The sequence below is a fragment of the Salminus brasiliensis genome, chromosome 2, assembly GCF_030463535.1.
Source record: "Salminus brasiliensis chromosome 2, fSalBra1.hap2, whole genome shotgun sequence".
Taxonomy (NCBI): Eukaryota; Metazoa; Chordata; class Actinopteri; order Characiformes; family Bryconidae; genus Salminus; species Salminus brasiliensis.
In genome coordinates, this window is record NC_132879.1 from 22,930,145 (window position 1) to 23,002,233 (window position 72,089).

The following is a 72,089-nucleotide window of genomic DNA, read 5'->3' on the forward strand; positions in this document are numbered from 1 at the left end:
TTATTATTATTATTATTATTATTATTAATGTTATTAATATTACAATAAATACAAAAGGTAGTGGTTTTATGAGTGAATGTGCTTATTAAAACCCTTCCCAGGCTCTCCTCATGGGAGTCTAGTTTTATTCATCCATCCATATTCATTCAGTCATCATCCAACACCTCAGTGTTTAGTTAAGCAGGTGGGCTGATGATGCAATTGAACAAATCCATGTGGAGAAATCTGGAACCAAGCTTTGTTCTTCAAACTAGCGGACAAGATGAACTACTTTCTTCAGCATGAGAAATTCAATTATGTTTACCTGCATCTACACTGTGCAGTATGAATGATAAATCATGTTTTAAGTAATGTACTTAGGTGCCTAAAAGGTATGCGCAGTGCTGTATATATGTATACACTGTATGTGGTACTAATGTGCTAAGACTTATGTAATGACCAGCATAAAGCTGCAGTGTTTATGCTTTTTGTAGTTCAAAGCTTATTTTTTGTGATGCATTTTATGGATTCTGTATCCCACTTATAAAAAATGGCAAATAGTATTGTACTGTTAATTTCCAATCATTGAAGCAAAGAGATTTGAACCTCCTGTTACTGTAACGCAAGGCAATTTGGGCCATCCCCCCGACCATTTCATTACATGTGTAGCAATTAGAGCAAGAGACCATATGTCATGATTATATTTAAAGGAGAGTAAATCCATTGAACCGTAACCTGTGATTGTATTACACATAAACCGTAAATAGAAGAGATTTTGACCTTTAAGATTGCCTGTTCTAAAGCAATGGGTGGGGGCTATTTTCTTTTGCTTCTCTTGCATTAAATAGCTTCACAGTAGAACTAAAGGGGTGAGGAAGATAGTATTTTCTGTTCATGCACAGATCCATCTAATCAGGACAGGAAAAAAAAAATTATATGTGGCATAATTAGGTGTCTGAGATGGTAATGGTAAAAGTATAGTATCACAAAGTTTAAAGACTTTTTTTTTTTTTTACAATACACAATAATTGTTATTATAAGTTATGAGATATTTTGACACACTGCAGATTTTGAGAACTGCAATCCAAAGCAGTCTCATTCTTAGCTGAGTGACTTTTATTCACAATGCTGCCAAAAAACTGGGATGCACAATAATATCACTGATAGCACATTGGTACTGTAAAATGTAGCACTGACACATGTCTAGATTGGACCAATATTCCAAACTGATATTTAAAGAAGTATTTATTGTATTCCATAAAAATAGAATGTTTAGGTGATGCTGGTCATTTTGTAACTAGGGATGTCCCAATCAGGTTATTTTGCACCCCGCTCCCACTCTCTGATTAGAGTTCCTTATGACTGAGTATCAGCTGATATCAATCCAATATTTTTGTTTGTATAAATAATTAGGCTTGCCAAGGGGTGGAAAATGTCCGATAAATTTCCAGTAAATTACCAGTAACTTTTCATGGGAACTTTAGCTGCGACAATTTCATATATTCCAAATTGTAAACTTTTCATGTAAATGTATTGAAATTAATAGGAAATATTGGATCATTTAAAGGATCTTTATCATACACTATCATCAATGTACTGTTTTCTTTTGTCAAAAGCAGAAATGAAGGCATAATAATACCGAAAAATGACCATGAGAATAAGCGGGTAATTATGTGAATTAACGTGAATTAATGGGCATAAAATGGTAATATTCCAGGATAAGGGAAAGAACCTTGGTAAAAAATATACTGAAACATAATCTTGGCTAAAATAATTAGATATGATACCAAAACAGTTGAATAGCAAAGCTGCTCCTCAATCCCAGACACATGGCACATTACACACTGAAGGGCTATTGAGACCACACCCCCTGCATACACTGTTCATTCCTGTTCATCACATGTACAGCACATATCCGGATGATTTCTAAAAACCTGACACTGTGTCAAATGGTACACACTCTGGACTGATTTCGGTTAGGAGCTACTTACGAGCACTTGTATTTGCATCTGTGCTTAGACTCATTTAATTCAAATCTTATTTTAAGGAGTGTAATTATTAATTAATAATTGTAATTATATTACAATTATACTCATTGTAAATCCATTGAATCCAATGTTTGTCGACTACTGATATGAAGTAACTGTTTTATAGTGAGGAGAATGTGCTGTGTTTTGGGTTTCTATAGCATGAGTCTATACAGCATTAGTGTTAGACCCCAGATGGTGCTCTGAACACCGACAGTGTTTACCCAATCCATTAAAATATGCCAGGATTGACCCTAGTTCCGGTCCACTGCAGCAAATCGGGACGTCTCTATTTGTAACCCTCTACATAGATATGTTACATTTCTCCAAATGCTAATCCAGCTGGATTTGACTCCAATTTTAGTGCATCCATGATATGGTAACATGTCCAGATCATGTGTTTATCCTTATGTTTTCACTAATTAAACTTTTCTCACAAATTGATCCCAACCTTACCGCTGGTTCTTCTGTGGCATCACTATAAGAAGCCTTTATAGCACCTTTCATTTTAAGAGTATATGGAGCCTTTGCTATACGCCCACCCTTCTCTTGAACTGCTGTAATATTTATTAGGCTTAAGTAAGTGGTTTGCCTGATTACTTAATCACTCACTGCTTTCAGGTTGGTCAAACACATACAAATAAAAACATTGACGTACAGGTCTGACCTTTCAACAAATAACGAATGCCAGCCCAAGTAAATGTGTTTACTTGTGAGGTTGCAGTTTCACTCGAATACCGGAGACCCAGCACTTTAAAGAAGTTTTTGTGTTGTAAAAGAGTTATTTAGACGCTAACACAGCCTTGTCTGATTTTCATTTTTCAATTCCACTCACATTTAGGAGAAACTTCCCCTGCCTTGCGGTCACCACTGTCCCTCACTCTCTTTCTGCTCTTGATTAGCTTTTTCCAGCTTGGGTAATTGACAAAGAGCACTTGATGAAGAGTTTTCTCTGAAAAACAACACGGTTTTGCCTCTAAATATTATGTATGCATTAAAGGGCTTTCACTGTGTCAGTCCAGAAGAGGCTTCTCATTGTCAGGCGACAGCAGCCACAGGCCTTAGTCAGAATAATTAAGCAAGATGAGGATGCCACCGCTGTACTGCATTCACTATTAGCATTCTTTAGCACAAAGCCAAATATTCCAGTGTGACAAATTCCTGTTTGAGGCTGCTTCCCCCGCGGCCTTTGATTAGTTATGGATTAATAAGACCTTTCTGCCTTCCTCATAGCACACCCTATTACCAGCTCAGGTTAGCTTGTCTCCTTATTAAACAAATGAATTAGTGCTCGCAAATGTGTCATGGATATTACCTTGCAGCAGGAGGCACACAGGGCTGGTCCACTCCCGAGGAGCAGAGGAAAACCTTGCCATGCTCAGTTGACTGTTTGCGTGGCCTTATTAACGGCATCATGATTTACTGGGAGGCCCCTGTTTGTGCTCTACAGTGGAAATGCTGTTAATTCCGTGCGATGTAAATCAGAGCCAATTAAAGTATTTGAATGTCTGTGACAGGCTCTAACTGCTTAAAGTGATACTCACCCATAAAAACAGACACTGGTGGGACAGCAGGCGTAGCAGAGGGAGGTCTAACGTGGGTTAGCCGATGTTAGTGTGCCACCCTCATAAACATGAGTTATGCTTTATTTTCAATAGCAAAAACTCCATTAACATTCGTTTAATTGCAGGGAAAGGAAGACGCGTAAGAGGTTTCTGAATTTGACCATCAGACAAGATTATCAGGAGGAGATCAAGACCAAGGAGAACTTTATTTTTACATATCATGTAAGCATACAGTAGAACAAAGCAACGTTCCTCCAGGTTCAGGTTCAGACGCTTAACATGCACACATAGTCTGTGCTTATAGAAGCACAATAGAATATACAGGTCAGAAAGATATAGACTACATGGATTATTAGATTAGCTTCTATTGTAGGCTGAAAAGATTGATGTGTCAGTGGTTTTGCATGAATAACAGCAACAAATTGTTAGTCAGACCAACTTATAAATAATAATAGTAACTGATTAGAGTTTGATTCGGGTTGTGAGAGTTTTTTGAGGTAACTCAAATCAGTTAAGACCAGACCTCTGCATCTCAATGTGGTCGACAATACATTTTAAATTGATTAGTAAATGAGTCGAATCTAAATAATAAAAATAAATTGTAAGATGTCTGTGGCGTCTCCCCCTCAGTTTGTTTACTGTCTATTTGTTTACTTCATCTATAGATTAGAGCTTCCCCTATCACATGATGTCCCCAGATTGAGAGGCTTTTGACAATGGAGCTCTGAGCCCATGCTGGGAACGTATGGGCTCCTCACACTTGATTAGCAGGGAGTTAGATCATTGTCCAGACCACATTAAAATACAGTTCTAAGAAAACTCTTGGACACAGAAATGTAAGTGGCTTTACAGCTCTACAGTGGTGCGACTGTCTAACTGCTTGCTTGTCAAGACACAGGAGATCATAACCTCAAATCTAGGGGGGCGGGGGGGGGGGGTTGAACAGAACAGTAAACAGATTGAAGGGGAGGAACACACCTAACTTTGACATAACATGTTACACAATATTTGAGCTGCAGCTCATTTACTAATGTTTTTGAGTTGAGTTAGGGGAGCCTTGACTAAACTAAGTTAACTAAAAAAATACTCTGTTATCAGTTACTTTCTCAATCTAAGTTGGCCTGCTTTTACAGTTATTACAGTATAGTTGCATGAAACGTTACCCATTTCAATCATGTCAATTCCAAGCACCGTTTGTTTCAGTAGCTCAAGGCCCAATAATAAATATAGCACAGTATAATAAATTGCAGTACCTCTTCATTATTTTTTTCTGCATTGTCTCATACACCCTGTCTCGACTACTTTTTTAAAGTCAGTTATGGTATGAAAAGATACACATAGTTATTTACAATACCTTTAAGGTACACAATTGGACCTTAAGGACCATGTTGTTCCTTTCAGGGTGCATTTACCATGTGATGCTACCGTTTCAGAGACCCAAGGCTTTCTTATGACAATGGTGATTTGCCACACCATCTCTTCCCTAAAGTAAGACTGTTTGCTCCCTCTACAAAAACACAGATTCGTTTGGACTTCTCAGATGTGGACTCCCCTCTCATTATCCCACCTACCTACCCTTAGGTTACTCTCCACAATGTCCTGGCTCTTATAAAAAGCTGTTATTGTTTATCTGTGTGCTAAAGACTAATTTAGGCACTGGTGTGTGGCATGTGACTGTGATCTTTAGTGGGATGAGTGGTGTCCTGGGACAGCAGCCCGTCCCCAGACACGAGAGATGAAAGACAGAGCGAACGCCCCTCGCCTGGTCCCAGTTGGCTAAGTGCCTCCTGCTCATTATCAAGGTCTCAGTGAAACACACAGGCCTTAAAGAGGCACTGCCTCATCGCCACTCCTGATCAAATTAAAAGGGTTCATCCTCAGATGAGGCCACGCTGTTTACTAACGGCCTCTGAAAGAAAGATTGCGACATTACGAGGGAAGCCCTGTATTTGTGTGGTGGAGTCATGCTAATAAGATAATGACATTTAAGCAAATGTGTCCTTAACATTAAACTTGTGAGTTAGTTCTTAGGAAATGAGGGCCTTGGCACAAAATATACATAAGTACACTCATAAGCTTTTTTGGTACTCATACACAAACTGCATTGAAGGTTTATTTTTGGTACCACCTTGGTAATATATATATATATATATATAAAGAAACCTGATTTAAAAAGGACAGTCATACGCCCAGAAACTGAGCTGTTTTTACAACTGAATGTCAGAGTCATTGGATTTGGAGCTCCCATGGCCATCAGAATTGAAATGCAAGGTTTACAACATGAAACCAAAGCATAGTGTGTTTAACCGCATTAACCAGTAAAGAAAGAAGAATTGAAAAAGAGATAAGGACTTACCTTTAGGCCACAGCATGTCAGCACAGCTAACGATAGCAAAGCTAAGCAAAGCAAATCAATGAATAAGCTCTGGCTATTACAGCGCTTACACCTAGAGGAAATCTCTTCCCTAGCCAGGACTGTAATTTGCAGTGTGGCACTAATAATGGATGAAGTGGATGTAATTATACTACACAATTCTGTTCAGTCAAATAGTCAGCATATAATCACTGTCAGGCAAACAAAACACTTGTATACCCATTTTGCTGCTTATAATTTTTTTGACATAATGTTAGTCTGTTGCTTTTTTAGACTTTATGAAAATTTTATTGTGACCAAAATGACTTCAATGGATTTCAAAAGTTTTTCCTTATCATGTAAAGTTACAGACAGATTTCAAAATTCAATGCAGTTACAAAAAGAACATGTTTTCAGAACCCCACTTGGTTATCTTTTGAGTGCATTTACCTTGAACTAACTAAATATAGTTCCGTTAGAAGTTCAAAATGAAATGCAGCAATTTCAGTCAGCATGCACCTATTTATAAAACTAATATTATTTTAAATTATCATAGTTTCATAGTTTTCAGTAACATACACTATAAGTCCAAAAGATTTGAATGCACTGAATGCATTGAGCTACTTTAAGTTGAACGCATTGATGCCAGAGATGTGCAAATGTACCTGTAGAGAAGTATTGCGAATAGAATAGGCACCATGACAAAACTTGGGTGTGGGATAGAGGGGTATAAAGCCCCCAAGCATTAAGCTGTAGAGCAGTGGAACTGTGTTCTCTGGAATGATGGTGCTTAATCCAATTCCTCCTCCACTTTAATTCTGTTCCATTTTTCTTACTGTTAATTATGATGTAGAATATCTGCTCAAGGGGAGAGAGAGGGTCTGAGTGTATAGTCGGTGGCCATATGGAGAGATGAACATAGCACACAGTAATCAGTGGTAAAGTATACTGTGTTAGCACAAGGCCAGTTATCATACTACAATTCCAGGCCTATTTTGTATGCGTGGCATGGTGTGTGTATGTGACAGTGTGTTGTAGAGTTCTTCTCACTTGAAAGTACTGTGACTAGCTAACATCAGTATCAGTACCCTGTTCATTAGACCGCCTCCCATTATGCGGAGCATCCATTATTATCCATTTCAAAGCCCACTGTCATAATCTTATTCTCTGTGAAAGTAACCAGCCCGAACCTGATAAAACCACTCTAATTCATACATTTTTCACATAATGTTCCTTTTTATCTTTTTTTCTACTTCATGTTTCATTTTTTCAAGAGTGTCTTTTCAATACTTGATGACCAAGACATTGATTTTCATCTTTTTAATCAGCACACATAATTATTCACTAGCGTCACTTGCACTAAGCATAGGGTTAGAATGTAAAGTAGTTTAGTCTAGCAGACCTCAAGTGCCACTGAGTGAGCTACAGTGGCATGCAAATGTTAAAATTTGGTCAAAATTTTGGTGACTGTAAATAGCTGAGTAGAAGATGAACTGATCTCCAAAAGACTTGAAGTTAAAGAGGAAACATTCTTTTCAACATGTTAAGCAAGATTGGTGTGTTATTTGTGTATTGTACAATTTAGAGTGAAAATATGGGCAGGAGCACCATGCAAAGGTTTGGGTACCCCAAGATGTGAGCTCTGCAAGAACATCATTGTTAGAAAAGGCCAGGTGATGCAAATTTCAAAGCTTTATAAATACTCAAACTCCCCAAATCTTGTTCCCAACAATCAGCAGCTATGGGCTCTTCTAACGAACTGTCCAGCACTCTGACCATTAAAATAATTGATGCTCACAAAGCAGGAGAAGGCTATAAAAGGATAGCAAAGTCAGTTAACAGAAACAGTGGAGCTCAAGTTGAGGTCTGGAAGACCAAGAAAGAGTGAACCGCTTATAGGATTGCTAGATCAAAATCCCAATTTGACTGCAAAAGACCTTCAGGGAGATTTGACAGACTCTAGAGGGTTGGTGCACTGTTCTACTGTGCAGCGATCCCTGCACACATATGACTTTCATGAAAACGTTCCCAGACGAAGGCCCACACAGTCCCTCTATCTAAAAAACACTGAAATCTGTGGATAAACTCGAAAGGAATAGTGCATACAAGATGGCCAAAGAATCTCACAGATCCAGAAAAGGAAAAGCTTTGAAAAATAAAAATAAAAATGTACTCTTTCTTAAAATATTAATGAAATATCATCTTTGACATTATGCCTTTTGGAAATCAGGCTATCTTTTATTCACAGCTGTTCATAGTAATAGATATTTTGACCAGGGGTGCTGGACAACAAGCTGCATAAAAGGGCAACTTTTTACACTGCAGTCTGTAATATATTTAGATTCTCCTTTATGACGCATATTGTCTTACTACATGTATCTTATTTTCAATTGTGGAATTTGTATGGTATTATGTACTACAATATAGTATTTGTAATTCATTTGTACATTTCCAGCCTCTCTTTATTTCTCAAAATTAAACAAACTGAATTTGTCGCTCTAAGACTTTTATATATAAATAACACTGCTCATAACAGTGTGAATAGACAATAGACAGGGGAAACTGATAACAACTGACTTATAACAAATATGTGTACATATTTTGGTTTTCATGACATCACAAAAAACTGTGAAATTAAAATTAGCTAATTGTCCAGATACAGACTGAATGAACTGCAGAGTGTGTACCATATTACACTCTTTCATTTTCAATAAAATGGAACATTGGGACAAAGCTACTGCCCTATCTGAGCCCTATCTGCCCTATCTGTTGACTATTTGACCCCAACATTTATATATAAAAAGAATTCATTTAAAACAAGCCGTTTTTAATCTGTATAGACTGAGAAGTAAATGATACATTTTGAAAATTAACTAATGTTAAAAATCTACACTAAACTCTTTCACTGAAACAAGTGAGAACAGCTTGGTTTTCCACAACACAACACCTTTAAATGCATTATAATGAGCTGTTGCCTTTTCTAAGAACATACTTTACTAAAACTCCTTCACATTGAAATTGTGAGGAGTGTTTCAGCAGCCAATGAGAACAGAGGTAATTTACATATAACAATATTTAAAGGTGCAGTAACAAAAATGAACTGTTTAATTCTAATGGATACAGGATAGTTGGAAATTGTTAACTGAATTGTAAATGGTGTTGGTACATTTTAGTTTGGTCATTTAAAAAATAATAATACACAAAAGCGTTTGAGGTCCTTGTTAACACTGGTGTTTATTTGATGTTGCACTGTGACACAATTAAACATGTATTACAGAACCGTGTTTAATCTGACCTGATCTGGATTTCCTGTGTACCTGGAGCCAGTTTGCAGGGAACAGCTATCATTCAGGAGGCTGAGCAGGGATGGCTCTGTTACACTAGGTGATCAGTTTAAGGCAATGCCATTTGTCACCAAACCTAAAGAGAGCACACTGTGGCTCTGTGGCTGCAATAGATGGTGCAAGGGAGGGGGAGGGAAAGCCCCCAGTTCCTGGTCACACTCGGTAGCCCAAACCCTGGCCTCAGGTAGAGCACTCATCAGTCCCGCTGTTTCTCTCCATATGGACTCAATGAACTGGGGAGATTTGGGAAGCGTCCCATGGCACGTTAGCAGCAGTGGCTATTACCACACACCACACACATGCTCACACACTGGCACATACAGTACATGCACACACACATATATCCACAATACACACATAGACAGGTGTCGCTCAGTTTTACAATGATAACCAGCTGTGCCTCAGTCTGTATCTACAGCAGAGGAGTGCCAGATGTGTCAGTTAAACCCAGATGTGCTTTGTATAAAAGCACTCATACCTTATTGCGCATTGCATCTCTTTCTCTCTCTCTTTCTCTCTCTCTCTCTCTCTCTCTCTCTCTCTCTCTCTCTCTCAGTGGTGCTTATTACAATGATTTAAAAACAGAATGTTTTAATAAAAGAAAATGGTTATAAATATATAAATATTTTTCATATCATAATATCTGCAAGTAGATTATGTGGAGCTCTCCATGGTACTGAACCCCCTCCTTATTTGACTTTTGCTGTTATTATATTTACTTATGTCTTATGTATACATCATATGGTCAATATTATTAGCCCATGCATATATGAAGAACATAGACACGTTTCAAGTTTTCATCTATTTTATATCTAAGACTAAAGTAGTGACTATTGCTATCAAAAAATCTGTATAAATCTATATAAAGAAGGGCAATGTGGAGATTTGGAGATCAGGATTTAGGAACTAAGTCTGATTTCAATGTGTTTTTAATCGCTTGCTAAAATGCGTTGCCTCTTTTTTATAGACCTATGCACAGACCTATGTTTTTAAATTTCGTGTTTGCTGTTAGGTAGTTGAGGAAAGTGAACTCAATGACACTTGGCCTTAAACAGATAGTTTCCTTTTTCTTTCTTTTTTTCCCCTAATGCACCTTTCTACAGTGCCTGCCCCCACCTGATGGCCAAACTTAGGAACTGCTGCTGCTGCTTTCGCTTTGAAATCTACAGCTTAGATTGCACTCCAGAGATAAGCAGTGACATATACACTGACCAAGCACCTTTTTAGAAAGACCTGTGCGCTACTTATACATGGAATTATCTAATCAGCCTATCATGTGGCAGCAGTTATGCATATAATCATGCAGATACAGGCCGGTTGCTTATGTTCACAGTTGCAAGTGTTCAAGTAATGTTCTCATCAGCCATCACAATGGGTAAAAAAATGATCTCAGGGATTTTGAGAGTGACTTGATTGTTGGTGCCAGATGGGCTGGCTTGGCTATTTCTGTAACTGCCGATCTCCTGGGTTGATCAAACAGTGAAAAGCATATTTGTTTTATTTATATATTTTTATTGCACCACAGCTGTCTCAAAAGAATTTACGCTGAATGGAAATGCCTTGTTGAGAAGAGCTGTCAAAAGAAAGGCTATAGTAACTTAGTTAACCACTCTGTAGAATTGTGGTGAGCAGAAAAGCATCTCAAAATGCCAACAAAAGAAGAAATGTAAACATAGCCTGATCTGATGAATCTTGCTTTCTGCTAGGACACAGAGAGGATAGGGTTAGAATTTGCCACTGCCAGCACAAATCCACGGAGCCAACCTGCCTTGAGTCAACAGTCCAGCCTGGCAGTGGTGGTGTAATTGCTTTAATTCTGTTAAGCCTGTTTTTGTATTGTTGCTGACCATGCGTATCCCTTCATGGGCACAATTTACCCATCTTCTAAAGGCTGCCTCCAGCATGATAATGCACCACGTCACAAAGCTAAATTGGTCTCAAACTGGCTTCATGAACTTAATAATGAGTGCAGAGTTCTTCAGTGGCCTTTGCAGTCACCAGATCAAAGTCTAGTAGAATACCTTTAAGATGTGGTAGAATGGGAGGTTCACATCATAGATGTGCTTCTGAAAAATCAGCAGGAATTAAATGACACAATCATGTCAGCATGGACCAGAATCTCAAATGAATGTTTCCCACATCTTGTTGAACTCCATGCCATTGAGAATTGAGACTGTTTTGAGAGCAAAAGGAAGCCCAACCTTATGTTGGTATGGTGTTCCTAACAAAGGGCTTGGTGAGTGAGTTTGTGTGGATGTGTGAGTGTTTGTGTAAACACATTAGCACTCATTTTAAATATAATTTTTTTTATTCTATATGTTATTAGTTTAAACTATATGTTAATAGTTAACAACAATATCTTGTAAAATAACAAAAAATGTATTTGTTCAAAATATTTAAACATTTAAAACACAAAAGTTAAAGAGTTAAAAGCTTCTTTTAACTTCTCACGTTGCTTCTTTTCACCTTTTAACAGAAAAAAAATGGTTAAGACAAATGAGTGTTGACCTGGCTTTTAGTAAACCCCCTCTTGATTCTTCCACGTCCCAACCCGGGCTCAATTGAGACATGCTTTACACCTGATGTGCTGTATAATGAATGTCTAATTCATGTAATTAGTCCATTAACTATAATCCCAGCATATGTTGGCCATGCCCTGGAGGCGCTGTTCTCCCAGGTACTTCTTTTGATGTCACCGAGAAGCAGCTAATTAATTTTACATGCATACTAATATGGGGCTCAGTGTAGCGGCCAGTGCTCGTATTTATCTTGGTAACCTTTGTGGGAAATGGACTGCGTCCCACGCCCAACAGCAGCGATATGACCATCCTCAGGCTGCTACCTTCAGTTGAATGCTCTTTTTTTTTAAATAACCCGTTTATAGATTTTTGTTTTTCTTTGATTCTATAGGACTGCTCGATTACATAAACTTTAATCATGTGATATAATTAATCACTATAAGCGTGTAGTTTAGAATAGCTTCCTAAAAGTCAAACATCAGCTAATGGCTTCAATAGGGCACTAACATCACCCCCCCCCCTCCCAAACAAATGCTCGGTGCAATGACGGTTTGAGCATCGTAATGAGAGCCCCTATCTGCTAATTAATTGACATTCTCTTGAATATTCATACATTTTATCACGAAATATGCGTTTAATTGCACCGTAAAGCATCTCAGGGGAGGGGAAATCGCCACAGACTTAATTAAAAAAAATACTTGGCTGCGCTCAGAAAGGTAAGCTGAGCCCTGACTGTGTGTATGTGTGTGTGAGGGAGAGAGAGAGAGCTATATTGAGGCTCCCTCGTGCAGCCCTCGCCCTGCCACCCTCTCTCCTGCTGCTGCTGCTGCTGCTGCTGTCCTCCACTCTCAGGTGTGGAAGTACAGTCCGACTCGAGACTGAGCTGTGACACTGGAACTGTCCAGTTTCGACTTTAATTACACATGTGTACAAATGTTTGCATTAACAATGTCAATTACACCGCCAGCCACTGCAATTTGTTTATTCATTAGTTCTTTGGTAAATCTACATTGCCTGCAGACAGAGGAGGCTAATAATGCTGAAACACACATTTAGTTTACTGAAAGCACTGCGGGACTCTCGGCCCAACACTTACAGCTGTTCAACACACACACACACACACACACACACACAGCCTGACCGGACTTTCAGTTTGACCGGACCTTTAGATTTACTGGACCTTCGGGTTTACTGGGTGTGGAGCGTTTTGGAAACGTCAATTCGGTTAAAAATAATGTGAACATAAAAAACATATTTTTGTTAAATATTATTTTGTTGGATAATTTGTTACTTACGTTGAGGGGCGTTATACGTATTTTTATTATTGTTGTTGTTGGTGATGATAATGGTAATACCCACTAAAACAATAATAATAATAATAATAATAATAATAATAAACATCTAAATCTAAAATATCCTTAAGATTTTTCTTCACTATAAAACTCGTGTTTTCCTCAGCTTGTGTGTTTTATTCAGCTCGTTTCAGGGTTTTGTCTTGTTGTCCGTCCTGAGGTACGGTCGCAGCGTCTCGTTTCCTGGGCTCTGGGCTCTGGGCTCTGGGTGGCAGCGCAGATCCCCTCGCTGATGCACTTTGACAATATTGTTTGGCCATCATGCGCTGCGTTAGAATGAATGGGATCGATCCCCTTTTAACAACATTTGTTTCCCATTGTGTGGCGGAGCAGCAGTCGAGGGCAGACGTGTGAAAGTGGCTGTTTGATTCTCTTTTTCATCCCCCTGACCTTAGCTTTTGTGCTCCATCGCCCTGGGAATGTTACGCCTCACTACTCTACTTTGAGATGCCTCAGAAAGTGCCTTTGTTTTTCTCTCCCTCTCTCCTTTTTTTCTGGACGCGCACAAAATTGTTCACCCCCTCACCTCCAGCCCCCTCAGCCCCCTCAGCCCCCTCTCTCTCTCTCTCTCTTAGCCCCGGTTGGAAAAGATACTTAAGAGTGGAGCCCCGGTTCACAAGTGCAGCGCAATTTGGCTTGAGCTCAGCCTTTGTGCAGCCTGGACAAATGACCAAACTCACGCACACATTATACAGTTGATGTACTTTACTGAAGGAGGTGAGAGGGGAGAGAAAGGGGAGGAGGGGGGCATTTCCAGGATACAGTTCCAGTAAAGAGTAGCCGTAGATTATAGAGAGCAGAAAAGGAAAAAGAAAAAGCCACAAATCTTAAGTGAACAAACACGACCTGCTCGCTCTCCTCTCAGTGTCTCACCGCTGGTTAAGCGCTAAGTTAAGGGCGCTGATTTGCATGAGACGGTTTGGGGAGAAAGCGCGCGCTGCGTTGGGTGGTCTCTGTCTCTCTTTGCTCACACTGCTGCTGTGCCACGGTGGGCATAATGAGCTGTGGAAACATCGCAGACCCGTTTGTCCTGCTAAGCTGGAGAGCATGGAGGAGTATGTGCGCCATACTTCACATGATGGAGGACACTGTGGATTATTGACTCGTATATATATATATATATATATATATATAGTAATTTTACTACATAAACTAATACATTAATACATAAACTACATAAACAAATTAACAAACAAGCAAAAAACAAACATACAAGACTGACTCATTTTTAAATCGCTCAAATAAAACCAACAATATGGTTATGCCCTTTAAAGCCAGGTGTATCCAATTGCATATATGGTTTAGTTTATGATAATGCATCAAATATATAAATAAAAACAAAAGCACATATTACTTCTTTAAATAATAATTAATCACGTAAAAAAGAAAATCAGTTTTCTTGCCCCCTGCTGGATTATCCATGCACTGCATGCACCAGAAAAATACATACAGGTTTCTAAGTTAACTTGAAGAAGAGGTTAAACAGTTTTATGTTCTATATGTTTTAGTTTGTTAACAAAAACCTGATGCCAGAAAAGTATTACTGATGTAACGAATATGATACAAAATAAAAAAAGTCGAAGTATTATTATTGTTTTTGGTTTGTTTGTTTGTTTGTTAAATAATTGGTCAGAAGGTCAAATAAACACTCCAGTTTTATAGAATTTGAATTTTCTGGCAATTACTCGGTCCAGGCTTGAAAGGGTTAAGAAGAGTAGGCTGATGTGACAACGTTTAAAAATAATACTTGCTCTGTTTCAAAAGCCTCCGTTTGATGGACGTTGCTTCCCATAGACAGCCGGAGCTCTTTGGGAAAAGTTCTGGTGGAAAAAAGGAGGCTGGAAAATCGGAATCCTTTGGCCCTTTTCTGTCAATACACAAACAGAGGAATGACAAGTTAAAAGAGGTGCTTCATGAGGAAGGGAGGAAGGAAGAAAGAAAGAAAGAAAGAGTGGTGCTATAAAAAGCGGCGCGCTAAAGACGCAGCGTGGAGCTACTGACTTCCAGCCTGCAGAGAGTTTCTGACACGAGGAGTGTAAAGCAACCCAGGACAAAACACTACACACCGTCTTCCTCCACACTCCCACTCCTTCTGAACGAGTTGAGTTCAATTTCTCAATAATAAACCTAGGTTTGTTTGTTTATTTGTTTTGTTTTTATTCTCTCTTTGTAACTTTCGCAACCACAAAAACACAAAAAAACAACAACAACAACAAAACAAAAACACACACACACCAGAATAAACACTGTGTATGCTGGGGTCTGTGTGTAGCTCCCAATCGCTTGTATTTGTATGGCTGCAGCTATTCGTAATCCGTCAGAGCGCTGAAGGGTCGCATTGTGGATTTATGGAGGAAAATTTGCATAAATTATGAGCAAATCCGCGAGTGTGTGTGTGGTCCCCGTATTGCAAATCCACCAAGCGGAAAGGTGGCCCTTGGTGAGCCTTGGAAAGAAATAGAAGAGGGAGAGAGAGGGAGAAAAAAAGCTTGAATGGCCATTGCTCAAAATAGGCTTCCATTTGGTTTTCACATTCATATAATTGACTTATGGATATTTTATACAGTTTTCACAACGACGTCCTAAAGGCTTTATTTGCATTTCTGAAGTACTTTTCAATTTGTTTTACATCAACACAAAAGGCTGCCTGGCATCATGAAGTTTGGTTTTAACGACAGTTTGTGAGTGTGAGTGTGAGTGTGTGTGTGTGTGTGTGTGTGAGTGTGTGTGTGTGAGTGTGTGTGTGTGAGTGTGTGTGTATATATATAATTGTTTGTGCGTTTTCTTTTACAGCCAATAGTTAATCCTGCAGTCGATCCGAGCCTACACCCAATATATTTGGCTATTTAAGAGTTATGATTTTTAATACCCAAAAAATAATGTAAAATTAAAGTAAGGCAAGTAATGCGTCTATTTGTTGTTGTTGTTGTTGTTGTCTTAAAGGAAAAATATACCTGACAGGATGTTGGGTAGAGATGTTTTAATATATGTTTATTAAAACTGACATGATAATAATAGTTGTGGTTAACACAGAGATGACATTAGCGGCTGAGTTTATTAAGCCCATTAAGTGTTTATTAAGCCCATATCATAATTGATATGATAATTGATTTTTTATACTCGATATTATATTGATTGCTGTGGTTATTAGCGCAGATGTCGGTAAGACTTCTTAAATAGATTTTTTCACGCATTGAGAGATGATGCTAATAGTTGTTTTATTAAGACTTATAGGATAATATTAGCTGTGTTTGGCAGATATGATATTAATAGTTCTGTTAATAATGGTAAAATTATATTAATAGCTGTGTTTATTAAAAAAGAGATGATATTAATAGTTGATTTATTAAGGCTGAGGTCATATTAATAGATATATTTATTAAGGCAGAGATTATATCAATAGTTTTGTTTTAAGGCTGAGATGATATTAATAATTCTGGTAATAAGTGAGGCATTATATTATTGGTTGTGTTTATTAAGGCAGATGTGATATTAATACTTGATTTATTAAGACAGATATGATATTAATAGTTCTGTTTTAAGGCTGATATGATATTAATAGTTATGTTACTAATGGTGGAATTATATTAATAGCTGTGCTTATTAAGGAAGAGATAATATCAATGGTTTTGTTGAGGGTGGAATTATTTGAATAGCTATGTTTATTATTTATAGTTATATTAATAACTATGTTTTAAGGCAAATATGATGTCAATAGCTGTATGTATTCAACTGAGATGATATTAATAGCTGGGTATATGAATGTAATGTAATGTATTAATAACTGTTAAATAAAAGTGGAAAGGAAAAGTCAAAGTCTAAAATAAACATGTAGTCGTATGAAATTTTCTTAATTTCATTTTTAAATATATTGAGAGATGGTATTAATAGCTGTATTTATTAAGGGAGGAATTATATTAATATTTGTCTGAGCTAGGACAGCGAATATTAGTAGCTGTATTTGATAATGCAGAGATTGTTATAATAGCTGTATTTATTAAGGCAGAGATTATATTATTAGTTGTGTCTAATAAGTCGGGAATTGTATTAATAACTGTATTAAGGTAGATATGATATTAATAGTTGTGTCTGATAAGACCTGTATTTATTAAGGTAGAGGTGGCATTGAAGATCATGTTTAGTAAGGTCGAGCTTTTATTAAGACAGTATTAATAGCTGTGTGTGTTAGGCAGGTGATTTATTAAAATAACGCTTTGTTTAATAACGCTTTGAGTTTATATTAATATTTATGTTTGTTACGGCTGGTTAGCGCGGGCTACTTCTTCATTTGTATTAGGTAGTTCAGACACTTACATCCTTTATGTTTATATTAGCTTCTCGTTGCTTATGTGGAGAGCTTTCTCGAGTGCTGCGTCTGATATTGGGGGCTGTGCTCGCGCATTTAAAACAGAACCAATGGGCCCCTCTCGCATTTCAAGGAGGAAGAGATTACATGTTTTAAACCCCTTTCAAACCCGCTCACTCTCTAACTACATTTAAACAGGAGAAGATAAGACCCACACCTGGAGACAGTGGGACGTGCAGCTGAAAATAAGGCTCTGGGATAGGTGTGATCGCTCGCGGGCCCCTCCGGTACAGTATAGGCTCGATAACATTCGGATACAAACACAAACACACACACACACACACACGAAACGGGACACACACTCTCTACTGTGTCCCGTCCCGTCTGCCATGGCGTTTATACGCTTTTTGGCGCACATCGCCTTCACTTACTTTTACCCCTCTGATAAACGGCAACAACGAGCACAGCAAAAGTCATGCGAGCTACGATGTGACAGGAAAACGACCCCCCACCCCACCCCACCCCACCCCAAAAAGAGAGAAAGTAGCCGTGACAGTACAATGCGACCTGAAAGCCAATTTCCATGTCAAACATCCCGTGGCTTTAGTAGCTCCATTTGTAGCCCACAGAAAGGTTAGCGCATACCTTCACACACTCTTACCGGGTGCCATCGCACTGCCACTCCGCCTGCCGAGCCTTTTCACCCCCTTTGCTCCGTCTTCAAATGGAAATGATTTCCATTGGCCCAAGGTGTCCATGTAAATAGGTGTAAATGAAACCAGATTATGCCTTTCTCCCAACGCACCCCCCCCACCACCACCTTCCCTTCATCCAAGCACCCCCTCCTTCCTCTATACCTCCACCAACACCACCACTACCACCACTACTACCTCCTCCTCCCTCTCGTCCTCCTCCTCCTCCTCATTCTCCTCCTCCCAAGGCGATTGTCATGTGATGGCAAAGAAGTGGCACATTAATGAAGCGCCTCTGCAGGGGTCTTTTCTGCTCATGTCACCCCATAAAAACTATCAGATGGTTAGAGGAAGGACATGGAGGCAGCTACTTAGCTCACCTTAATCGAGCAAGAGGGGAAGAGAGAGAGAGGAGCTCGAGCCATTGAGCTGCCAGAGGAAGAGGAAGCTTGAGTTCTTTACAAGGCTGAAGAAGTGAAGATCAGAGCTGCAGAACAAGAAGAACAACAAGAAGAACCACAACAAGAAGACGAAGCTGGGTTGTTTAGTTTTTGTTTGGTTTCCAGTGCGGACTGCAACCAAGACCTGGCTTTCCCACCACTACCTAACCAGCGGATGGTCCACTGGTGCAACTTCTGCTCTCTCCTCAACTTTGCGCGTTACTTCATGACCCATTCGAGAGTCGCTAACTTCTAACTTCTCAGGACCTCCAGTTCCAGATCCTTCCCCACAAGCAGAAGAAAGTGCTCGGTGTTGAAGCCAACGCGCCTCAGGAAGCGTCCAGGATGCCTCGCCCGGGCAGGAACACGTACAGCGACCAGAAGCCGCCCTATTCGTACATCTCCCTAACGGCCATGGCTATCCAGAGCTGCCCGGAAAAGATGTTGCCGCTAAGCGAGATCTACAAGTTCATCATGGACAGGTTCCCTTACTACCGCGAAAACACGCAGCGCTGGCAGAACTCCCTGCGCCACAACCTCTCCTTCAACGACTGCTTCATCAAGATCCCGAGGCGGCCCGACCAGCCTGGCAAGGGCAGTTTTTGGGCGCTGCACCCTAATTGCGGCGACATGTTCGAGAACGGCAGCTTCCTGCGACGGCGCAAGCGCTTCAAGGTGGTCCTGGCCGACCCGCTGGCGGTGGCGGCGGGCGCCAAGTCGTCCGAAGCGGCGCACTACCTACAGCAGCAGCACGCCAAGCTGCGTCTGAGCGCACTAGCCGCCACCGGTGCGCACCTGCCGCCGGTCACCGGCTACAACCTGGGCGCGGCGTCTCCCGCCTCCACCTTTAAGCACCCGTTCGCCATCGAGAACATCATCGCGCGCGAGTATAAGGTGCCCGGGGGCCTGGCCTTTTCGGCCGTGCAGTCCATGTCGGCGGGCTACCCGCTACACAGCCAGCTGGGCACCGCGTGGCCGCACGTGTACGGCGCCGGAGCGGCGGACACGACGGCGCCTATTACTATGGCGAGCGGTGACTACGGCGCATACGGTGTCCCCATCAAGTCGCTGTGCCACGGCGGCCAGACGCTGCCCGCCATCCCCGTGCCCATCAAAGCCACGCCGGCGTCCGTGGCCGGCCTGTCCGCGCTTCCGCACCATCTGCCCGCCTTCCTCTCGAACTCGCCGCAGTCGCTGAGCCCTACGTCGCCGCACGCCGCCGCCAGCCAAAGCAGCCCGGGCGCGCCCAGCGACGCGCTCACTAGCCCCGCCGCCCTCCAGTCTGTGGCCGTGCACTGACGTGGACACTCCAGAAAATACTAAATAAAACAAGCAGAGCGGGGGGAACCGTGGCCTGGAGGCGACGGCACGAACTAGACACTTTCTCCAAAGTTGGACTTTTCCGTTTTTTTAAACTTCATTCCGAGGCAAGAACTGTCCGTGTTGCAGTGTTGTTCCTTTTCTGTGTTCGTGTTTTATCCCGTTTTTATGTGTGTTGCTTTAAATAGTGGGCTGTTTGTCTGAGCACACGGATTGAGGACACATATAGGCCTGGTTTATTACTGTAATTGTTTTTTTATTTTGCGTTTTTTTTTTACAAGAGAACAAACAAGCCCAATGTTTTACTTGTAACACTGCAGAGATCTCGGCCTGTTGGATGACTGGTTGCTGAAAGTCAGATCAGAAGCGTCTATAACCAGTTTTAAAGCTATATGAGCTTTACATTCATAAGGCTGTAGCTCTAGTCAGGTCTTTGGGGGCAATTCCACTGACAGTTAAACTCACGTTTCATGCCGTTTTAATGCCGTTATAGTATACAGGTTCAGATCTGGCAGACATTGCATGTTAAAGTTACTCGACTAACTTCTTTCTAAGTCTTGGTTAAATGACAGCAGACATCGGAGAACCTCAAAGACGCACTACTTCACAATTTTACGCCACTGACAACCACAAACAAACCAACAAAAATAATAAATAATAACAGTAGTTTTCACACTTCATACCAAACACACAGGCCTACACTGTATGCAGAGATATGAGATTTGAAATATACATTTAAAATCGTGAGATAATCGTGAAAGGCGAAGTAAATATGTGAATAATTGCAAATACGTGATATAAAATTGTGTAAAAATGCACTTTTTAGTTAGATGTTTTAGATGATCTCTATTTTGCAGGAGATGTTTTGTGAAGCATTTAATTTAAAGCCGTGGTGACCATGTGGATTAAAAATGCCGTACATTTGTACTTTCTTTTTTTTTTTTTTTTTTGGTTAAGATATAAAGCATGCCTTTTCCAAACGTTGTGTTGTTTTGCTGCAAGCATGCGTGCTTTAAAAACAAGTGTGCAAAAAAGTCTGCATTAAATTATAAACTTGGTCATCAAAATATTTTTTCATTAAAATTATGCAAAACCTCAAACATTTCGTTTTGTGCGATTGTTTTCTCTATTCCATTCTCTTTTAGGACCACACTTACATGCATCAGAGAGAACTAGGTTATGTTATTATTATTATTATTATTATTTATTGTCGCCTCTTTTTGGTGATAAATAATTTTTTTTAGCTTATAAGCAATATATCGTTGCTTTCACGCTAAAACATTCTATCTCTGTTTTCACTGTTTAAACATTTTTTACTGTCAGTTGTTCTTCATAATGTGTTGCCATAATAATTTCGGGATTAACGGACCAATAGAAAGGCTGCACGATTTTTGGAATAAAATATTTTTACATTGACTTTAAATGACAATTAGGAAGGGGTTTTCCTCATACAGTAAAGCTGACTTTTTGGAGATGCGACGTTTTTGCGTGACAGCGACGATTTATAGTAAGGCTGTGTGTAGAATAGCTGAACTGCAGTGATGGTTATGTTAATGTGATGTTTTCAGGTGAGCTGATACAGTGATGTTAAAACAGTATAAATATGAGGGTCCCCTGCGTTCCTTTCTCTCTCTCTCTCTCTCTCTCTCTCTCTCTCTCTCTTTCACACACACACACACACACACACACACACACACTAACTCTGGGTTGATTCCCAGCCTGTTGGAATACAGGCAGACCTGAATGAAGCTCTTGATTAGGATGCATGGAGGAGCTGAAGCGCAGCCACAGCGCACACAGCCACTCATTCATCTGCTCACTCTCAGCCTTTTACACATCACCTTCAGACATGTACACTCAGCACGAAAATCGGTGTGTGTGTGTGTGTGTAAGTGTGTGTGATCGATTAAAACTAGACGTTTGCGTAGATCTGTTTAAACTATCCTCTATTTCAGTGTTTCCTCTCAGCGGGGTTTATTTGGCATCGCTGTCGATTTACTTGCATTTATTTATTTTTAGTTGTTTTCTCTTTTCAATTGACTATTTAAGCCTTCTATTCTTTATTTCTTGTATTATTAATGCCAAAAAAAGTTCTGCAAATATTTCGACCGTATTTTGTCGTCGTTTTTTTCGTTTATTTTTTCTTGCTATTTTTTCTTTTTCATTGATCTTTTTTCTTTCTTAGTTGATATTTTTCTCCTTTCATATTTTTTCCCTTTTCTTTTTCAAACTGGTTCTGCTCCGTTTCTAAAGGCTATTAAAATGCGAGAAACAGGTGTATTGTTTGCATCTCCACCCAGAGAGCAACAGCCTTCTCCGGGATATTAAGCAAATACATTAGGATTCCGTCACTTTATGCAATTGAGTTGATCAAATAAAGGGTCTCTGGCCACTTCATTCACTCTCATTCAGCTCAATAGAAAGTGCAAAGAATTGCAAACTTCGGCTGGGCCACCGATGTAGATTTAGCCTTTTTTCACAGAGACAAAAAGCCTGATTTCTCCCAAACACATAGCTGACTGGGCTACTAGGAAACGAGTTCTGAGACCCCTTTGGAATTTAAATCCAGCCCCTCCCCCTTAGACTCTGTTTGCACAACACAGCAAGGTTTTCCCCCTTTTTCTTTCTTTTTTTCTTTTATTTTTGTGTGTTTTTGTTTTATTTGTGTGTGTGTGTGTGTGTGTGTGTGCGCGCGGCCTCGCTGTTTACTCTAGTGTGTGTTACAGACAGAAGTGTGTGATTAAATGTTTAAATAGTGTAAAAGTAAAATAAACTTGAAACTACATTTACTTAAGATTTACTCTGAAAAATAAACTCAAACAAATTGCCCCAGTTTAGGTTATTCTTTTTTCAGTAATTTATTTTCTCTGAAGTACGACTGAAGTAAAGCACTCATTTCCAACTTTTGACTATAATCTGAATTTATATGTGAAATTAAAGTTGGATTAATCTCTGTAAAACAACTACAACATCTCTGTGAACTCAGCGGGTCCATGGCTTCACACACGAATTGCCGCCCAGCTTGACACAAATTATAGAACATTAAGATAAAAAAAAAAAAAAACAGCTCAGGTTAAAAAGTAATGGATTAACAAGCGTTAGATCATAACGTTTAGAGAGCATGAAATTAACATAAACAACTTTCAGCCTTAAGATTAATCTAAGTCTACAAACGCTACTTTAAAAATATTTTTTGTTACAGTGTATTATTATTATTATTATTATTTTATTTTTTATTATTGCTGTTGTTGTTATTGATATTATTATTGGTCTTTTATTTTATTTTATTTAAAATTATTGTTCTTTGTTATTGTTTTTTCTTTTGCTGTTATTATGTAGTCTTTATTTTTTAGTATAGTATTTATTCTTTTTCCTTTCTGTTGTCATTCGCAACAATACTGCTAGTACTGCTACTTTTAAAAATAATCATTGAATTAATTGATGTTATTGATGTTTTTGAATTTCTTTAGTTATTTATTTATCACTCCAGATTTACCAAGTGCAACTTCTAAGCCTCTTTAACTAAGCCTATCCGAAAGCCAAGGAAGCAAGGCTGTGTGCCAAAGTAGGAGTAACAGTCCTCCCACACAACATTTCCATACATGCAGACCTGCCACACCCACTGCTGTTGCTTTCAACCCTGCTGAAACGCAGCTATCGTGCAGAAATGAATAAACCCTGTTATCTTTGTGTTTTCGACATTACACTTGAGATCCAGAGCTCTGTGTTGGTGTGACTCTCGAGCTAATAAGGCCGGCCCTGTTGTCTTTCAGTGGCTTCTTTCATTCATTAGTGCAGACATGAACCATGTTGTGTAATCAAAGACAGAACTGCTGTTGTGTCCCTCCCTCCTCTCTCTTACATGTTCCAGATCCTCTCCTACAAAGAAGAAGGTCATCTTAGGCAGGGGATAAAATATAGAGCATGCCATGCAAGAAAACCTCAGTGTGGTAGTTTAATTAAAAGAATTCATTAGAGTGGAAGCCCAGGGTAATTAGCATGCATAATTTATGATTCTCTTAATGCATGCAGTCCATGGCCTTAGTATAAAAAAAAACTCAACTCAACCTCCAGTGGAGAGAACGGAAATGGACAGTAGCTAGTTATTTATTACATGTTTATTACTGTGCTGTAAGTCAGCTGAAATAGTGTTGATATCTAGCCTATAGCAAACATCAGGGACTTCAGTTGTTTTGTTTGTTTTTTGTTTGTTTGTTCTTTGCAAAATAGAAAGGGTTTCCAGGGTGCTGTTTTACTGTACACTCTTAATAATAAAGGTGCTACAAGGGATACAGACTTGTTTGAACGATGCTATAAAAGAATTTTAAAGGGTGATGAACAAAATGAAGGCAGTGTAACCTAAACCGATGAAGAGTTAAGGCTATAAGTGAAAGTTTTTGAAATCCTTAAAATTTCTTCACCCTCACACACCTGGTTTACAAAATTGTTCCTTATGAAACCAACACATGGTTCTTCTGTGGCATCGCTTAAGGAACCCTTTGTAGCACCTTTAAGAGTGTATTTGTGTTTAGTTGTTTTGTTTCTCCACAGCCTTTTTATGTTTAACTATGACTTAAAAAATGATGATTTTTTATTTCTTTGAAGGCCAAATGTACCTTCTTGACACCCAATTTAAATGTTCTTCTTGCCTACAGCTGCAACATGTCATATAACCATACATAATGTAATACACACATGACACACAATGCAATTAATCTGTTGTTAGCATCGATTGTAAAGGCCTCATGAAATCTCATATATATATATATATATAGGCTACCGCTGTTCAAAAGAATAGAAGAGAGAGTGTATGTATGTCTACTTGAAGTCTGTGACTTTATATGCTATGCTAAGAACAGAGAGAGCTACTGCTGCAGTACTCTCTCCCTATTAGAGTTTACCTGGGCTCAGGCTCTGAAGGGTGCGATTTGACAGAATGAGGCCAGAGTCAGCGCAGCTTACTCTCCTCGTACTTCCTGTAATTTTATGCACTGTCAAAACAGTGTTTGTAAAAGTGCTAAAAATTAATCTATGCTAAGCAAAAGTTGCATTAAGTTTACTCTGCAAATGTGACAAAGTGCTTGCTGGAGGTAGACAAGTGCTGTTGATGTGTTTATGCTTTGCTGATGGCTATTTTTCTTGCTATAATGCAGCCACCTATTGGTTTTACATAAACAACTACATAAAAACAAATATTTTCAGATCCGTGTACAGTGGAAGTTGACTGCAGGAATTTTGTCTTTGGTTGGCAGTCTAGCTGGCTAACACTTTCCAGCTGTACTCTTAAATGTAAAGGTGTTACAAACGGTTCTTTGCCATAGCAGGAACACTTGGTTCTATATAAAACATTTGTTTAACCTTTTAATTGGTAAAGATTAAGATTAAGATTTTGGCAAATGGTTCTGTTTCTCCATGGCCTTTTCACGATTAACTACACTCCTAACAATAAAAAGTGCTGCAAAGGGTACTTTGAGGGATGCCCTAGAAGAACCACTTTTGGTTCCATAAAGAACCTTGCTTGTAAAAGAGATGTGTAGGAGTGAAGAACCAACACTTGATGCAAGGATTCTTTGCTAATTTCACAGTTCTTGACACTCACTTAAACAAATAGCCATCTCCTTTACAACCCTTATCTTTTATGGGGCCCAAAGTAGTGCCTTTGTGCCATTGTTCAATGAACCCTTCGTAGCACGTCTATTTTTTAAAAGTGTATGATAAAAACAAGAGGCCATGTATACCTTTGACATCCAGCTCATGGCAATTCTCATATATTAGCTAACCTATTGTACCCATAAAGAGATGAGCATGCACTATACCTAAATAATCTCCTTCAGAGCCTGTGTAGTATGTTGCATTTGTCACTGGGGGTCATGTAGATTGCTATGGTTGACAAATGCAGGTGTAGTGGACAATAGTGGACAGACGAAGCACCAGAGGACTGTGGTGAAGAAGGAACTGGATTGGGCCAAACACCCATGTGTGCATGAAATTAGAATGTCAACATCTGATTCACGCTGCTGGGCAGTGACTGTGAAACAAATTATGTCAGTGGGAGGCATGCGCCATATTCCGCTGAGACGTGGCCATCGGCTGAATGTGGGACAAACTGAAGTCCACAGCTCACGTCCGAGGGGCTGTGCTGACACTTGTCTCATACCCTAAAACACTGCTAAAATACTTTTCAGCCCAAAATGGACAGTTTTGAGAATACACAGTAGGCAAAGATGTGCATAAAAATAATAACAACCAAATAAAAGTATAAAATATTAATCATTGATTTGTCAAGCATAATGTAAATCTAGCAAAGAATTTAATTTCTCCAAGATGTCTCAGAAGAACTATATGCAGTTGCATCTGAAATTATTTAACCCCTATTAGAAATGAGTTTTTTTTTAGCCAAATTTACAAACGGTCAGCTGTTTGCAGTAAACCAATGAAACAAGAGCAATTTAAATAGCTCAACAAGTGCTTTCTCCATACTCAACACAAAATACCAATTTTAATGACTACTGCAGTCTTTAAAGTCTTTCAGTACTTAATAGAGCACCCATTTGCTATTATGACCGAAAATGCTGAAAATGCGATGCATAGGCAGACCCCAGCTTCTTAGTCCATTCCTCAAGGGCAATGGCTTCCAGTTTACTAATAGACTTGGGTTTGCGTCCACCTTCTTCAAATCACACTAAGAATTTTCAATGAGGATCAAGTCAGGCAAGTGTGATGGCCACTCCAGAATCTTCCAGGACTTCTTGTGAACTCAAGCCTTGTTGGACTATATATATATATATATATATATATATATATATATATGTATGTATGTGTGTGTGTGTGTGTGTGTGTGTGTGTGTGTGTGTAGTAATAAATATGTTGTGATTTAGTGTGAGTTGTGTTAGCTGAATCCTTTCCAAACATCTTAAATGTAGTTTACCTAGTTTACCTTCTATGTTCTTCTAATTGTGTTCTTCCGTCTGTGTTCTCATTATATTCTTCTAACTGTGTTCTGTGTTATTTTGTGTTCTTTTAACTGTGTTCTAGCTACATCGGTCTAACTATGTTCTTCTAATTGAGTTCTTCCAACTGTGTTCTAACTATATTCTTCTAATTGAGTTCTTCCAACTGTGTTCTAACTATATTCTTCTATGTTCTTCTAATTGAGTTCGTCCAACTGTGTTCTAACTATATTCTTCTATGTTCTTCTAATTGAGTTCTTCCAACTGTGTTCTAACTATATTCTTCTAACTATGTTCTTCTAATTGAGTTCTTCCAACTGTGTTCTAACTATATTCTTCTGTGTTCTTCTAATTGAGTTCTTCCAACTGTGTTCTAACTATATTCTTCTAACTATGTTCTTCTAATTGAGTTCTTCCAACTGTGTTCTAACTATATTCTTCTGTGTTCTTCTAATTGAGTTTTTCCAACTGTGTTCTAACTATATTCTTCTAACTGTGTTCTGTGTCATTCTATGTTCTATGTGTTCTTTTAACTGTGTTCTAACTACATTTTTTAAACTGTTTTACCTATATTTTTCTGTTCTTTTAACTGTGTTCCTCCAAATGTGTTCTACCTATATTCTTTTAACTATTGTTTTTTAACTATTGTTAACTATTGTAATTTAACTGTTATTCTGTGTTCTTCTAACTATATACTAACTATATTCTTCTAATCATGTTCTTTTGTTCTTCTGTGTTCTGTAATTCTAACGGTGTTCCTCGAACTTTGTTCTTCTACATGTGTCCTTTTAAGTATATTCCTCGAACTGTATTTTTTTGTGTTGTTCTAACAATATTGTTCTGTGTTCTTCTATCCGTGTTTTTCTAACCAACAGATGCATGTCAAGTATGCATGGCAATACCAGAACTGTATCAGTATTAACAGATGTTTGTTTAAAAAGGTGCCTAGGTGATATCTGTGTTTTATTCATTATATACTGCATTCCCTCTATAACCCTCCATAAATATTACATTTCTCTGTAATGCTAATCTGGACTTTCTTAAAGAAACTGGCATTCAAAGAAAATAACTACTGTTACTAGTTTTACAGGCAAAGAATGTATACACAAGTCTGTGTGTATATGCATATAAAAAAGTGAGCTATTGTATTTATGACAAAGCCATTTTTTCACTGCAGTCATTTTTGTTTTTTGTTTTTTTTGTTTTTTTTACTGCAGTCATTTTTTTCCTTTCTTCTTTGTCAGCCTCTGTTTAAAAGTTACACTGAAAGGCGTTTTCCTGTCTGGGTGAAGCTGGTCTCTTTCCAAATGCCTGATTCTTATGCTCCCTGTTAGTGCTAATGGAAGTAATTTAGCATAGCAGGGGCAGGGAAAGAGGAACTAATTGTTATTCAAGATAAGGATGTGTATTATCACAGGAAGGCCATCACAGGAGCCATTAGACAGGATCTTAGTTTTAAAGGTCTTTGCTTTCACCTGAAACTCAGTGCAGAAGTGCTGTCCTGTCTCACCGGTTCACAAGGTCAGCTGAGCAGCGCCCGCTAAAGCACATTTGTTTGAGTTCACCTCTTCACACCTAATTCACCACGTTTGTGTGTCGAGGGTGCTTAAAAGCATATTAGCTCTTCACTTGGAGCTGCTGTTGATTGCGTATGTCTTGAAATGCTTACTCATGTGCAAAGTGTAGCAGCAGGCTCTGTGGCGCATTCTCGCATATGTGTGTTTTGGGAGCTGTTGTATCTTTGTTCAATAATAAAAAGCCATAAATTAACACTTGTCATAACACATGCTGGAACATCTAACAGTGATGCAAAGACTGCTGCAGAGACATGCTGAACCCCGTAGCGTTCTCACTGTTACACAGGTTCAGGCACGACCCAGCGTGAGTTGAGCCTCCTCCCATTTATCAACCTTCAGACTCCAGCTCTGTCAGCTGCAACACACTCTCAGTGTCCCAGTGCCATCGACTGCAAGCCAGACTTATGTTCTAAAGCATTTTTTAAAAACATTCAGCTGCGCCTGTCCGCCAGCCAATGGTGTCCAATTTTGCTTGCAAAAATTAGTTCTGACTCGTGGGTCCAGGCACAAAGCAGGGCATAAAATCAGAGTGCCCTTAAACTGAAAACTGTATTTACTTTGGCATAGTTTTACCAATATTAAGGTTTAGCATATAGAAGTGAAATACAATGGACCTCAGTGACTGTTGTGTACTCTTTCAAAGCAAAACCCACATAAGTGAAAAGAGAATTCCTTTCAGGGCTAAACGCTGCAGCTACTACAAGAGAATATAGAAGTGAGGTTAAATGCTATAAAAAAAAAAAAGTTTATGCTGGCCATCCAGGTAAGAAGGGACAACTGGAGGAAATGTTGCTGCAGGTGTTTGTGTAAAGAAGGCTGGTTAAACGAGTGGGTGCTAGCAGGGTGCTAGATTAAAAGCTAACCCTACCAGACCCTACTGCTATCTCTTTACACTGTGCCGATTGGACACCAGAGCGGATAGCAACACTGTCCTGTAACACTTGGGAATCAATTCAAAACGTTCGTACAGTTACAGTGTCAAACCCTATGCCAGTGTGATGATGAAAAATCAGAGCTTAATTGTTTTCTACATAAAAGTGGGTGTTTCATTCTGAGGCAAAGTAACAGGGTTGTAAATCGGTTTGTAAAACCACAATTGAGCATTTTGTAAACCAATCAAAGTCGCATATCTACTGTTTATACTTCAAAGAACTTTGACTCAATCAATGCATTTTCTGCATGTTTTCACTGAGATTTGCACTCTGCATTATTGGTTTTGGAGGACAATAGTACTTGTCAGTGATCCATATAATTGCAGTATCAAATTAAACATGCCTGTGCAAAGCACTGAAAAAGTATTAACTTGTATTCTCAGATGCTTTTAAACTAGTCTATCTTACATATATGTTGATGCAAATGAGGTGTTGGTTGTTATTGGACTAATAACCAACATAACCAAACCATGCCTAAGACATACATTCATTTAACCTAAAAACAGAAGCATTTGCTGACATGATTGGTTTTTACCTTAAACACAGTGGTTGTGGCCAAGGAGCTTGTGTGAGTCATGCTTTGTGTGAATATTCTGCATTTCCGTGGGTGATTAACAGCCTATCGCTTTGTCTTGGCTTGTCATGCACATTGCGTAAGTCGTGTGCAGTGTTGTTGATCTGCATGTTTTTTTTTGTATTAGGTATTAATACTAATGCACAACATGCAGAACGACATTCTCAGACTGTAAAGCTTCACTTGAAAACAAACACAAACAGCTATCTTTAAGTAAGGTCATTAGCAGATTTTGCGCTTCAGTGTTTGGGTGTTAAAGGGTCTTCGCTCAGAGGTGTTACATATGTCAGGACAGTAACAGCCTCTGTGGATTTTTTTCATACCCCTGCTATTTCCCCTAGCAGAGGTGCCACACCACGCTAATTTATCACCTCTGCTTTCTGAGATCTTATCTCTTGTCTCATAAACTAACACTTTCTGCTGTACTTCAAAGGCCAGAGAGCCGACAGAGGTGAGAGGGAAAAGCAGCCAGTGCTGAAGGCCAGATTCTGCAGGCAGATGAGTTGCTGATGATTGGCAGAGTAAGTGGGGGCCTCCTCAGCTGGGGCCACATCTCTACTAGCACTGGACAGTGAGCCTCCCAGTTCGGGAATAAAAGAGAGGTGTGAGCACTGACAGTTCGGGGGTGTGGGGAGGTGGGTATTGGTGTGTCCCTTTCTGGCCCCTGTGGAAGGTGTAGGGCCAGGGCACCATTAGAATGCCCCTAGAGACCTGGTGATATATTGGGAGTAGGAAGTCATGGGTAATTACTATTCAAGGAAGACTTGGAGAAAGCAGCTGCTGCTTCTGCAGTTGCCGAATAGAATGAGAGAGAGAGTCTTCATAGTTTTGCATTCGTTTAGGATGAGGTGTCACCTTCAGTCACTTCGGAACAGTGGAAGAGCGTAGTAAAAGGTTAAGAGACGACAAGGCTCTGCTAAGGAACAATCCGTCAGCCTTCGGGAAGCATCTCTGTAGACTCGAAAATTCACGGATACTGTATTTAAATCCAGAGGAAGCTGACAGTTGTCTGTAATGGGCCTCTGTGACATGCAGATGGATGCCTCTTGTTGTCGAATAACAAGGCCCCATTGTCCCGCTAATGTAACTTGATCAGTCTTTGATCTAATCCCATGTTGTTGCGAGCAGTGTGAAAATTCCCTATCAAGAGCATGATCCACTGCTTTGTCTTTTGTTATCGTGATAATCTCTCGCATTTAAATTCGACTTTGTTCTTTTGTGCTTTTGTTGGGGTAGCACAATGCGGGGTTAATTAGCAGCCACTGGTGCTCCCTGTGTTCCTCCACACTTAATCACACTTGAAGTGTCCTCTTCAGCGAGCCGCTGACACTCATCAGGTCCCCACTGCAAACACAGCCAAAGTCCAGCCATTAACAAACAACAAAATAACAAACAGTCAGCCGTTAATCCTAGCTTTCGATGACAGCTGGGGATGAATTGCATCTGGGCTACGTTCACGAGTTACACACAGCAGTAAAGTATTAGCAGTTGTCTGAAATTGTCCTCGAATGTCAATATTGATTCCTTTCGCCATTGTTGGATTTGTATACATTGTGTCAGATATGTGTTCATATTACAGGACAAGGTGAATTGTTTATTGGTAGGGTAAATGCTTTGACAATGTCAAAGCTCCTTTGAATTAAGACACTAGAAGCTGAATTATAGTATCCTTGCTGTCACGCAAAAGCTTGTATCTCCATTATAGCCATTTTTTGACATAATGTGAATCAAAATTCACGATACACAGACCAATAGAAATGCTCCAAAATGACTCAATAAGAGCTTTTAACAGTGGCTTTCGTTGGAGGTCAAGAAGGTTTCCATTGAAAGTAAAGGTCTGTCCTTCTCCTGTAAAATTGCTGCTTTTTTACATAGTTAAGAGTCTGGCAGTTTTGTTCTTTACATTTTTATCAAAATCTTTGATGTACAGATCATTAGAAATGCTTAAAATCTTTTTTCATTGACTAGGTTTTCTCCTTTTCCTGTTAAGTTACTGGAGATACTAGTTTTTTTTCCAGACAGTATGTTTTATCAGTGATATTGACATTTCTGCATTTTTCCAGCTCATACTGTAAGGTCAAAACCATTCTGTGCTGGTGTGCTTTAATTTCAGCCATGTCTTCCTGAACACCTTATCTGATGCAGTGTAGAACGATGTGCACCTAAACTCCTTAGAGGAACTTATCCCTGAGCCTATATGCGGCAGTTCAGCACTGTCAGTCACTAAACCGGTCTGTCCCCCTTTTCTCTCGCTAAACTCACCGGATACAGACTTTTGCATTCATCCACAATATTGCCCTTCTTCATAGCAAGCTCTCCCCATTCCCTGGTGGTCTAATTTATGTTAAGTCACCAGCCTCCCCCATGGCTGTTTTGAGGCGTCTCCGAATGGAGGCCGTGTGGTGGAGGTTTGTGTGTGTGTGTGTGTGTGTGCGCCAGGGTCCCCTGTGAGATTATCCTCCACGGGAAAGAGCGACACACACTGAAACCATCTGCACGTCCATGGGGCAGTTTGGGAAGAAAGAGCAGACTTCTGAGGAGATCCACACTGCAATTCAGTTTTGCTCGTGAAGCAGGTAATTCATTCAGAATGAGAGAATGTCCATGGCTGTTCTCAGATCAGTGGCCTGTGCAGTGCACAATACACGGATGGCATTCAGTGTGAAAATAGCCTGTAAGCACAAAAATATCCTGTGGAAATTTGGGATAATATAGACATTGGGAGTAGTGTACTATGTTTTTGGTCTTCTTGTTTCTTTAATTGACGACATGCTTTAAGACACTGAACTAATCCTGTGTTTTTCATGTCTGTCTGGTAAAACATATACACATTTATCATAACAAAAAATCGTAGCATTTTATATGATGAATGGACCAATAGTCACGAAATGCTGCAGAATGTCTTTTTAGTTGACAGATTTTAGTAGCTGATTTGTCTTTGAACTGTCACTGCATTAAGCTATTCGGATTTACTTTAATGAAGGTAAATAAGCTAGGTAAACTGTATATTTGAGGAGACGTTTGGAAATGGTCAAGGTGACACATTCAATCACACACTAAATCACAACATATTTATTATCTTCTAATATATTAAGAGAGTGAGAGAAAGAGATGTAAATTACATTATACATTAAAATGTATAATAGATAGATAGATAGATAGATAGATAGAAAAAAATGGATAGATAGATGGATAGATAAAATGTATAAACTGATAGATGGATATATATATGTATATATATATATATATATATGTAGATAGATAGTTAGAGAAAAATGGATAAACTGATAGATATATAGATAGATAAATAGGTAGGTAGGTAGGTAGGTAGATAGATAGATAGATAGATAGATAGATAGATAGATAGATAGATAGATAGAAAAAGGATAGATAGATGGATAGATAAAATGGATAAACTGATAGATAGATAGATAGATAGATAGATAGATAGATAGATAGAAAAATAGGATAGATATATGTATTTTATTTTTATAGTTTTGGACCTTTACTGTACTATAAGAGCCTTTGTTTATTATCCTAGTTTAATTCATGATTGTTTGGCTTCATAAAACACTAACACAGCAGAATTAAGGAGTAGGAAAACAATCATACAGAAATCAGGAATCAATTGAGCGAGCCACCTAGACACATTTTAATGAGTGTGAGTTCAGCTCTAGAGGCCTTTCCATTGCAGCCATAACACTCAGGGGAGTGTTTGTTAGTTACTATTTATGCTTGTGGATGCTAATGAGGCAGTAAATAAACACGGCGAGAAACGATTGTATTCCTGGAGTCAACTTCAACACACGATATTATACACTGCCAGACGCTGTGAATTTCTCAGAGGAGCGTTTTCTTGCTCTGATCGTGGCGCCAAATGTAGGTCATATTAAGTTAATTAACAAGTGCACAACAGAGTGATGAAATCAGGAGAAACACAAAAGCGTATGGCTTTTAATAAACCATTAAAAGAAAAAAAATCCCCATCTTCATCAGCAGTTTATTCTTGTGTGTTCATGAGCTTCATAAAAATATTAATAACCTGAGAAGTGACAAACATTAACAGACCTTGTTGTTGATTATTTTGACTGAAAACATGGATTTAACGTATGGCGTAATCCTGTTTAGCTAATTGAATGGCAAGTCTACAGGTCAAACCAGTTAACTCCCACTGCTCAGATTCCTTTACATAAACATAGGCTTTAGAGGCAGCTTTAATATAGATGTGGCCTCAGGCTATAGTGTGACACCTCTCATTTAACTGCACTTATTACCTGGACCCACTGGTCTTCATCCATCTTGCCTTCAAAGACACCGGCGTTGTGGCAGCTACCTACTCCCCTGGTTACATTCTCTCACCACTGTTGGACATTTTGGTTTGCGTTTGCTTGTTTTGTTTGCTTGTTTGTTTGTTGTTCACAGATCTAAAGACAGTCACACTGCTTTCTCAGGGCTACTGAATCACTTGAAACTGGCTGGAAAAAGCTACTCCCAGAGCAGTGTTCGTGGCAGCTTTTTGCTCACAGGTGCACAGTGGTCAGGAGGGGTGTCTTTCACACAGAGCCGCTAACGTGCAGGAGAAGGGCCTGTGAAAAGAGAACAGTGATAATTTATTGGCAGTAAAACTGCTCTCCCTCTCCCAGACTCAGATGGTCATGAATGGCCTTCCAAGCCGCTCCCCACAGCTAATTGTCATCCAGCCGGCGGTAGGAAGACACTGCTGTGGCCCCCTCCTGCAGCCAGCTCTGCTCTCCACCAGTGTAAATAACCATCTCAATAACAAACACAAGAATGCGGAGGGACCCTGCGAGTTAGCGCGGGTAACCCCGCACCGGACCACCTTAATGACACTGTCAATGGGGCCCACGCAACGCTCGGCTAATTTCTTTTCTTTGACTTCATTAGGTGGCAGTGCAGAGGGACAGCGTGGGAGTGAGAGCGGGAATGCTGGCTGTTGTCTTGTCACAAAGGTCAAAGAACAAGTCAAACAAAGTTGCTACTCTTGGCTATCTTCTTGATGGTTAATGCAAACAGTGGCAGCAGTTCTATCACTGAGCGAGCGCTAATATGGGAAGGAGGAAAACAGTTCGGTGTGAGGCTTCAGAGTTCAGGATTTCTTTTTCTTTTTTGTTTCTTGTGTTTGTTTTAGAGAACGCTGAGCATGCTGTCTTAACCCATTGATTCCTATGCTTATTTTCTAATGCTACGGTTCTTATCCTGGGTGGTTCTTTAAAAAACACTTTTTAAAATAAGCTATGTGAACTTAAAGACTCTACTAAAGAAGACCCTACTGAAGAAGACCACCCAGTGTAGCGGTCCTATTTCCAAAGAAACTTGTGTCCAGGCAAAGTTTATAGTAACTACTACAAATGACACCAACCAAGTTTTGCTGGGGCATACATTTCTAGGGAAATAGAACCATTACATTGTGTGGAGCTTCTTGAAACTTTCATGGGTTTCTCATGCTTACATCGCACATTTACCAAAATGATTGCCAAAGAACCATCCATTGGCCATATATCCTTTAGAGAAGTGGAAAGCTTCCCAGAAAGTCCTTGGAATCTTTTTTTGTAGACGTCTATTTGGTCACTATAATGTGTAGACCTTTAAGCAATTATAATGACTTCTTATCCTAACTATCTTTTTCCACCAACTACTCAACATACATTCCACAAACTGCAGCATTTTTCCAACAAGCACGACCTCCTTTTATTTCTCTGCTACTCCTCCCGCTACTGTAGCACTCTTTTTAATACCTGACGTTCTTTTTTAAAAAAACACTCTCGCTTATCAGCATGGTGGCCTCTGTGATTTAATGGACGAGGCTCTTGGCCATGTAGCAGAAAGTGAAGTTGCCATTCTATAGCTCCTGGTCTAAGAGGGCAGCTCCTCCCTGCTCCGCTCCAGCACGGCTGTAAAGCACTGGCCTCCACGGCCACAAATCAGGCCCCTGAAAGCAGGCATGCATCTTCAAAGGGTGGCCTGCCTCTCCATGATATACGGCCCCTGCTGAGAACAAGTTAGCCACGGCCACTGTCTCTGCACCTGGGCTATTATCAGGCAACTGGGATCATCTCCCCTCACTACACATTCAAATGTACAAGTAGCAGATTAGGCTGACTCAATCTTCTTTTCCACCGAGGGAGAGAGCGAGAGAAAGAGGGAAGGAGAAAGAGAAAGAAAACCCCTTCTGACTTCAAAAAGAGCCCTCTCCCTTCTCTCCGCCGGTCAGCCTGAAAGGAGTGGGAGATGAAACCAGGGGGGGCTTGTGTATTCAGAGGACTAATTCAGAACTGATTCCTCTAATACACTCCTGAAACACTTTTAATTGTGTTAGTTTGCATTCAAAAGGCGTGTTTGCAGCTTTTAATTGGGGACTGCTTTGAAATAATTGAAATGTGTGACTTTGTGGGGGCCAACTTAAACAGTTCTAATGTGCTTTGCTGGTGGGCACTAGCACCCTATTATTCCTCATTCTGACACTGTAGCGTTTTTGGAGAGGTCTTGGTAATTTGTCTCCTTTAAATAAAAAGGTGTTGGGGTTTGGCAGTCTACTTGTGACGTTTTCTGGATTTGGGACCATATTCCTACCATGCCTAAAACGTGGAACAGCGATTTTTAAATACTTTTGTAAAGCATTAGATGTATAGCATAGCATGAACCTTTCGTGATGAGGTTACATGAAATAAAATTATGTTAGATTAAAATACATACTGAAAAATGTAAATGTAAAATGACTGTTTACAATGGAAAAAAATACCATTTTGGAGATAAAAAATCTTGATTAGGACTGCAACAAAACAATAAAAACAGCCACAGCTTGCCTATAAATAGTTATTATCTGTTTTCTTTACAATTTAAAAAACCCTTTTTTTGCCCAAAACTCTCTGTCGATAATGATAAGGAACTGAATGTATGTGAGATGAATGTCAGATTCCACTCTTCGTCAAGTCTTTTCCAAAGCTGAACATTTCCCGCTTATATTTCCAATAAATCCCATTTTGTTTGATCCGCAGTGTTGACAAGTGTTCACTCACTCCTCCTCACTGCTCCGCTCTGAGCTGGAGAGAGCAGGCTGCTTCTGACATGGGCATCCACCTGCTTGTCAGTCTCTTTCTTCCCCCCTTTTTAACAGACTTTTATTTGTCATGGCAAGGTGTGATGAGTGTGACAGTATGTAGTAAATCTGCATTACACTGGGTTGCTCAAGCATGATACAGTCTTCTCATGGCCTCCAGAAGGCAGGAGAGAGAGAGAGAGAGAGAGAGAGAGAGAGAGAAAGAGAGAGAGAGGAATATTTTAGCCAGCGCATTGCTTCACTGGGTCTTGCAGCAGATGGTAGAGTGTGAATGCTTCCCGCTGTTATGTTATTAGATTCATATTATCAAAACGGTTTATTGAACATAGCGAGAATTAGCTTTTTCCACAAGTTTGGATATTTGGTCCCGCGTTGGTCTCGGGTTATTATTCGGCAGCCTGCTGTTGTACTTTTAGTTCATGTTTGGGCTAAATCCCTGAAAACAGTCCTTTCCCCTGAATCGCTCCTTATTCTCGAGTCATTCTTCCTTTCTCTCTTGAATCATTTTAATCCTCAGGGGGGCTCACACTCTGGCTGTCATTTGATCGGCCAGTGCCAGCACTCGGGCTCTAAATAAACCCAGTGTAGCGTGAATATCATTCTGTGGATGTATGGGCCTGCATTGGTGAGCCGTGGGGCTGAAGAGAGCAAGCCTTCACTGCCCTCCCTCCGAAATGCCTGGCGACTGCTCGGTTACCCCACAAGTGAAAGGACCACCCACTTAGGCTTGAGAGGGGATTTGGAGCCTCCCTGCCTCTTCTGTGCTTTAGCCCCTTTTTGGAGGCCGTTTGCCGTCCATCCGATTGTGCCCGTCCCGTTCACACATCATTCCCCACTGCATCGTGTGGTGGAGCTGATGCTGTCAAACTTCTCATTCAGGGATGGAACCTGTGGTATGAAGATTGGTCTTCCCGGGATTTCCATGTATGATGAGGCAGAAGTGAGATGATGTCAAGTGTCGCAATTGACTGTGTGACAGGAAACGAGCCTTTAAATAAGCTTTCCTGTTGGTCCTTTGACCTCATCTTCAGGATTTCACCAATACAGCGTAGTTCATGCTTCCTTTGTGCTATTTCTAATGTGTGTGCTTATATATTAAAATATCTAAAATATATTTTTATATTTTTATAAAATAATTATATATATTGTACCCTTATAAAAAAGGCACTACTTTTTCATGATTCAAATGTGTCGGTCAGTTGCACATCAATCAAATACAGCATCTCTTGGCATTCAAGATTGGGTTGATGTAATATATTTCACTCGTGTGCAACAGTTTGACACATCTGCCTCATGTCTATTCAAAGCTCCATTTGTTTCCTGGTAGTTTTTCTTCTACGCAAAGCGGCCTCTGCCTGTGTTGTACATGTTGTGTGCTGTTCTCTGTGGGGTCTTGTATATTTGAATTCCGCAGCTTCAGCGCTCCACCCCAACATGTTCATTCCCAACTCCCCGTCTTCATTCTCAACCTGTTTTTATCAACTTTTCTCACAAAGCACAACAAAACAGGGGGAGGGCTGCGCTCGGCCCGTCGGGGGGCTGATGCTGGCAGCAACATTGTCCATGAACTCCTCGCCATCTCCATCCCCGAGTGCCATATACAAACAATCATTTCCATATGCAGTGGAAAGGGTCACGGCGTTAACAGAGGGAGGAATGCTTTTGGGGGAAATATTGTTCAGCAATGACACAGAAGTAATTTGGGGCTCGCCAAGTGATTCTATCGCGGCCTTTTGTCACTTCAAAATGTTTGACCCAGAGGTCCCTGTCACCCCTGTAGTTAATGGCCGTTAGAGCGATGTGACAGTCTCCGAAAGTAAAACATCTCAGGACTAATAGCAGGCCTCAAGAGGCTTAGGCATAAATATTTAAGCGCTCCTTACTTGTCCCAAATACTAGGGGGTCTCCATGGTACGTTTATACATAATGCAAGCTGGCGAGCAAATATGAATGCATGCATGCAGGCTTCATGTTATGGAGTCTCATATTGGTACACTGTTACAAAACACTTAGAATTTAAATAATATCTGGGCTGCATGTATTTCCATTTATCTGTGTTGGTATTTTTTGTAGTCAGTGATTACCAGCACCCCCCTACTCCCCATTAAGTCGAGATTGTTTTATGGTTCATATAATACAAGTGTGTGTGTGTTTGTGTGTATATGTGTTTTAATCCTCTTATGTCGTAAAACTAAAACTAAAGAACTAAGTGTGAAGGCAGTCAGATTAGTAATGTGATCTCATTTGCCGCCGAGGTTACTTTCTTCCAACCCCTCAAAGTAGGCCTAATTCCGGAGCCGCTCATAAGCCCCATTTCTCAAAGTAAACTTAATTAAATATGTGGGTTGTTGAGGCAGGTTGACGTGGCATGAATGATCGTCCTGGTGGACAAAGCCGTTACACAAGCCATCGAATTATCTCTGTCAAACTTTGGCGTAATCTGAACTGATCCTCTTAAAAATATTTAAATGACTGCATTTGCACATGAATGGGCTCCATGGCAACCTTGTGTATATTCTTCTTCAGGGTGCCTCTTTAACACAGAGCTTTAGAAAAGCACATCTCTTCCGTCATGTTGACAAACAACAAAACAAACACTCCCCAAAGAAAGCGATGAAGTATTTTAGAACATTGTGATGGATGGAGAGGAGCAAAATGCAGGCGCATGAAAATGAGAGAGAGAGAGAGAGAGAGAGAGAGAGAGAGCAGAGAAAAGACAGGCAAAGTTTTCCTCCAAGGTCTTCCTGCAGTGGGTCCTCCCTTATTGTACAGACTTCTGTTCATTTAATCATGTCTGCTCAGGAGGCCCTGAGACTTCTTGTTGTAATTGAAAGTATTTTAGAATGTGTTTGCTGTCATGGCTGAACTGAGCTCAGCTCAGAGAGAGCTGCAGTGCTTCTTCTCTGAAGATCAACTCTCCCTCTAGTGGCTGAACTAGAAGAAGTGTGGGTTACTGTGTGCAGTGCAGCACTGTGCAATGCATCACGCCCCGAGACTAAGCCACGCTCATGCAAACAGGGGCTCTGAGCTAGATCTTTACCTCTTTGAAAACCCACCTTTCTCCCACAAATAAATTATTTAGGCAAGAAAAATCACGATTTAGGTCAAGGATTAGCCTACATCCGTTAGCACTGCTGTTTAGCTGTGGCTGACATAAATATGGAGATGTTTGTGAAAATAATAGCACTTTCCCATGTACTTCATTTCCATACTGGGAAAACTGTTATGTATTAATATAGCTTGTGGCTCAATCTAGTTCTGGGAGAGAGGATTAATTAATTTGTGGCTAATAGGCACAAACATGAAAAAACAAACTTCTTTACTTTTTCGCTCAGACTGAACATAGCATTTTTAAGTAACTAATGTAAATTATGCAGATTGTGTTGATTATGCCGACAAGAGAGAGTTCTGTGGGAGGTTAATAAAAGACTTTTCCTGGCACATAATCAATTGAACATTTCCATAATTAAATCATGTTTTCTTAAGTCTTGTTCAGTTCGGCTCGAGTTCGTTCACAAACAACCTTTTAATTCTGCACAATGCTGCATCTTTACAGAATCGACATGGTTATGCCACAGCGTTCCCTCAGGTATGTAAATAAATAAATAACACTGGGATTTAAGATGAGAACAGCTAATCACTTTAAGGGTAAAGGCAACGTTTGTATATACAGCCATGAAAACCTTTGTATTTTTTTAAGGTTGGGATGTAACAGAATACAAGTACTGGGGATATGCATCCAGAATGTAAAAGCTAAGTGTTCGTATTTAGTACACTGCTACATCTCTGATCACGGCAGACTAGTCTTTGAATGTTTTTGTAACTTTGCTGCAAGCTTATAGGACCTTTGGACATGGCCATCAGCGGAAAATCTGCCCCAATCAGCAAAATACCAATTAACAAATGGGAATTGAATGTCACCTTGCCATTTCCCAACGCTAGTCCTCCCAGCTTTTATTGAAGAAAGATTTAAATAGCCTCTCAGACTTTGTCATGTGGGAGCTGCCGTTTACAGCAAAAGCCCACTAGTGCCAGTGAAGTGTGTTTGCTGAGAAAAAAAAAACTTCATTGCATATTCTAGATTCCTAATCGGATATTTTCACACCCATGGCTGCAAAAACAGTCATGCGTTTTACAGGTAAACTGATTAATCTCGTATCACTATGTGCAGACCTGCTCTAGGTTAGATAGTTACCCAGTAGCTTGGCCTGGCAGCCCCTAAACTCTGTGCCTGTCTGACTGCGGCCTCTCTGTGGGCTGTAAATCAGCATGCGTCCTCACATGTGATAATTCTCCAAAGTTAAACAGCCATAAAAGCCGAAGGAACTCTGACCTTCACGATCTAACTAAGCAAGAAAAGCCAATGATGTGTACCAGCGCCAGTCGCACTGCTCACATTATGATAAACTATGGGCTCGCCAATGCTAAAAAATAACTGTAGGTCTTCGCTGACATATATAGGAGCAGCATTTCAATGCGATCCCAATTTATTTAGCACTAAAATATTTTATTGTTGGCTATAAAGCATATGGCTGAGGGAGAGAGACGAAGGACAAGGATGTCTAGTCAGAGCGGGCGTCTCCCAACAGCATCACTCTGCTTAGGGGAAAATCTATGGAGCTGGATGACACATTATTATAGCATGTGGCAGTCTTGCAGTGGAGAGGCCATAAAACTATCACAACTGCTAAAGCCTCTCATAATTATCTCCCTGACATTTAATGTGCTCTGTTTATCTCAGCTCTGCTATTTTCTGGGTTTTTTTTTGCTCTTATTTGCCAATGAATAAAGAAGACTATGGGGACTGCTGTTTCTATCTTAGGATGTGATTTTTTTTTTTAGTTTTCAGTTTCGTTTGACAGTCTGATAAATGTTACAAGGTTTATGAAACAGAAAACTGCAAGAAAATAACAAGAAAGCATCCTGAGTCCATTTCACTGGCCACATCCTTTTCTCTTTGTCTGTTTTAAGTTTTAATTACCTATTCAGATTCAGATCCATAAATATGCAGTTAATCTCAGTTAGCATTTTAATCAGAACAACACTGCTGGTAATTTTACGCATAATGAAAATAATTTGTTGTTTATTTTGTGTTTCTGCCTTCTAGGATTTGCCCATTTCACACAACATAAAATCAGTGTTAAATCTGTGTTTGTCAGTATTATCCTCAATGAGTAGAAGCGCAGGGTGAGGCCTCCACTAAAGTGTGATGAAGGCAGCTCTCCAAGCTAGACTGAGCCTCTCCATTATAAGGCAGGGTCATTTTACAAAGCCATAACATATTCAGACGTTGAGGAAATAAACTGCGGCTGCACCCCCTGCCGTCCCTGCCCTTCACAGCTGTCATAGCACGATCATAAACAGCATTTATAACAATTTAGAGAGCGAGAGAAAGAGAGCGAGAGCGAGAGAGATGTCCCTGACATGCAGAGAGAGCTTCAGTTGCATAGGCCTAGTCAGAACTCTAGTCAGAATCCATGATTCCACCTCCTGAGTTGTTCTTGGCTTGGCACTTTATAAAGGTTCTTAATGCATCTCATTCACAGACAGAGTTCTTTAAAGAACCATCCATTAGAGCTATACCGTACTGTGCAGAGGTTTAAGGCACCTAAGGGGGTCAGGGGGTCGCTTTGAATCCCAAGCAATGCCACTTTGCCATCATCTCCCTGAGTATGAGAGAGCAGAATTGGCTGTGCTCTCTCCAGGTGGGCGGATGGTGCTCTCTCCCCACATCAAACTGAAAACAGTGCAGGCCAGCACACAGCTGGACACATCGACAGCATTTTTTTAAAAAAGTGACGTGACTGACTTCACATGTGCTGGAGGACACATGCGTGTAGTCCATACCCTCCTAGTGAGAAAAGTGAAAAATCTGGCAAACTAAGTTAATGATTTAGATATTAATCCTAATCCCAAAACTGATTTTGTGGAGGGCAACAGGGTTTTATTTTAGGGTCTTTGAAAATGATGTACATTATAATAGTAATAGTAATAGTAAAAAATGAGCCTACATACAGGACTTCATGTTTAGGGTTTTTTAAACATGTTTGGTGTCACAGGCAAATCTTAATGCACTTAATTAAAGTTTATTAATTAATTTAACTTTATTGTGCTGCCCTGATAGGATCAACTGAAGATCTGCTGAAGAGCAGTGGGGAGGATGTAAAACCCTCAATAAATCTGAGCTGGTTTACAGTTTAGCTGGTGTCCAGTGTTTGGTCTGGCAGCAGGTCTGGGGAGAAAGCCCACTTTCAAATTCAATTACAACCTGATTCTAGACCTTTTTTAAATCTCTACTACTATAAGTGTTTTTTTTCTCTGCCGCTGCTTCATATTTTTTACCATTCTTATTTTTAAGAGTGAACCTAAATGGGCCATCTTTCCATCACCCTATAAATTGCCTCATACAAACCGCTCTGCCTCTTCCTTTGTACTGAGCTGACTGACTGAAAAACACTTTACTGGATGCCTTGTATTCCTTCACGTTATTTACGGCGCCCCTATGAGAAATGCATGCATTGTCAGCAGTGCTTGCATAATTAATTAATGAGGAATGATTTCAGGCCTTTTAGTACAGCTGTTTAATTGGCAGCCCTATGACATGCATTTACATTTGTGTTTACACATAATAAGAGAAAACATTTGCAAATTGCTCAAGAACCCAAGCAAGCTGCACACCGTACCACTCTGAAACTGTATGTAGTTTCATTCCTCCTGTAGATATGCGGCAGGTTTATCCAGGACGGTGTACACCACACTCCCTGCTCCATCAGCAGACCCCCTGGCAGCCACCCGCCTCAGTGATAATATTTAGCGAGCGTTTCTCACTGTAAACTCAGGTTCCCAGGTATGTCATTAATCATAATTAAGCGAGGTGTGACAGCAGCTTAGAGACCCCCTGCCTTACACCCCCCCCCCTTCTCCGCCGTCCTGCAGGAATACTGCATCCGTACACGCCGCATTAGCATTGTTCCTATTCATACAACCCAGACGCTCAATACCATTCACAGACACTGAGCTGTAATGTGAAGAATGAGGGTCTATTCTGCGGCCGCGAGGGCCTGGTGCTTGGCCCGGTATTATGAGAGATCATGGAGGGTTTTGACCTTTTGCTGTGGGAAACTCAAAAGGCCTCAGATATGCAGGCCCCTCTTGGTTATGTATGTCTGCCTTATAGATGTATTGCTGTACTTTGCACAGGGCTAAATACCATTTAATTTAACAAGCCTTGTATATTCATCTTGATTCATGCCATGATTCATGAACTTTGCATGAGTTGTTTTGCATGAACAGAGCTCCCACTCCTTCCACAAAAGAGATAGCACATTTTTTGTTTTTGAATGTATCTTATTTTATTTATTTACTTATTGGTATTTTTTCTACATTAGATTACACATTGAATTTAAACAATTTAAGCCATTACAAATGTTATTAATTATATGAAATATTACTGTATTAATATTCAATATTTACATCCAGAGAATTAATGTATTTTTTTTTTTTGGATTGTATTGCATATTTTTATAGCTTATATAATAATCCTAAAAACAGTATTTTTTTTCTCTCTGGGTCATGTTTAAGTCTGGACTGAAATCAATTGTTCACCTCCATTATGGCATTGTTGAAATTTGACCAAGTAAGCACACCATCTGCATATGCCTCTAAACAACAAGCAAAAGCCTTCTGAGGCCCCACACTGCACTGACACTGGCCTTCGGCTCTACTGTTTGAGCCTAGATGGAGTCAGGGCAGTTTTCACAGTTATTCACTAGGAATATTACTGTATTAATATTCAATATTTATATCCAGAGAATTAATGTACTTTTTGTAGTTTTTTTGGATTGTATTACATATTTTTTATAGCTTATATAATAATCCTAAAAACAGTATTTTTTAGGGTCCTATTATATTTATTATTTTTATTATTTTATTTTTTTTATTTTATTTGAATTATTTTCTGTTTAAATTGTATTATTTTAATTGTATTATTCTATTTTTATTTTGGCTTTAGTTCAAATGTTTTTATATGACAGTGATGATACTGTATATTGCCCATTATGCATATTATGTTGCCACTGTATGTCTGTGAGTGTATATATGTGTGTCAGAGAAAGCAAAAGAGAGACCTAAGGTGGTGTGGGACCAAGCTGCAAATATGATTCTCACAGTGTTTAAATTCTTCACTTCTTTTCCTGTTTCACTTATTTGTGTATTGTGTTTCTCTGTCTGTTCTGCCTAATCCTACTGGTACATTTCACGGTGATATTCAGAGTGAATAAGAGCACTTGTTTATGTGTGTGTTTAAGCTGTGTTGCAAGCTGAAAGGGAAGATGAATTAGTTAGTGCTCTGTTGCTCTCTCCTGCGCTCTCTCTGGGGAGTTCGCCCTGCATCATCACCTGCTGCTGATCGACACACCAAACAGCACATGGATAAACAACCTGGATGATGTGGCTTTAAGTCCTATTCATCTTTTCCTTTCCCTGCTTTGCTCCCAATAACAGCGCAGTTCAAATTGTTTACACTCCAGGTTTAGACTGCTGTGGACACAGAAATGCAGCTTTTTCTAATCAAATAGGGGACTAGAGCACGGATTGTGATGAACAGCCCAGCAACACACATTATGGGAGGATATTTTTAGATGTTTTTGTACAAACATTTACATCCTTTAAATGTATCTTCTCGCTAATCTGACAGCTTGTCAGAATCCATAGCTGTCCCATGCTTCCATGCTTTCTTACTTCATATTCTCTGGAAATCCTCTGAATGTGATAAAATGTCAAATATTAAAATGATAAAATGTCAATGATGGTTAACAAGTGAACACACTATCTGGAGCAGACACCAAACCAGAGGCAAACACCCTGTGAAACTACACTGGCACAGGCTTTTAGCTTTCATTTTTGGGCTCAGGAGGGTCCAAATTGTTTCCAGGGGTTGCATTAATAATTGTTTGTTTTTGTGGAAAAAAAGTGAAAAATGAAAAGTCCTCCATAGAAAATGCTTGGAAGCACCTGAACTAGCTTTGGTCATGTTTAAGTCTGGACTGAAATCAGTTGCTCACCTCCATTATGGCATTGTTGAAATTGGACCAAGTAAGCACACCCTCTGCATATGGCTCTAAACAACAAGCGAAAGCCCTCTGAGGCCCCACACTGCACTGACACTGGCCTTCGGCTGTACTGTTTGAGCCTGGATGGAGTAAGGGCAGTTTTTACAGTTATTCACTGGGAATCTTCTAAACATGACAAAATGTCTAATTACACCACTGGCCATCTCTAAACCATAAAATATGATGAGTCTTCTATAGAAGAGACTTGGTAGCACCTGAGCTAGCTTTGCTAATGTTGGTGTCTGGACAGGTCTGACAAATAAGTTGCCTAAGGGATCTTTGAGATTTTAGCTGATCTTAAAGTACAGAGGCCTTTGACACCAAAGGATCCCCTGACAAATGCTCCAAAACAAGCCTCTCATTTTGTTTTCCACTCTTTAAATGAGTTTCTTCTTGAGGTCTTCCCACAGGTTCAGTTATTTGTTGGGAATTTTCTAAAATTGTAAAAATGTCAAATTACTGTGCTGGCCATATCCAAACCATAAAAGTAATGAGTCATCCATAGAAGAGGCTTGGTAGAGGCTGAGCTAGCTTTGATATTTCTGATGTATGGACAATACTGAGAAGTTGCCTAAAGGACCTTGACACCAAAGTAGCCCCTGATAAATACTTTGAAACAAGCCTCTCATTTTGCTGTTCACTCTTAAATGAGTTTCTTCATGATATGCTGAAATGAGTTGTTCCTTTCCATCATGGCTTTGTTAAAGGTGGATGACAAAGTGAGCACACCATCTGCAGCAGCCTCCAAACCAAAAGCCCTCTGAGGCCCAATACTGGACTGACGAAGGCTTTCAGCTCTGATGTTTTGGCCAAGAATTTTTGCCGCACAGGTTAAATTATTCATTGAGAATTTTCTAAAAATGCTAAAATATATAATTACTGTGCTGACCTTCTTAAATTGTACATTTGAAAAACACCCATAGAAGACACTTGGTAGCACCTGAGCCAGCCTTGCTGATTTTGATGTCTGGACTTTACTGACTAATAAGTTGCCTAGGGCTGTAAATGAGTTTAGCTTAAAGTACAGAGACATTTGACACCACAGCTTCAAACAAGCCTCTTATTTTGTTTTCCACATTTAAATGAGTTTCTTTATGAGGTGCTAAAATCAGTTACTCTTCTCCACCATGGCTTTGTCAAAGCTGGAGCACACCATCTGCAGCAGCCTCCAAACCACAGGCAAAGGCCCTCTGAGGCCCCATACTGCACTGACGCTGGCTTTCGGCTCTGATGTTTGGTCCGACAAGATCCCACAGGTTAAATTATTTACCCCTTTCAGCTGACAGCAGTCTACATGCACCACTCGGAGGCTAGTACAACAGTCTCTCAGAAGCTCAGACTCAACACTTAAAAGAGGCACATGTGTTCCAATTAGGTGCGACACTAATCTACAAAGCCAATGACTCATTTGTCGTTGTGATCTGCCATCGTCTGGCATTGGTATTTAGGGATGTTAAAAAAAAAATAATAATAATAATTTAAATACACTTTCTTGTTTACGTTACTAACTTTTTCTACTTATACATTTTGTCACTATAAGATCAAAACTTAGCTATTTATTTTTACACAAATTTTACCCCCTTTGAAAACCACCAGCTGTGGTTTACTGTTTCCATTTAATGATAAACGGACCAGAATGTCTTGCAATATGGTAATGTTTTTCCTTCTCCTGTAAAGTTACCATTCAGAGACATTGCATTAATGATTATTGGGTGGTTAGAAGATGTTTAGAAGATGAGTGATGAAATGAGGCGCATCAAGGAAGTGTGCTGTGATCTGCAGTCCCATATGGGTAACAGCCGGATTCTGTTTAATTTCATAAATAATTTCGGTCATCAGGGACACACATTGTTTTAGGCTTAAACATGTTGTTTACCGATGCCACATGTTTGAGGGACACACACTGCTGTTGGCACACAGTGAGCCCGTCAGCATGTAGAGGCAGAGAGAATATTACTCCAGGCCAGTATTTGGCAGAGATATGAAAGGCTTTTTTGGCAGTTCTTTGTGTGTGTGTGTGTGTGTGTGTGTGTATGTGTGTGTGTGTGTGTGTGTGTGTGTAGCTGGAGGTACTGTGTGTTCAAGCTGAAATATGAACACTCTCAGTTTATTGTAGGTCTGTTAATAAGACATGCATCATCCATTGATTGAATTCTGCAGATAGGTCTACAAACACATGTTTACTCTCTCAATAATTACTAGAGACATTCAGTGTTTTAAAAATCTGTAGTTCTTCCATTCATATCTTAATGGCATATTCTTATCATTTATATTAATAACATTAAGATTTATGAAGTAGTGATTCTGCTGTAGGTGGGCTTTGTAGTAACTTGGCACATAGTACAAACTATATTATAGAATTTTATATATTATAGAATATTATAGAATTTCCCCACTGCGGGACTAATAAAGGATTATCTTATCTTAAGGATTATCTTATCTTAAATGCTTTAGGAAAAATAATAACTTATAAGTTAAACTGCCCCTAGTGGAGCCTATTTGTACAGCACCTGCTTTCTTTGCATACGTCTTGATTATGCAGCTCTTTTACCCTAAATACCACCTTTAAAATCATTGTGATGCTCCGCTGATCCAAAATAGAGATAAATACATCTCCACTTTCGCTACTACATGCTGCTAACTGCAACTCTGGAGAAGTAAGCAGGACAACACTCACGAGAACTGCATTACGCTGTGTAACACAAGTAATTTTTGTGTAAAATCTATCACTTACATGGCTCTGTATCTCTCAGCTTGTCCAAAAATGCATGTGTAAAGTGTGCCCTTTAGCGGTGTGAAGCACGAATTACACATCCCGACTATAGAGGGAGCCCAGGAGCAGGAAATCCTAATTCCTGCATAACGCTGCTTTAATATATCATGGAACGATATTGCAAACACTTGCATTTACATTTCGGCTCAGGCCCATATGTAAAAGACTGAGTCTACTAAGAAACAATGGAGCCACTCTGTCGTGTTTGATCAAGAACAACATCAGTGCCTAATAGTCAGTGGAGTTGAAGATAAAAGATAATGCTGTTTTTGCCATTGGCCAAAATCCCTCTTTTACGCTCAACTGTGAGAATTATTGTGAAATAATAAAATGAAATGCGCTTCTCTCCATTTCTCTGGAGGCATTCAGCTTAAAAATTTCAGTTGGAAGAGGTGGTTGCATGTCTCATGTGGATCAAGGAAGAGAAAGAGAGGAAGCACAGAGGAGGTAGAGAAAAGAAAGCAGAAGGGAAGACACTGAGCAGAGGAAGACAGGAGGAGTTAGATAAGAGGTAGATGGGGAGGAAATTGAAAGGAGGAAGGAGGATAGAGAAGTGAAAGTAGGTAAGGAAGAGGAAGAGGGTGCAGGAGGATGTAGAGGGAAATGAGGTATAAGAAGAGACGGAAGAGGAAATGGAGAGGGGGAGGTAGACAAGAGGAAGGCAGTAGAAGAGGAGACAAAAGAGGAGAGGAGAATGAGAAGGGCAGTAGTAAATAGCTGGGTTTCCTTTCCAATGTTTTGCAAATGAAATGCGCAATTATAAAAATTCAACAGAAAAAAAGCATTACAGTTATTTGACGAAACTTTAGATAATGTAGACTACCCTGAATAAGAGCAGCATCAAAACAAGCAACGAAGAGATTTTACTTAGCCTTTGCGTTTAGCAGAATCATCTTTATCGTCGTTTGCAATCTTTTTATTGGTTTATGTTTAGCAGTTCAGAGACGCCGGGCAGGGCGAGCAAAGGCTCTCCTCACAAGGGCTCTCCTCACAATAATTAAAATCTCGGTGCCACCCCAGCAACGTCCACCATACATCTGGAAGCAGAAGCACACCAGACAGTTCTGGGAGAGCAGTGTAGAACAATTTTTCAGACAAGCTTTCTTTGAAAGGTTGTGTGAGATGATCGGACCGGCCGTAGGACCAGTTATTTCTGCAGTCACTACCTGTGCCAACTGATGAGAGAATCATGTGTCTTATGGCTTGATGGGTTATTTAAAAAAAAAGTTGAAGTTAAAGTTGAAGTTTTTTGGCCTATTTTTTGCACACTTTCAGAATTTGAAATAAATGTTGAATGGAAAACCTGCCAATGAGGAGGCCAAGGTCGAGGTACAGGAGGAGACAGAAGAGGAAGTAATGAGGAGGAGTACCAGTGACGGGATACAGATGGAGAAAGAAGAGGATGTACTGAAGAGGAGTAAGATTGGCACAGGTAGAGTAGTAGATAGAAGAAGAGGTAATAAGTGAGAAAGAGGTACAGAAGATAATGTGGAAGAGTAAGAGTGGAGTAAGAACAGGAGGAAGTTGAAAAGGATGAAATAAGAAGAAATAAGAGTGGCAGGGCTACAGAAGAAGCTAAAGGAAGTATTGAGAAGGAGTAAGAATGGAGAATGAACAAGAGGAGATGGAAGAGTAGGTCTTAAAGAAAAGGTCATTAGAAGGTGGTACTGGATGAACTAGAAGAAGAGGTAATCAGTTCATTGGTTGAAGGAGATACAGGGGAACGTTTTAATGAGGGGGTAGTGAAGGGAGGTGTATGGGAGAAGCTTAGAAAAGAGGAAGTAGTGGAAGGAGGTAGTGAAGAGGAGGTGGGGGTGTAAATGCTCTAAATGCAACTTTGTTTTTCAGGTTAATGTGTATCCTCCATGTGTTTAAACCCACTGTAGAAGCAGAGCTCCTCAGAGCTTTACGTGTACAGTAAGGCCTGGACATCCACCGCTCACACACATCTCTCCCTTCATCCCTTCCACCAGTCAGCATGGCGCCAATTAGTGTGTTTGGAGCAAGCCCATGCCCCCCTCTCGTCTTTGGATTAAGCACCATATTGATGGTATAAATTACAGAGGACAAAAGATTGCAGGGTGTTTGCATGTAAATGTTGAATTAAGCGTGACTGCTGCACTGGGATATTAATAGTGGAGGAGCAGGCAGGAGCCTAAGCCCAAAACACAGAGAGGGAGGAGCACAGGTTATAGCAGTTCACCCCCTGAGCAGGAGACAATTAGAACATGCTGTCTGTTCGTTCTGTTTTTTTTTTTTTAGCTGTGACTGTGTAAATGTGTAAAATGTAAAAAAAATAAAAAAATAAAAAAATCAAATGCCTGGAAAAGTACTTTCTCTTATTCAACCTCAAACATGAGCTGGTATTTGCCATTACTCTGGACATACAGTGGACAGGCAGGACAGAGGGAGGTGTCTTGTAATGTGGATATGCAGCAAATCATGATTAGTATATGGCCTATTGCTGTACATATTCCTATTATTCCTAGTATTCCTATTCCTGTTGGAATCAGTAAATAATATGAATCAATAATAATAATATAATAAAAATATAAACTACCTAACCTAAGGTAATTAGCTTCCCATGTGTTACTTAAGAGCATGAAACTTATATGAATAAATCAAATATGCAAAGAAAAGAAATTAGCATAGTGATTGGAGCTGTATGTGGTACTGAACTGACGAAGGACGGTTATGCTATGAAGAAAAAATGACAATAAAAGGTATATCCTGAATACCTCATAATTCATTGGCCAAATCTTATTGCAAAAAAAAAGTTACATATTCAACAATGAGCTATGTTATTAAAACCACCTGCCTAATGTTGTGTAGGTCCTCTTGTGCCACCAAACAGCTCTGACCCATCAATGCATGGATTCCACAAGACATAGCCAGCATTGAGACAGGCTAGCTTTCGCTCCTCATGTGCATTAATGAGGCTTGGGCACCCATGACCTTAGCACCGGCCCACTGGCTGTACTTCCATTGAACACTTTTGATATGTACTGACCACTGCATACCAAGAACAAGTGCTTAGCCATTACAATGTTATTTACTTCAGTGGTTTTAATGTTATGGCTGATCAGTGTATATATATATATATATATATATATATATATATATATATATATATATATATATACACTGATCAGTCCTATATATATATCACTGATCTATCCTATATATATATATATATATATAGGATAGGATGTTGAATAATTACCACCATGTGTCATCCCCAACTCCTTAACTCATCCCAAAAGTATTGGATGGAGCACCATCATTCCAGAGAACACAGGTCCATTGCTCCATAGCTCAATGCTGAGGGGCCTTATACCCCTCTAGCCAATGCCTGGCCTTAGACTTGGTGCCAATAGGTTCATGTTTATCTGCTTCAGAGAGTCCTCTTCTATTGTCAGTGCTTCTGCGTCAGCAATGGGTGCAACTTATAGCTGAATGCATTCATTAGAAGAGGTGTCTAAAAACATTTGGCCACGTAGTTTATATTTTGTTTAAGTTGGCGACACTCGAAATTCACGTAGCTTACGTTACATATCTGCCTGCATCTCACTGTATTACACAAACAGCCTTTGACACCCAGTGGCCGTGCTGGCATTCCTATAAACTAATGTTTGCTCCACTGCAGACAGCCGCATTAAAGCTCTCCTCTCAGAGCGCAGAGGAACAGGTTTTAGAGACAGTGTTTTAATATGCAGTAGAAACAAGCAGATATAAAGGCACAGCACAGATACTAACCTTAATAGCATTGTCTGTGAAGCACACTGTGCTGACTATGTCCCGCTTTGTCCATTTGTCTGTATCTGTGACTATATTGGCTTTCTTTTCCATCCATCCATTCATCTATCCTTCCATCCATTTAATAGTATATGTATTTACTCCTACATCTTCTCATTACCAGGCCTGTGTGTGCAGTTTAATCCCTGCATGCTCTAGTCTCTGAGGCTTTGCTGAGGGTGAGGGTAGGGTGGTAGGCCTCCTCTCTCCCAGTTCCTCTCCCAGCCCGCCCCGCGAAAGCACACTCACTCCTTTTGTTTCCTCTCTGCGTTCAAACCGAAGCCCTGGAGCCTGCAGCAGTCCCAGGCTCACCGGGGGAAAGTGACAGGCTGCCTAATTGGGACTAATCAAGCGCCTGTCGCCTTTACACGAGAGGCGGCGGTGACCTCCAGAAATAGGTACAGCGCCGTAGGCCTCTCTTACACAGGAGCTCCAACCGCTACTGCTGCATCTCTTTGGTCAATAACACAGAAAGAGAGAGAGAGAAAGAGAGGTAGAGAGAGACAGAAAGAGAAGCAGAGAGAGAGGAGGAGGAGGAGGAGGAGAGGTGCTGAAAAGAGCCGCGCTTGACAAAATTTCCCACCACAACATTCAAAGGAGCCATGTTCTGAGCAGCGTGCTACATTATTCTTTTTTATTATTCCACTCTCAGCTATTGCTTTGAATTACAGACGGATCTCTGTTAAGAGCGAGAAGGGGAGGAATCAAAAATTCATCAGAAACAGTTCTAGATAGGGTGAGGAGAATGGCTTGTCGTGCTGGAACCAACATTTGCAAAAGTTCCATCTCCTTAAGCAATTATTAGCGGTGATAGTTTGACATGCTCAAGAGTTGTCAACAACTGACTTTTAAACAAAAGTACAAAGCAGAAATAAACAGAGCCTGGGGCGAAATTAACTTGGGGACTAGCCGCTCTATGAATTATGAATGGCTATCCATTAGCGAGCTACCAGGAGGCCTCCTCAGCCTACAATACAGTAGAAGCGTTTCTCCACATAAGAAGTAACAGAGAGGAAAGTAGGCTAAACAGAGAAGGCGAGAATACTGTTGTGCGAGAGCCAGCGCAGATAGCTGTACTTTAACGGTGGCAAATTAGCGGCCGCCCCTCAGGGAATACTATCATTAATTTTTTCCCCCCTTATCTACAGCTCACTCAAAAATGACCACCCCACTCTATGCATCTCTTTAATCCACTAATTAAGAATATGTGTAGCCCCTATGAAAGACTGTTTTATCTTTGAGAAGCTTGCCTAACTGGCTTTCAATTAAAAATGCTAATTGGAGATGGTAAGAGGGTGTTCACCGCCGTACGTTCGCCAGGGTTACACTCCCCGGAGTAATTGGCGCTGCACTCTACATTTCCCCTGAGAAAGTCCTTTTCGCTGGAGTAGGCTGTCGGTGGATGTAGGCTACCAGGATCAGAGTTGAATGTGAAGATTAGAGGACGGACCAGGGTGATGGACTAAGGGCAGGAGCTGGAAAAGGAAGTGAAGTCTTCCTTCATTACAAAGCTTTGCACTGTTAAAGCAAATGACCTGTGCTGGATGTAACCAGTTACTGCACAGTGTGATGAACCTACTGCTACCGTACATGCAGTAGATTGAAGATAAACTAATTGACTATAGGGTGTTTAAAATTTTGGCATTGCAAGGTAAGCCCGTTCTACATGGCCTACATACTGTAGGTACCTTTGGGTTTTCTCCAGCCTTGATGGCACGGGAGCCTCCACATTCTGGGAGCAGTGCGTTCTTTAGCTTGTTTCTAAAGAAAGGCTCCAACCCCCTGAGGTTCAGGATTTCCACTCCTGCTCTGAAAAAAATACACACCTTCAGAGTATTTTACTTTTCCCGTACTCTCAGGATGCAACGGTGGAACATTCGGTGACCCAAGTCAACAAAGAAGTGGGAGTAGACTCGCTCCCATAAGCGAAAGCAGATGACGGCAAGAACGAGACAAGGTGGTCAACATTGATAAAAGCCATCAGCCTGTCAGTTTGACAAGGGACTTGTTACTGCAGGGCCTTCTTGCTCTTCTTCATGCATCTGTGAAAGGGTACAGGGCTTGATTGTAGAGTGTTCCACATGAGATGAGTGCTCGTTTCCCTACTTCATATCCCAACGGAGCTTCACCAAAGGCATCTTAGGCCAAGAGAGAGATCCAGAAGACACTCAATTAAAGGAGAGCTAGAAAGAAGGAGCCAGAGAGAGAGAGAGAGAGTAGCAAGCAGGTTCTCCCAGCTGGCATACAGGAGGAAGGCTTTTGTAGGGTTTTTTACAGCATTTAAAAGGGAAACTTCCTTATCGGGAATGTTGAGTCCGAGGGTGTACGGTTACATTCGTTTGCAAAAGTCTGTGGAGGATGCAAAAACATCTCTGATTGAAAGACGGTAGCTTTTCTGTTTTCCTTCATTTTTTTTGCTGTACCTCAGCAATCTTCAAAAAGGCAGTGAATACAGTGCCTTCAAAAACACTGGAGAATAAAGGAAAGCTTGAGACTTTCATTTGAAGTAAACCCTACATTTACTCACCAAGAGATAAAGGATCAACAACAACCTGATCTGATACCGAGCGTGTGATTGGCACCTCTCTGTAATTACTGCTGTTTTCTAGCTGCAAACTTCGATAATAATCACGCCTGTCATTAAAGCGCATTAACCAATATATATTCAGCGTCGTCGTGTTTAGATTGACTTCTGAAAAACATTCTCTCTTCAAAAGAGGTGCTGGGTAAGAAAGCTGCATCGTGTCTGAGGTGACTTGAAATAGCATTTTTGTGCAAGTTGCGCGCAGTTGAACCGCCTCCCTCTAGGTGTTTTTGTTTTTGTTTTTTTGTTGTTTTTTTTCAACAAACATACTAAAATATATGCAGTTTGTTTTGAATTAAAAGTCCCTATAAATAAAAATAAACAAAGGATGTAAACAGTGTTAACGGCAGGAGGTGGAATTTATTCATGTGAGCAGCCTGGTGTATCTTTTTCTTTTTCTTCTTTGCTTATGAAGAAAGCCTATAAATCTAAAAAAAAAAAGAATTATTTATAATAATTTCACATATTTCCCTTTGTCATGCATGCATTCTATGTCACATTCTGTGTGTGACAGTGATTAGGGGACAGGGCAGGACTATGAAGTCTGGATTTTAATATATTAGAATAAGGCATCTGAAGAAGATGAAAGTGAGGTGTGTGCAAGTGACCAAGCGCGGCAGTGCATCGCATTAGCAGCCTGCCCTTTTGTGGTAGCCTTATAGTTGTGTAGGCACGTAATTGTCCTACATGCCTTCCAGATATATAGACAAAAGGTTTGAAGTCCAAAAGGCGCTGTCGCGTTTTGCATATGCACCATCTTACAGCGCGGGGGCCATGCAGGCGGGCTAGTGATGGGGCCAGTGTCTGCCAGTCATTTTGTTTAGCATTGAAATGAACACCTTGTTCCATTATCCATGAGGGGCCATCAGTAATGTGATAATGGAAGCCCTTCACTGTAGCTTTCCTTTGGTCAAATCTGTCAGGAGCCGCCCAAAAGGTTGATGACGCGCTTCTAACGCACACAAAGGCCTTGAAGACCTTCAAGACCAGGTAATTACCACGACATGTCGCGCAGCCCGCTTTAGACGGGCTCCCTGAAGTGGTCTTGTTCTTATGTATAATTAGCTCAAACGTGGCAGGCAGCATGTTTTGATGGCACCAGGGCTGGGGAGGATGAGAGGACTGGTGTCAGACAGACAGGAAGACAGTTCATACGAGGGAAGCAGATGCAGATGGCATGTGGAAACGTCACGACGAAGCCCGGCACCTTCATCTTCTCCCACTTCGTCCATTTTCCCCCGCCAGCGAAAGCCGGGGAGAGCTGGCTTCGTGATGCTCCGTTTGATTGATTATTCAAAACTGAAAATTCTACAGCCAGGCCCAGTGTTGAGCCAGTGTGCGGAAATCAAATAGCAAGGGAGTGCGGGAGTGCGAGGCATGCGTACACACAGAGATTTTTTTTTCTTTTTTGAAGAGCAAGAGAGTAGCCACAGGCTAGGAGCACATCCGCCTGCTTTCTGATCCTGTTTTAATCTTTCTCCCTGCGCTTAATGGTGTGCTTCCTTATCCAGCCGATCCCAGAGTAAAAATCTCCGTAAGCCCTTCTCCAGCCAGAAAAAGGGCTGTGCAAAGTACTTTGAAATAAAATGTAAGCATATATTTATTTTTATAGTTTAAAAGGACTCAAGGCCTTGGCAGAAACTCAAATTCAGTCTCTGGAATTAATAAGCTAGTGTGAAGGTTGGAGCTGTAGAGGTTCATTACAGTAGCTCAGTTTGGGCCTAAGTCAGAAACTTCAAGCCTAAATTCACGTTTTCTTAGTTTGACGAGCACACAGAATTCCAGATTAAACAAAATACATGCTGTATTCATTTCCTTTTTCAACTGCATCCTGTGTGGACATTCTGTCTATCTGAAGCCTGTATCCCTGCACTGTGACTATGACTGTGGCTCTAGTCACGCACATTTCCAGCAGCTTAGACACAGTTGACGTTATCTGAGTAGGTCATTCTGAATCCACCCAAACAGTGCTATCACATGTCTTTGTGGACATTTCATCAATACATATTAAGATCAGTGTCCTGGCTTTTTGCCTCTTCTATTCTCTGCTAACTGATCTACCGAATACTGCCTATTCCACAGATAGGACAAAATATTAGTTATTTGTAATTACTTCAATACAATAACTTCAATACAATACATTTGGTAGATGTTCCTACCCAGGGAGACTTACAATATAATCATGCAATCTTCCTGGGTAGGAAGTGCTATGGTGAGGAAAAGACTTCCAGACTTCTTTCTTTTCTTTTCTTTCCTAATTTAATCATTTCAATTCCCACCCAGTAGTTAGAACTCGACCATTACATGATGCTACCAGTGCTGGCAGGGTGAAGGTTAGCATGTGCTTCCTCTAAGTCCAATCCAACCATCCACGCCATGTCACTGGTAATATGGAGATGTTACTTGGAGGAGAACGCTAAGTACTAGTAGAGTTGCATTGAGTGATGGGGACTTTTTCCCTTATTTATTGTTTTCCTCTGTCATTTTAAAGTGCTAATGATGCTCTGTTTGCCTACTTTGTGCCATTCTCACATATCCTCAACAGAAGCAAAACTTTGTCACCCACATTCTTTTTGAAGCATTAATGGATAGGGAGGAAGAGAGTAAGTGTGTGAGAGAGAAAGAGAGAGAGAGAGAGAGAGAGAGAGAGAGAGAGAGAGAGAGAGAGAGAAAATCAGGTGAATCCGGATGGAGCCTGAGGGAACAGGTCAGTGAGAGAGAAGCGAGTGACTGATGCAGAAAGACAGTCTCCTGATGAAGGCCCTTCATTATAAACATGTTTTAAGGGGAACACAGCTCAGTGGGTCTGCATGGAGCACAGGCATATCAAAAAGAATGCTTTGATATCCCAGCTTCAACAGTTAGGCCTCTAATGACAGCTAGCATGACAGGTCCCTTTCATTTGATTGTCTTGCCCTTTTATTCAGAGGTTTCTCGACAATTAGCATGAATATTTCATCCCTGTTCCGGAACAGAGGAGGCGCTGCAGAGGGAGAGAAGGGTGCTAAGCTCCGCTAAAGAGAGGCAGCATCCCACATGTGCTCTTGTAGATCGAGACAGGAAAAAACAAGTCTTTGCACACAAATGCTTGGCAAATGTTTGATTCTGCACCATTGCTGGAGTCTAATGAAGTCACGAAGATGCTGAGGTGAAACAGCAAATGTTAGGAAATCAGCCGAATTTCCTTATTGTGACAGGAAGGTAAAGAATCAGTAGAAAAGCTGCAGATAAATGAAACACATGGGGCTGATAGAAAAGAGAGCATGAGAGAGATTACAGTGTGCAATCAAATTGCTTTAAAATCACTCCCTGCATTAGTGATGCACCCATCTGATAAAGCTGCACTGATACTGACCTCATTAAGCAGGTAGATTATTTTAATTAATGAATCACACATAATAAACAGACTGCGTAATTCCCCATATATATATATATATATATATATATATATATATATACATACATTTTTGGACAATTTGTGAATCTGTAAATTAGAAAAGCTCCACAATTGCTTGGAATCAATTGTACTTTCATGGAAAGTTGAAAAGGTTTTTACCTTCTCCTGTAAAGCTGATATTTTGTTGCTCTCAAAACAGCAGCAAAACAGTTTGTTGGTTTTATGGATAAATGCCCCATTTAAGAAAATTTATAATTTTAATCTCTAAAAAAATGTCATTTTAATTTAATTTAATTGTATATTTAGCATATATTTGAGTTAGTCTGTAGTGTTTATTTAAGATAATCATCCTGTGCCTGGTGTAGATTAGTTACATTCCAAAAAACTGCTGTAAAAAACTGCGCACTAGAAGGGTTGATAATAGGGTTTGTAGAATTAAGGTCATGGTTTAGGGTTAGAATGATAATGGCTATGGTTCATGTTAAGGGTAGGGTTAAGTTAAGGTTAGGGTAAAGATTAGGATTGTAGTTAGGGTTAAATTCAGGTTTAAGATTAGGTTTGACTGTTGATTTACTCGGCTCCAATCATACTAAAGTCAATGATGGTCCTCACTAACATAGTAAAACAACAGTGCCTGTGTGTGCCTGTGTGTGCTGACGCTGTTTGGGTGGAAGTTAAGGGTATTTTGCAGTGCATGTTATTATTTACAAAGAGTATTAATTAACATGTTTTTAAATCCCTGTTGTAGTTTTTTATTTGCAGTGCTGACAGATAAAGTAGTTTAGCTGTGTATACTGCTGCAGGAAAAGGAAACCAAACTGGTGATGCTCCTGCTTTTTTTCCCCTTTCGCCCCGTCTCTCTTCCAAAGTGGATTTTATCCTTTGTGCTGATGCGGTTGATTAATTATGAAGCAATATAGATAACAAAGAACAGCAGTGGGAGGAAGTGCCTATTTTTGTTATGAAATATGAATCTCTTATTGCCCTGGCTATGGATACAACGATAATTGAAGATTTGTGGGACTTATCCGGCTGATATTTCAGGTGAGCTTTAATATATTATGTATATTATTTTTTGTTAGAACCATATTCTATTATGCTGAACATTAAAATGGGCTGTTTTTAATGGAAGAACTTTACTTTAGGAGAGCATCCAAAGACTACTTAAACACTGCTATTACCCCACAGGAATAAACACAGTGTAAGTGTGTACTGATTTACGCTAGATTTGTTACAGGATTGGATTCAATTCATTCTTTTTTCCCTCTTATCTCCAGTTTCCATTGATGCTGATGTGCTTTCTCTACTTAAAATCCTGTCAGCATGCATTAAAGTTAAGAACCTTCGACATTTCTTATGCAGTTTTCACAAAGATTCTGACATTCACCAGTGTTTTCTGATTTAGGATTTGAGGTCCATTTTTTCTTCTTCAGTAAAATACTCATTTTGGACACAATATGTTGTTTTTCACTGACAATAAGGACCCGGTGCAGTTTGACCTCGCTCTAGACTATTCAAACCTAACCAGCAGGTGCTTCGTGCATTCAGCCCCCTGACAGCTTTCGCTTGAAGAGTGCTGAAGGAAAACATGTGTTTAATCCATCCTCTCTGGGTACCCCAGAATGCACAGCCAGTAGCCATTTGGAGAAAGTGCTGGTTCAGGATGTGTGGATGTGTCCCAGGGCGCTGCTTTGATCAGCTCTACCTCCAGACTTCACCTGGAGGTGAAGCTCTTCTCGCCGGCTCAATGGCCCATTAGCCTCACCTTCTCCCTCATTATGAGCTACAGGCCCATCCCGGGCAGCCAGGGAGCACTTTCCGCCTCTAAATGCTACGCTAAACCTACGGATATTGCAGGGATGCTCTGGAACATGTAATTCTGAACTGGCAAACCATCGTTATGTGTGACTGCATGAGTCGGTACCAGCAGTGAAGGCTTGTTGGTACTACAATAAATACAGCCATAAATTGCGCGCCTTAAAGTGAAAATCAGGTGGATTTTCTCACAGACGGACACAATGTGGGCACAGGTGCCTTCTTGGCTAATGGGAGGAAGTTTTTAATAGGCTTTGTGATTCAGCCATTAGTACAGCAGCAGGCCTAAGAATAAGGAGCGAACTGGTTAACAAAATAATTGCTCTGGAGCTGCTGTTCAGGCGCAGGCAGTGCAGTTCTGCTTGCCACCGGTGGCAATGATGTACAAAAGAAAATTTACTTTGTGTTTGTCGGGCAGGCAAAAAAGAAAAGAAAAGAAAAGAAAAGAAATAAAAAAATAAGGACTGTGTCTGCCGGCGGTAGAGACATAAGAAGAAATAGACAAATCTCTGCCCTTTTTTCCATGAGAGCTGTAGGCTAGGCGGAGAATCTTCTGCTGTTTCTGCACTCATTTCCATAGCCGAAAGCAACAGAGCAGGTTCAGCTTGTTTCGGCCACATTTACCCCAGGGCAGAGTGACCCGGGGTAGGGTGGATAGTAGCAAAGACCCCCCCCCCCTTTCCCCACACCTCACTCTACCACTCTGTGACAAAATGTTCCTCTGAAAAATGAGATCTTCTAGATGCTGTCAGCTAAGAGTAAGACCCTTTTTTTCTTCTTCTTCCCTTTCTTCTTACCTCTTTCTGTCTCTGATATTTCCTTCTTCAAAGCGCAGAACTCTCTGCTGCGCCCTAGGGTTAATTAACATGAACCAAACAGGGAGTGATCAGAGAGAATATGAAATCTCCACAGGTTAAGTGTCACATGGGGAACGTGTTGTCAGCAGTGGATCCCTCCCCATTCCATTCCCTTTCAAAGTCTCTGGAAAGAACCGGCAGGGCTGAGAAAGAAAGGCGTTTACAGATACCTTTTCAAAAGTTTGCATTCTCGCTGTCAGAACTGAAGGGCTGCGTAGTTTGGGATTCAAACCTTTACATTTCACATCCTGACATGCATACGTGAGGAACGAAGCCGCTTCAGACAGGAATTTTGTTCTGCGAGGCTTTTAGGACAGGGTTTTACTCTAGGTCAAACTTCCATTGATCTACAGGTATGTAATGTGAAGAATTAGATGTTAGTTCAGAGCTGAGTTCATTTAGACTAGATAAACTTTAACTATATAAAGAACTGTTGACTATATAACATACCATTAAACTATACGGTCTTATGCAAACGTATGGGCACCCTGATCAAATGACACGTATTGTTGATTTTCTTACAGTAAATAAGTTTACATCATCTACATCACCTAGGTATATTCTGAAGCGTAATTACTGCCTTTACTGTTTGATTACTAATTTAACATACCTCAAAATAAATCAAATTAAATGTGTTCACATTTGAGCAAGTGTGTATATATTAATATATGTTAATATATACACATTATATATTTTTATATATATTCAGACACACTTGCTCAAATGTCTCATTTAGTTGATTTTCGAAGTGAACACATTTAATTTGATTTATTTTAAGGTATGTTAAGTTAAATATATATATATATATATATATATATATATATATATATATATATATATATATATATATATATATATATATGCAGCATTTTATTATTTCTCTGTACTATAAAACCTGCAGTGTAACTTAATCAGAGGAATTAAGTAAAGAACATATATACATATATAACATATTTAGCAGTTCTGCTGATGTAAAGTCTTTAAAGTTCTCAGAATTATGTCACTCATTTCATTTAGTGGTAAAGGTAGGGCTTCATGTCTTTCATTTGTTGATTCCTGTTAATTAGCTCTTGTTTTGCCACTGTTGTGTTAACTAATGTGTTATCTGTGTTTGACACATGATGTTTAGATGGGTTTTACAGTTGTCATTGCATTCATTTACTAGCCTAGTATCTATCTCTGATGTAATGGTGGACCTTTGAACCTTCTGAACAGCTTCTGAATAAGACTGGCAAATGTATGCAAAACCAACAGACCCCTCTGAATTGGGTTGTTGGTGAAGTAATCCATTTATTTAATTATATTGACTTAATTACACTGATAAAAAATAAACTATTTGAAAATTCCATTTATTTTATGTTATTTAAATTATGCAATGCTAAATAATTGATGTATTATGTAACTCAAACATAAACACACAGCTAAACCTAGTTTTTGGTTTTAAATATATCAAGCAAACGGCTTACCTTAATTATTCTGGGTTCACTCCAAACACCTTATTACACTGAAAAAAAGAGAAGAAAATGACTAAATGATTTTTTCAGGTATGTATTTCTATAGTTTACTCTGTATAATATTGCTAATAATAATACAGAGATCAATGCACTTGTAGTGTAGTGCTTATGATACAATGCAACAATGTTTGAATGGAGGAAACAGGTAGCCCCCAAAATATTAGACGATTAGATGGTTAAAATATCCCTTCTAAAACATTACATGTGACAAGGAGTGTCCATTCAGACAATTCTTATTTCTTGCATGACAATTAGCTCAATCATAAAGCACTACATGAGTGCATTAAGCTCTTTATCATTCTCAATATCCCATTAAGAAGTGTGGAGGATCACCTGTGATAAGGAGATATTGTGAATTGCTTGTCTTACGGATACAAACGGAATGGTTTGGCAGTGTACTAATTAATACAAGGCGCTCTATCCCTCTGCCTGGCTCGCCGTTGACATTTGGTTCATGCTTGAGTGGCTAGCAGGCCGATTTCCATCTCTTGCATGAAGGTGAGATTGTGTGTGTGTGTGTGTGTGTGGATGGCTGAAGCAGTCCAGTGCACCTTCTCACAAGGACACCAGGAGACAGGCCTGCCTTCAGGAGATGGGATTAAGGTAGCGTGACAATCATGGATTAAAGACACTTTCAGCCAATCCCACCGCACTCACAGGTTAGCGGTTCAATGGCAAATGCTAAAACTCACACATGCATACGCATGAGGGACGGCTGGCCCCCATGGCTTTCTCACAAGTTATACACTGAAAGCGGGAGATCTAATTGGCTATGCCTGTTATTGTATTATGTCTGCCCTGCACATTTTAGTCATTATAGCATTTCTTATGTGTTTTTTAAGGTGGAATTCTGCAGGAAAGTACTAAATTAAAAATACAGTTACAGGGTGGTCTTTTTTTTTTTAGGGCTCTTTTTTACCATCTTATCTTTTGAAGACAATGTTTACATGTAAAAACTTAATAATGGCCAAGTCTGATCTTATATAGAATTAAAATTTATAAAGGTATAGTGCAGAAATCCTGGTAATTCCAAAGGTAACTACTTTTTTTACTTTACTTTACTTTTTTTGCTGTATTTTCTAGGGCTCTGTTGATAACTTACAGCCATATTGACTTACAAATGTCACAATTTTAGGTATGCATTTTTGTAAGTCACTTTTGTAAGTTGCTCTGTATAAGAGTATCTGGTAATGATGTGATGTGAAGGAAAAAAGACCCTAGGTCATGGATTTTCTAACGCTACTCAATAGCTAGTATATGATGCACTTGAAATACATAAAAAACAACTGAACATGGTATTAATGGTAATAAGGCTGAATAAATATTCTCCATGATCCGGAGGTATATTTGGTTAAATTACTCACCTTTTGAGACATTATAATGCCACTCTTCATGTGCCCCCATGTCATTCCTTGTTTCCATGGTTGCGACATAAACAAGCATTACCTTAAGAAAAAATCCAAATTTTGGATTAACATGAACATAAATAATATATCATGTGTCTGTGCCAATATTATACATACACACACTGTGATTTTTTTTAAATAAATGAAATAAAATGAAATGAAATGTTATATGACTGCATATAACAACATTTAGCTCAGCACTTATTGTAAACTAAGATGAAGACACTGGATAAGCTGTGTACATCTGGCAGCAGAATAATAAACCCTATAATTTCTCCTAACAATGTTATTTGCATGAAAAATGATATTTCATTGCCGTTGACCACATTAAAGCAGCTTAGTACAAAACAAATGAGCATGTGGCGGCAATATTTGTCATTTTTATTTTAGTGTGGTCTGGACACAGAATGACTCCTGCAACAGTGGCTAAGCATCTCTCATTAACCCAGCGCTAAATCACATGCGCAGAGAACAGGCCTCCTAGTGAACGGCTGTGTTTTATCATGGAGATACACTCATTAATATGCAACCTCCCGTTATGTTTGTCTTAACCAGTTCTCAGAATATTACGATTACAAATAACTTGTATGTACACACCACGCTCAGAGCCAGCAGCTTGTACAAACAAGCTGAGAGTGGCGGCAGCCTGGAACAGATGATTAGAGCCACTTCACGGGCAATCGTGATTAGCGCCGTTGGCTTTGCGCCATGACTCTCCCCACTTCCTTGTGGATGCCACTGCCCCGCTGCAGTCCACAGGCCGGGAAACATGCCGGCAGGAGGCGGGAGAGAGGAGATGCCAGCAATTCATTTGTGGCAACAGTTGAAAGGACTGCAGCATGAAAACTTTAACAAATCAACTGCCAGCAACTAGAAATTATGCACACCTCCCATAACCCATCCTCCAATTAACCCCACAATTCATTATGGTTGTGTTTTTCAGTTAAATGAGATTCAGTTGATAGCAAAGATTCAGGTCATTTCCAGCACAAATGTTCTTCCATAAAATGTCATTGATATAGACTATAATGTTAAAGGTATTTTGAAATAGAGGGTCATAGTCTACGTGATCTTGAAATTAAACATAGAATTTAACAGGCTTTATGGCCCTTGAAAATAATATATGCAAATGACTTCTTTTCTGATTGGCTGCCCAGTGTAGCGCGAGTTTATTTTCCAAAAAGGTAATTTTATATGACATTTGACATATGACATATATGACAATTTTATATGTTCAGCCTCTTTTATGTTTTTCTGGGCCTCAAATTACACCTGTTTTAACTGGCTGCCCTGTATTGTGCTTCATTCTAAAAGTTGTGTTTGGAACAACTTTGTCAACAGAAATGGGCAGGGCTAATCTGATGTTCACTCCACTGGTCAATATAGTCCACATATGGAAGCAGCAAAGCAGCCAATTTTCAATGTGTCATGTTTACAGTGCAGTTACACAGTTTATGTTAAGTTTATGTTCTAAATATGACCATTCTCAACTTCAAAAAGGGTGATTCCTAACCTTAACATTACTTTAATAGAAGTAATAGAAGGCAGGGCTACACTGCTGTAGACATATATGTAAATGCATGGATTTTATGGCATCATAGAAATAATGAATTGAAAATGGACTGTTTTGCAGCTTAGTATCCATGTATAGACTATATTGGCCTGTAGAGTGAACAGTTCATTTTAGAACTAACAGTTAACAACTCTTTTATTGCTAAAAAGTGATTCCTTTTTCCTAAAATGGGCCCTGCAAGTATTGCTTCATTTTGTCTCAGTGGAGCCATGCTGTCTTTTTACCAACTTACACTTATTTTATGTTTATATGCTGCTTTAAAAGGCTGGGCCTCACATAGTCATTTCTGAAGCTTTGCCAAAATTCATAAAGCTTTTCTCTTCAAAGTGTGCTGATCGTTATTCACTGAAGCTTACAGCCTCAATGTTTTGTTACACCAGGCTTCTGTGCTTTAGAAGCAGGAGAATGTTGGAGTGCAGATGTAAGAGAAAGCCAGAGTTAACAGGGAGAGAGAGAGGATGAGGATGGGCTGTGCCACAGGGTGTACCCGTACCCTCAGAGCAGACAGGCCTAGAGCAGCACAAACTACTGATCAGCCTCAAGGGGGTAAACTCAGCTTTTGGGTGCTTGTGATGGAAAAATGTCTGATCTGCAAAATAACAAGCTAACAATGTGTTTAGTGTTTAGAGTACAGAACTAAAGTAGTGTGCAAAAGTTTGAAGCACATTATTTAAAACCATTTAATTTAGCAGCAAGTTTGGTTATGCTTGTAAAACACAGCATCTCACTGGAACAGATGCAATCAAACAAAAATACAGTACAACACAAATTCCTTGCTTTGAAGAGTAGTTGCTATCTTTTAAGCTAGTTTGAAAAACAAAAAATGTGATTACTCCACAATGTCCCAGTTAATACATAGGTTCAGTTCCATCGCCAGCAAATTCTAATTTAAAGCGACAGTCCGTACATTTGGGGGATTTAGAGACCTCTCTGGTGAGAATGTGTAACTGCATCGAACATTGAAATGTGCATTGGGGTAAATGAGCAGATGAAGACTAAGTTTGCCGTTCTGATATCTCCATGTTCGCAGTAGCTCTCATAGTAGCCGCTCTGTTTGTATTAGCACTATTAGCAGTGCAGTGGTTGCTCAGGTAACCAGAAAATGGAAATGCCCAGGAAAACTCCCATGAAAACCTACCAGACTTCTCTGTTTATTATTTGCTTTTGTTGAAGTAACTGTCTCTACTGTTCAAGGACATCTTTCTACTAGATTGTGGAGCAGTGTTGTGAGGATTTGATGCCATTTGGCAACAAGAGCATTAGTGAGGTCAGGATGTTGGATGATCACCTATCCACCTCATCCCCAACTCCCCAACTCAACCCCAGGGATGCTGTGTGGAGGTAAAACCTGGGATGATTCTAAGGGCCTGTGACTGACAGAGGCCCTAAAAGGCATTAATTGAGTATTGTGATAGAATTGTTAGAGTTGTGGGGCCCAGTGTAATATCTTTTCATGGGGCCTAAAATCCCTGGCATCTCACTCATCCGAAAAGTACTGGATAGAGCATCATCATTCCAGAGAACACAGTTCCACTGCTCCAAAGCTTAATGCTGGTGGGCTTTATGCCCCTCTAGCCCACACCTGGCATTAGAAATTGTGCCAATAGGTTCATGTTCATCTGCGTCAGCAATGGGTGCAATTTAAAGTAGCTGAATACATTCATTAGAAAGGGTGTCCACAAATTTAGTACATAATGTATGTGCGAACTTGGAAATTCATTGCGCTTGTTTTCTGACGTTCTTGATCGTTCTTACCAGAAAATCCTACAGACACAGTGAGCTTTCACCTAAAATACCTGTTAAAAGTTAAAGGGGAACTTTGGGTATGGGCCACGCCCACTCCCAAATCAAATCTGCACACTAATATTGACATTTTGAGCCCTAGGCACTTTGATTGCATTCCTTGAGCAGATGTTTGGAACTAAAATTCTGAAATTCAAATGAACCATAATTATGCAGAATAATGTGTAACTTTGAAACATGCAAAAACTTCACTTGTATATTCTGAAGACATGCAAAGAGCATTCGCCACATACAACACATCTGAAAACGAGTAGAGTAGGAGCGGATAGAGGGTATGGAAGAGGCAGAAGACAGGGGCCTTCTATCATGTTTTTCATGCTGTTCCCATCACACCCTACAAAGGCAACAGAGTGGAAGTCTGATGAGAGCTGCCTCTGTTGTCTCAGTTTGAGCCTCATAAAAGGAAGCGGTCCTGACAACACCAAAGGCTACAGCTCCCTTTGCCTAGCCAGAGAGAGAAAGAGGGAGAGAGAGATGCTCTCAGAAGAGCTGTCCTTCACCAGAGCCCGTCTGCATGCCTGCAGGGAGGAGAGTGCGAGTAAGGGGACGATATTTGCCGTTACACACCACCTACCACTCTGCTGAGGAGAAAGGGGGCACAGAGGCTTCGCTGAGAAGTATGAAATAATCATAATTAAGAAAATATTAATCAAACTGGCATCCTCTGAGCCTCAGCATTCTGCAGGAGTTAGCCTAGTTAGTTCCTCTGGCCTAGCCTATAGGGCCACTCATTCCCAAAGCGCATCCACGCGGCTGCAGGCTGGAACAAACACACACGCACGTGCCACCATCGCCGAGGCCTATTCTATAATTAAACACACCACGCTACACAGCACGTGGAGTTCAGCTCGCCACAGGCATTGATGGAGTACACCCAATAAGAAAATGAGAGGATCTGTCACCCTTTCTGTGAGTCTGTATGGCGGACTTTGTAAGAAAGCTGCAGTTCTGAAGTACTGAAGCAGTCTGGCTGCTGTGTGCTCAGATTGTCAGTGTAGGAGCTGACGCATGTTACACTTCACTGTACTTGGACATAAAGGTGAACATCCTTTGTTTGAGGATGTTGAATCATAATTTCATCAGATATTTCATCAAATGTGATTTTATGCTTCTTTTTTTTCTTTTGAACTTCTCCCTTCTCTTCTCGGCTGGAAGTGTGTCAGCTGGTGTTTCCATCAACACGTTAACTGCTTACATTTATTACTGTTTGTTTGCATTTATTCTACTAGTATATGAGGTTTTCACAGGTGAGTGTGAACCTCTAAATTACAATCATTTACATCAAGTGCCATTTTTTAGACCATTAAAAGCTTATTTACTGCTGTCAATTACAAACAAGGTTCTTTTTGGAACCAAAAGTTGTTCTTCTGTGGTATCGCTCAAAAATGTTTTTATGTATTTTATATTTGAGTGTATAATATGTTGTCGCAACTGAAACTAAACATTTATCTCAATTTTCTTTTAGTTTTTGACCAATAGACTAATAAATATGTAAATATGTAAATTATTCCAGACTTTCATTGAAAGTTAAGTACATTTATATGAAGATATGCGGGTCAGTCCCAACCGCAATAATATACAGTTTACACACATTGTGAAGCGCACCTTTACATTTTCTAAAGGAGATATGGTTGGAAAGATTTGTGAAAGTGGTGTAACACTCAAACATGTACCAAGAAACAAAAGTGTAATTAAAAGACTGCAATTCTTCTGAAGAAAACACTTTTTACTGTCCATCCATCCATCTTCTTCTGCTTCTTCCTGGTCAGAGTCGCCTTTGTGTCCAGAGTCTACCCAGAGTCATTGGGTGCACTGCAGAAATACTTCCTGGACAGGGCACCAGCTCATCACAGGGTACCTCACACACCCAAACACGTCCACCTATATCTGAAAACAGGAAATTGGTGTTAAGGAAAATTTTGTCAACTTTAATTTGATATATAAATGTGAAGAGTGGTAAAATCATGTGATAGTATTCTTTTTTTCAAACTTATGTAACTTATGTTAAACTGTCGTAATGTCATGATGCCATCTGATCATATTAATCAAGGCCAATTGGACAATTGACTCCTCTCTTTTCTTATGGATTTAATATCATTCTATATAAAATTTCAGCTATTTTAAATAGCTCCTAAAGCAGCTCTAACTCGTTAATTAACTGTTAATATGCTATGCTCAGTAGAAATGGATGAATTCGAATTGCTGAAACTGTTTTATTTAATGAAGATTAAAAGAAAGTGTTTTCATCCAGACCTTAAAAAATATTATTTATAACTTCATCAATGATTTTAATGTTGCGAGACACACAGCTCTTGTGCAGATTCACACTTAACTTAAACACAGTTCAGTGGGGCAGGAGGTCAACTACACAGTCAAGCACATTTGACCTGAGGCTCACACCCATCATTCTTAGAGAGAGCCTAGAAAAAGAGCTCCTGATCCACAGTGTCGCTGTCCCATGAAAATAAATCCTAAGACTGTCTGTCATCTGACTTGACCAAAGTGGAGCCTGGACAACTGCTGTTGTGTTTTCAAGACTCTCATGTGCCCTGACTGTCTGCCCTAATTTGTGCAGTAAGAAAAAGATGGAAGAAGAGACTGTTGTGATGTTTAGAAGTATTAACCATTGACTGACAATTCATCACTAATATTCACAAAACTAACCCAAATATACATTTTAGTAAGTAAATAAAAAAGGGTATATATATATATATATATATATATATATATATATATATATATATATATATATATATATATATATATATATAAATATAAAATCAGTGATCATATTCTTGACCACTTGCCATATGAAAATGCCACTAACTCCCCCTCTATGCATCCTCCCAGTTCTGGGCCTCGCTCTGCATTTGACATTCATGGGCTTGAGGTCCTGTCTGAATGATTGAGTGTCAGCGTTTGCAGTGACAAATTGCATCGTTTCAATCCAGGAGAGAGTTCCCGCTGGGTTTGCTGGAGGTCCCCGTGGGCCGGCCTTGAGCTCAACAGCATGTTGTACATCCACATAAAAAGGAAAAAATATGGGAGGTACTCTTGTCTTTATGATGCGGAGATTAATCTGTCAGCGTGGCTCGGCATAAATCTACTCCCTGCTTTTGCAAAATACTGTTTTACTCTCCGTTACACTATATTTTATCTTTTATTGGCAATAAACATAAAACAGCACAAAGGGGTAATGTTCTCATCAATATTATTACAAAATGACAATAAATTTGCAGCCTTATAAACTTTTGAAGGAATTCCTTCTGCAGCCACACACAAGAAGTTCAGTGCAGTGGAGTGGACGATCCACTAGCCTTCCAACAGCAGCTCTAAGGTGTAACCTTTAGAGCCTGTGGATTAGTATATTCAAAGGTATGGGAATGGGCTGAAATGACTGTAGGGACTGAATTCTATTGATATTTGATGATTACTTATTATAACAAGTGATAATTGTAATAAACCAAACTCAGTTGATTCAGTTTAAAAGGTGAACTCGGCTTAACATGGCCTAATTGGTAATAGATAGTTTCTACTTTCTCTGGGGTTCTCTAGAGTTCTTCTCTCACTCACACACTCTCTTTCACACACACACACACACACACACCCCACGGAGAGTATGGGCCCTGCTGGGGCTGCTTGTGTTTCTCCTCTATCAGAAATGCATTGTCAACGCTTTGGCGGCTCTCACCCTCAGAGACCACAAACTAAACAGCACAAAGCTCCAGTATAGGAGCCTATTTGTGCTATGCTAATCATCCTAGCTGGAGGTTAAATTAACATTTTTAATTAAAAAATTAGCACCAAACAAACACAGCAAAACACACTAATGATTAAAACATCTAAATAAAGCCGCATGGCTTGAAAGGGAAGGCTGCATGAAAACACTTTTTATTGCCCCCATAAACTATGTCTGGGAAGGATATTCCCATCCAAATAGACTTTCCTTCACTGGCAGATAATGTGGAGAGATGGATGGCGTGGTTGAAGTGTTATGTGATTATTATGTAAATGGGTTTGAAATGAATATGATGCCTGGTTTCCTTAAGTAACAAATCAGAGAGGCGAGTCTCTCTAATCAAAGCCTTTATTTGGCTGTACATGTAAGCAGAGCATATTTATATTTCATCATGAGCGCAAAAAAAAATGTTACCTCATTTGTGAAAACTTTTTTGCTTTTACTCGTTTTTGAAATGAGGGGATAAAATATGTAAATCATATTTGAGATCAAATATTTTCAGACTATTTATTAAAAAATAAAAAAGCAGCTGTAAACATCAAAGCAAAGTGAAGCCTTAGCAGGCAGGCAGCAGGGTGGGTGATTCTTGAGTCTTAGTGGCTTGAAGTCTAAGAAGCGATGCCTTGTGGTGCTCTACTGCTCTCTACTGGAAAACTACAGACACTGCACTCCTGCTACGCTTGCCTTTAATAATGCTGCTGATAATGTGGGATAT

General features: G+C 39.9%; 2 protein-coding genes across 2 annotated transcripts in view; one reads left to right on the top strand and one right to left on the bottom strand.

Moving 5' to 3' along the window:
• Positions 1-18,738: 18,738 nt before the first annotated feature.
• On the top strand, positions 18,739-19,876 carry foxb1a (forkhead box B1a). Its single transcript, XM_072673684.1, has one exon. It carries the CDS (start codon positions 18,923-18,925, stop codon positions 19,874-19,876), a length of 954 nt encoding a protein of 317 aa, XP_072529785.1. The 5' UTR covers positions 18,739-18,922.
• Positions 19,877-71,706: 51,830 nt separating this feature from the next.
• The window catches only part of LOC140547533 (annexin A2-like), a 4,988-nt gene continuing 4,605 nt past the window's right edge, over positions 71,707-72,089 (bottom strand). Inside the window, exon 13 of the mRNA XM_072670829.1 lies at positions 71,707-72,089. This exon is cut by the window's right edge and continues 406 nt beyond it. The gene's annotated coding sequence lies outside the window, so the exon portion shown is untranslated.

What these genes read in the sequence shown, in the direction of transcription:
- foxb1a (XM_072673684.1), top strand. Translation starts at nt 18,923, where the DNA reads ATGCCTCGCCCGGGCAGGAACACGTACAGCGACCAGAAGCCGCCCTAT.